This window comes from Rana temporaria, chromosome 2 (assembly GCF_905171775.1).
Source record: "Rana temporaria chromosome 2, aRanTem1.1, whole genome shotgun sequence".
Lineage (NCBI taxonomy): Eukaryota > Metazoa > Chordata > Amphibia > Anura > Ranidae > Rana > Rana temporaria.
The window spans coordinates 390,357,590-390,429,678 of NC_053490.1; the positions used below are offsets into that span (position 1 = coordinate 390,357,590).

Consider the following 72,089-nt stretch of genomic DNA (forward strand, 5'->3'; position numbering starts at 1 on the left):
AGTGAGTTCACTCTGCGGCGGGCTCAGAGCCGTACAAGCAGGATAGATAGCAGGATATTCGGCGGAGCTTGATGCGACTTACTCCATCAGCTGCAAGCCACGCCCCCGACACACAGCTATATGTTAATACAACAGCTGAAACGTCATCTTCACAGTCATCCTTATCTGCACTCACCACCTGTCTGGAGGAGATAAAGGTATGGATGGAGCATAACTTTCTTCAACTTAACAGCTCTAAAACCGAAGTCATTTTGATTGGCAATTCTTACCAGACTAAATCATCATCCATAACCAGCATCACCTTCTCTGGTTCGAATATTCCCTTCTCATCAACAGTCACAAATATTGGTGTAAAAATGGACTCCCAACTCAGTTTTGAAGCTCATATAAATTACCTATGTAAGACCTCTTTTTACCACCTCCGTAATATCTCTAAACTTAAGCCCCATACACACCATCAGATTATCTGCAGATTTTTGTCTTCAGATTTACCAAAACCATATAATATGAGGTCAAACCTTCAGAGTTTCAATTTGTATGCAATCAGGCAGGCCCTTGTACTACATGGTTTTGGTAAATCTGAAGACAAAAATCTGCAGATAATCTGATGGTGTGTATGGGGCTTTAGTTCAATTCTTTCCCTTTCGGATGCCGAAAAGCTGGTTCATGCCTTTGTCTCCTCCAGATTGGATTATTGTAACGCACTTCTCATTGGGATTCCCAGAAAAACTCTGCAGAGGCTTCAGTACATCCAAAACTCTGCAGCAAGGATACTGATGAGGGTGCGGAAAGATGAGCACATTACTCCCATTCTTCGTTCACTCCTTTGGCTTCCTGTCTCTGCCAGGATTGAGTACAAAGTCTTCCTTCTTGCACATCAATGCATCCATGGACATGCCCCTCCCTATCTTAAAGTGGATGTAAACCCTCTCATCCTTTCTAAACTACTGCCATAGTGCTGATCTATAAGGATATACATGCCTCCTGTATGTATCCTTACCTGTCAAATGTTTCCCCTCTGTCTGTTATAAGAACCGGAAAACTGCAGATTCTGTGGGTGGGTCTGTTGTCTGGAGCTCTGTGGGTGGAGTCGTGATGTCAGTAGACTCCCCGCCCACCTCTACACTCCCCTTGTCAATATGTATTTTTTCCTGTGTATTCCTTACACTAAATTCTGCTATGATCACTAACATCCAGTCAAAATCCAGAAAAGTAACCACATGACTTCTGAAAAGGAGTGAGGGTGGGAATTCAAAAATAATGCCTGTCTCCAGGCTAGTGCATGAGATATGTAAATAACCTGTCACTCACAGCAAGGGGGCAGGACGGACTAAGGTTTTTCTCTGTAATTCCGTTTTATTTCACTGAACAATAAAGGAGGATTGCTCAGAGCTGGATTAAAGGGACACTAAAGGCAAAATTGTTTTTGTTTAAAAATAACAAACATGTTATACTTACCTCCGCTGTGCAGTTCGTTTTGCACAGAGTGGCCCCGATCCGTGTCTTCTGGGGTCCCTCAGCGGCTGTCTCTGCTCCTCCTCGCAAAAGCTTTCCACGTTCATGCGAGCTCCCTCGCATAGTGGAAAGCTTTTGCGAGTGTGCTCCCGTGATACAGCGGCGGCCATAGCCGCTGACTGTATCACTCGGCCCCGCCCCCCGGCGCGCCGCGTCATCCGCTGTGATTGACAGCAGCACCAGCCAATGGCTGCGCTGCTATCAATCCGCCCAGCCTAGCCAACCAACGGTCAGGCTGGGAACAGAATAGGAAGACGAAAACGCGCACGGGACTTTCGAGTGGAGAGGTAAAACGGGGGCTCGGGGGGGCCGGTGCTATCAGATGTTTTTTTACTTTAATGCATAGGATGCATTAAGGTAAAAAACTTTTACCTTTACAACCCCTTTAACTCTGTGTGGCAAGACTGGGCACAGATGATAGGAAATCTTATACTCTACATTGTGACATCAAAAAAATAAATAAAAATGTGCGGGTTTACATCCACGTCAAAAAATATCTTAAATTACAAAATACAACACGTTCCCTCCGCTCTACTCAATTAAACTTTCTTCATGTACCTAGAACTAAACTCAGGACGTGGGAAATAGGGCATTTTGTGCAGCTGCCCTGCGATTGTGGAATGCCCTACCCGACACTTTGAGGACACCTCAATCTGTCGTTTGTTTTAAAAAAGATCTAAAGAAATGTCTTTTTAGTAAAGCCTTTTGTCTGTTTTAGATGTTTGTTTTATTGTATCATTTTCTTATTCTTTGTTGTTTTGATTGTTGCACTTTGAGATCTTTTGATGTAAAGCGCATTATAAATAAAATTTATTATTATTATTATTACTTTCCATTTTGTTAATTGATAAAAAATAAACTATTAACACTTCTATTTCTGAAAGCATTCTTCATGTACAGCATTTTTTCACACCTGCCTAACTTTTGCACAAAAAAATACATATATACAGTGTGTGTGTGTGTGTATGTGTATATATATATATATATATATATATATATATATATATTTATTTATATATTTGTGTGTGTGTACACCCCTCACATTTTTGTAAATATTTTATTATATCTTTTCATGTGACAACACTGAAGAACTGACACTTTAAAGTAGTGAGTGTACAGCTTGTATAGCAGTGTAAATTTGCTGTCCCTTCAAAATAACACAACGCACAGCACGTTTGTCAGCATCATAACCAAATACGTTTCTATTGGTCTCAGCAGACCACAGCACATGGTTCCAGTAATCCATGTTCTTAGTCTGCTTGTCTAAAACTGCAGGTTTTCTTGTGCATCGTCTTTAGAAGAGGCTTCCTTCTGGGACGACAACCATGCAGACCAATGACAAGCTGACCTCCCACCCCTTTAACCTCTGCAGCAATGCTGGCAGCACTCATACGTCTATTTCCCAAAGACAACCTCTGGTTATGATGCTGAGCACGTGCACTCAACTTGTTTGGTCAACCATGGCGAGGCCTGTTCTGAGTGGAACCTGTCCTGTTAAACCACCGTATGGTCTTGGCCACAGTACTGAAGCTCAGTTTAAGGCTCTTGGCAATCTTAGAGCCTAGGCCAGTGATGGCGAACCTTGGCACCCCAGATGCTTTGGAACTACTTTCCCCATAATGCTACACTGCAGAGTGCATGAGCATCATGGCAAATGTATATTCGGGAGAGAGAGAGAAAGAACATGGGCAACACAGTGTGTTTTTTACGGATTTAGGTCTGGCGATAGTTTTCATCTGCCAGCTCCTTGCTTGCTCTCTTTTTCAGAAAGCTTGGTACAGTATATAAAAACATATTGGTACTGAAATGGTTCTTACACCCACCAATTTAATTTTCATTTTAGAAGGTTGAATCAGATTGGTAGTCTGTTCATGTATCTTATGTACTGTGTCACATGCATTTAACTACTTCACCCCCGAAAAAAAAATGTACCCCCTTCCTGACCAGAGCACTTTTTACAATTTGGCACTGCGTCGCTTTAACTGGTAATTGCGTGGTCATGCAATGCTGTACCCAAACAAAATTTGCGTCTTTTTTTTTACACAAAAAGAGCTTTCTTTTGGTGCTATTTGATCACCTCTGAGTTTTTTTTTCTTTTTGCACCATACACAAAAAAGAGCGTCAATCTTGAAGAAAAAAACAATATTTTTTTATTGATTGGTTTGCACAAAAGTTATAGTGTCTACAAACTATGGGAAAGATTTATGGCATTTTTTTTTTACTAGTAATGGCGGTGATCTGCAATTTCTTTGTGGTATTGTGACATTGCGAGGGGCAGATTGGACACGTTACCACATTTTTGGCACCATTGACATCTATACAGCGATCAGTGCTATAAAAATGCACTGATTACTGTCGAAATGACACTGGTAGGGAAGGGGATAACACTAGGGGAGCGATAAAGGGTTTAACTGTACGTTCCCTCAGTGTGTTCTAACTGTATGGGGATTGGACTGAGTAGGAGAGGAGACATATCGCTGTTCCTACTTACTAGGAACTACTTACAAATGTCATGTCTCCTCTCCTCTGACAGAACAGGTATTTGTGTGTTTAAGGACCGCCGGCCACGGGCATCAGGTCCCTCGTCGTGGAGCACGCGCATCCTCTGGCAGCTCACGCAGGGGAGTCATTCAGCCCCGTAAATACACACGAGACGGTCGGGAACCGGTTAAAGTGTATATCTGGCTAAAATAAAGAAAAAAGTGCACCAGTGCCGTACATGCACATTTATAATACGTTTTAGCACTTTAAGTCTCGATTCACACCAATGCGTTTTTTCATGCTTTTTGCAGAAACACAGGACATGTTTTTTAACATGAGTTCCTATGGAGCATATTTACATCAATGCATTTTTGTGTTTTTGTCTTTTTGGAAAGGGTCAGGTACTTTTTTTTTTCTCATGCAGCATTTTGCATGTAATAGACTTCAATGGACCCGGCTCCTGATCATCGTTCTCAGCCATCGTAGAGTGTTCTGGCAGGGGGGCCGTCTCCCTGTTGGAACACAATAGCTCAGCAGGGGAGATCGCTGTGCTAAAGTTGGATTGTTAGCACAGAGGCTCTGACCTGAGCTGTCAGGTTTAGTTAGTGTGTACTAGACTGTACAATGCATACCCATTAGACAGTTACCACATGGTCCTTCCACATGAAACCTCAAATAAAGTGGAAAGAGAGGCACATTATGTCAAAGGTTAACACAACCACAGCTCAAGATGTAATTTAAGTGAACGTTAGGGGACAAAGCCATACAGGAGTCCTCAATACAACCTGCCCACACTTTAGTGGATTTTTTTGGGCAACCTCTATTACTGTTGGTGGCTTGATATAAAGGTAAAGCAGAAGTCAACAAGTGTTACCAAAAATGGAGAGCTTTTTCCAGTGTAGCATGATGGCTTTTCTGGTTTTATAGTAGAAGGCTGAGAAGTGTCCATTCCGTGTTGGTAGAGACCAGGTCTTCCACTCAGCCAAGCAGACAAATTCTGGAAAAAAACATGGTGTGAGCAACAGCATTTATAACATTTACAACGTTGTTCTAATAATGAGTGATGGCTGGACAAGTCCAGAAGAAACGTGAAAATCCCCAAATGAATAATCACACCACCAGCAGGAGGAAGTGTTCACCGGGCTAAGCTTGCAGAGCCTATGTGGTGTAAAATAAGCTAGTTTAAATTAAATTAATAAATCCATGATGGAGACAAATTGTTTGAACGGCCTATCCCGGATCTCTTCCGAAACTTCCTGGTCCAGGTCAGGGATATCCATCTGCCATGGTTAGAGTGATCAGAGGTGGTGAAGGATAGAAGAAGCTGGTACAATGTAGAAGTTGACTTTGAGAGGCAATCTTCCCGAAATAGGGATTTCATCGCAGATTGCAGGATGGTAATCACTCTGATCACTTTTACTGCAAAACCTTTTGCTGGCTGAAAAAATATATACCAGGTGCAACTGCAGCTATGATCCTTGTACAACTGCTTGCTGCAAAACCTGTATATAAATGGCATCTGGCTAGCAAGTGGTTAAAGTATACCCCTACATCACAAGGTCAAACCCTCCTGTCTTAAAGCTTCTGGAACAAATTTGTAAAGGCCTCTTTACAAACATCTAAGTTTGTGTCTTGCATTGGAGTGATGATCTAATCTGTGTAGGGCACTTTGGCTATGTGCCTGGGACATGGAGGATACACCCAAGAAACATCTAATTCACTTGCCAATTAAAGGGGTTGTAAAGGTACATGTTTTTTTCACCTAAATGCATTCTACTGTATGCATTAAGGTGAAAAAACATCTGACGATTATTGGCCCCCCAGTTTAATTACCTGAACCCTCAAAAGTCCCACGTCGTGAACGCATGGGCTTCTCGGCTCATTCATTGGGAGCACACCTGCAAGCTAACCCCTTGGGAGAGCGCTTTCCAGAAGGGGGTTAGCTCTTGCGGGGAGGAGCAGAGACAGCTGCCGCGGGACCCCAGAAGACGAGGATTGGGGCCACTCTGTGCAAAACAAGCTGCACAGTGGAGGTAAGTATGATATGTTTGTTATTTTAAAAAAAGGAACTTTTACCACCCCCTTTAAGGCTTCTCTTTGGTCCTGTCCTTGACAATGTAATTCTTGATGCATCTGGTGCTAACACTGTGCACCTGTCTTAAAGCAAAAAATCTGTGGCTGAAGCAGAGGAACCCTAAATGTCATAAACTACTGCAGTAGTACCTCATTGGTGACCAAGGTCTACCTCCACTCTAGCCACATCCTTCTGCACAAAGGTGTGCCCCCCAATTGCATGTGGGGGACCTGATCATCCAAGTAGATGCATAGGTTTCTCCCTGTTGCTTGCACTCTAGACCCTTGAATTCTTACTCTGGTGTGAAAATGGTATCTGACTCAAACTTGCACTTTATTTTCAATAAAAAGTTGAGTTTTCCTTTAAAGCAAATATAAATTAAGCGAAATACATAGTCATCCATTGCTGAGCTATTCCTCTAAAAATGCTAATTGCTTGTTATCATGCTAATTCATTGGCTTTATTCATTTCCAAGTATATTCAAACTATAAGAAGAGCGAATCCAAATATATATATATATATATATATATATATATATATATATATATATATATATATATATATATATAACAGTGTATATATATATATATATATATTTATTTATTATTTTTATATAGCGCCAACAGTTTGCACAGCGCTTTATAACATGAGGACAGACAGTACAGCTTCAATACTTTTCAATACAGGAGGAATTAGAGGGCCCTGCTTGGGGGGATTTCTAAGCCCGGTCCGTTGAGGCGGCTATAGCAGGGCTCAAAATGGGAGATCGCCATGCTGCATGTCAGCTGGACAGGGGGGGGTGAGGAGGGGGTCCTGTGTAAGTTCACCTTTACAAGAAAAATCTGTAAGGTGAACTTACACAGGACCCCCTCCTCACCCCGCGTTCCACTGACCTGCAGTGCGGCGATCTCCCGTTCTCAGCCCTGCTATCCCTGCCTCATCGAAACGGGGCTTAGAAATCCCCTCGGGCATTCTCTCTACTTCTTCCCCGCTGACAGGACAACGCGGGATCTGATTGGTCGGCGCCGTCGACCAATTTAGAATCCTCCTGATGGGGAACTTTTGAAGATTAAGCCAAGGGGATTTCTAAGCCCCGGTCCGGTGAGGCGGCTATAGCAGGGCTCAAAATGGGAGATCTCCATGCTGCATGTCAGCTGGACAGGGGGGGGGGTGAGAAGGGGGTCCTGTGTAAGTTCACCTTACAGATTTTTCTGTAAAGGTGAACTTACCCTTTAAGTCGAATTTGTTGGAACAGGTACATTTTTTAGGTGTAGCTCCAGCCAAAAAAATATTTTTTATGTTTTTTGGATAGCATATGGAAGGGTTAACACCCTTGTAACATTTGTTTTGCTGTCTGTGCCCTGATCAGAAGATTTCACCTTACTTTCTGTCCCAATGACAATTGGATTTTAAAAAGGTTGGGTTGTTGTGGAAACAAGGATTGGTGATAACGCTTTTTCCCATGATAACTCTTAGGCCCCGTACACACGGCCGAGGAACTCGACGTGCCAAACACGTCGAGTTCCTCGTCGAGTTCCTCGTCGAGTTCAGGGATGAAGCCGCCGAGGAGCTCGGCGGGCCGCCTTCTCCCATAGAACAACGAGAAAATAGAGAACATGTTCTCTATTTTCTCGACGAGTTCCTCGGCGGCTCCATCGAGCCAAAAGTGTACACACGACAGAGTTTCTCGGCAGAATCCGGGTTTGACCGAGTTTCTCTGTGAATTCTGCCGAGAAACTCTGTCGTGTGTACGAGGCCTTACACTATTTCTCTTCCTAGGGGAAGATGCCCTCTCACTTCCTGTTGTTTCCCTCCTTTTGTAAGTAGGAGTCATTTGTAAGTTGGATGTTGGATGTTTGTAACCCAGGGACCGACCGCCTGTATATATTTATATTTGATTGAACCCCAAATGGCCATGTGGGACCAGAAAAAGCCAGCACATTTCAGGGGTCAAACAGTGCCCCGCCATTAGGGCTTCAAAAAGACACAAACAGTCATAGCAGTTAACAAAGGTTATGTGTATTCAAATGATGTCTAAAATGATTACCGTATCTTAAAAAAATCCCATACCTAAACAATCCACTAGGGGGAGTACAAACCCAAATTAGGACTAAGTATGACAGCTAGGGACGTAGCATTTTCAAGAAGAGGTCAACTGTGGCAGGTTATGCATTTCTACTTTTATAGGCTTTCCTTTAAATCAAAAGAATATACAGAAGTTGCTTAAAACTGGCATAAGAAACCTCTGAACCAAGCCATAAAGTGGTTGTAAATCCTTACATTTACCCAGTGAAGTGAATGGCCCTCAGGAAAGGTGATACACAGAAATGAAACAAATCCTCCAACATAGGCTGTACCTGTTTATGTGCAGTCTTCTTCACATCCATTCAAAATACTGAATTTATAAAGCTTGTCTGAGAGTTCAGAAAAAAAGGGGTGGAGAGCTGAAATTACACACTGCAGAACTCAGCCAGGGGACCTCTGAGAGCTGATTGGAGGGAAGGGATACACCCCCTTCACACAGCACTCGGGAAGAGAGCTAAGGCTGTGAATCAGCTGACAGTCCCTCGCTGTCACCTTTTTTTCTCTTGGTGTCAGGAAAACCTGTCAGAAGTGCTTAATGCTGATAGCAGAGGAATGAGAAGGCAGACAGAAATGACACTTAGCCCAGGTTCACACTGACAGTGGGACTGAAATTGTGCGAGTTCGGCTGAACTTACACGATTTCATTGCCGCATGTCAGTTGGACTTCGGGGGAAATTTCACAAACATCTGTGCAGGTTCCATGTCAAATTGCATGCCAAATCGCATCAATGTGAACCTAGGCTTAAAGCCCGTTCACATATGCCATAAAACATGGCTTCCGACGCGCTTTTTTGACTGCTTAAATTTTCAGCTTTCAGCGCTGTCACACTTTGAATGACAATTGCACGGTCTTGCAACACTGTACCCAAATGACATTCTTTCCCACTAAAAGAGATTTATTTTGGTGGTATTTAAAGCGGTGGTTCACCCTTATTAACATATTTTTAGCATAAAATGAGGCATAGTAGCGCGAGCTACAGTATGCCTGTCTTTATTTTTTTAGTCCTGTACTCACAGTGTAATCGTAGACACAAGATTTCGACTCCCCGCGGGGAATGGGCGTTCCTATGGAGAGGGAAGGTGATTGACGGCCGGCTCTGGCACGTCACGCTCCCCGAAGACAGCCGGAACAGGTCTCGGCTCTTCACGGCGCTATACGGCGCCTGCGCACAGACTATGCGCAGGCGCCGTGAAGCGCCAAGTCCTATTTCGGGTATTTCCGGAGAAGCGTGACGTGCCATAGCCGGCCGTCAATCATGCTGCCTCTCCATAGGAACGCCCATTCCCCGAGGGGGGTCGGAATCTTGTCTCTACGATTACACTGTGAGTACGAGACTAAAAAAATAAAGACAGGCATACTGTAGCTCACGCTACTATGCCTCATTTTATGCTAGAAGAAAAAAAAAAAATTTTTTTTATTAATAGGGTGAACCCCCGCTTTAATCACTGCTGGGTTTTTATTTTTTGCAAAAAAAAAAAATGACAAACACTTTACAAAAAAATAAACGTTAACCTCAATGCTGGGCACTGTTGGGGCTGCATCGATAATCAGTACCCTGATTATCTGTACAGGTATTCCCTGTGTGAGGTGAGGAGAGCTAATAACCGTAATTTCCTTGTTTACATGTGATCAGCTGTGATTGGACACAGCTGATCACATGAGTAAAGAGCCACGTCATCGGCTCTTTACAGAGATTGGTGGTGAGGCTGGAGTGATGTCATATGACTCCGCCCCAGAACATCCCGCCCGCCATCATTAGTCTATACAGCGGGCGGGAGTTGGTTAAAGCTCTCTGAACGCCAGTTCCTGTCACTAAATAAAATGGTTAGCTTACAGTCCTATTCACACCTTGCATTTGCTTTGCTTCAAAAATACCCCATGTCGCTTTAGTGGTGCTTCAAAGCATCTCCAAAGCCTCCACAGAAGTCTATGGCAAAGCTTGCTTACCTGAAGCTTTTGAGAGGCTTTAACCACTTGCTGACCAGCCACCGACATTATACTGTGGGAGGCTGGCACAATCCTGCGAACCGTCATAGCTGTACATCGGTCCCTTTAAGCGTGATAGCGTGCGCCGGCTGCATCGCGGGGGTGCCGATGCTCGTGACCAGTGATCGCGGGCACGAGAGGCAGAACAGGGACGTGTGTGTGTAAACACACAAATCTCTGTTCTGTGACGAAAGTCAGATCATGAGTTCCTAATAGCTAGGAACTACGATCTGTCATTTCCTCTAGGTCAGTCCCATCCCCCTACAATTAGAAACACACTAGGGAACGCAATTAACCCCTTGATCGCCCCCTAGTGTTAACCACTTCCCTGCTTTTGATAGTAATCGGTGCATTTTTATAGCCAATGGTCCCAAAAATGTGTCAAAAGTGTCCGATGTGTCCACCATAATGTCACAGTCCCGATAAAAATCACAGATCGCCACCATTGCTAGTAAAGAAAAAAATAATAATAAAAATGCTATAAATGTATCCCTTTTTTTGTAGACGCTATAACTTTTGCGCAAACCAATCAATATATGCTTATTGCGATTTTAATTACCAAAAATATGTACAATACATATCGGCCTAAACTGAGAAAAAAAATTGCGCTTTTTTTTTTTTAAAATTGGGATATTTATTATAGCAAAAAGTTCAAAATATTGTGTTTTTTTCCGAATTTTTGCTTTTTTTTGCTTATAGAGCAAAAAAATATAAAAAAATCGCAGAGATGATAAAATACCACCAAAATAAATCTCTATTTGTGGGGGACAAAAAGACGTCAATTGTGTTTGGGCACAGCGTCGCACGTGCAATTGTCAGTTAAAGCAGCGTAGTGCCGAATCGCAAAAAAATGGCCTTGTCATTGGGCAGCCAATTCTTCCGCGGCTGAAGTGGTTAAAGAGGAAGTAAACTTTCTTTGCTGACATTTACCTATAGGTAAGCCTATAATAGTTTAAGTTCACATAACAGAACTTACCCTTTAAAGCATCATTAAAGCATCAAAAAAACATGCTGAAGCGGTAGGCGCTTTCATGTGTGTTGTAGTTGAAGCAAGTGTAAATGAGCCCTTAGCGCTCTGGATTGAGACAAGTACACACTATGGGATATACTTTGTTCATATTTCATGTCTGAGCATTTCCCGCAATTTGTTTTAATTAAAGCGGGGGTTCACCCGAAAAAAAGTTTTTAACATTAGATTGAGGCTAATTGTGGGAAGCACAATCGGGTGTTTTTTTTTAAATCAACTTACCGTTTTAGAGATAGATGTTCTCCGCCGCTTCCGGGTATGGTCTGCGGGACTGGGCGTTCCTATTTGATTGACAGCATTCCGACCGTCGCATACAGCGCGTCACGAGTTGCCGAAAGTAGCCGAACGTCGGTGCGCAGGCTCCGTATAGAGCCGCACCGACGTTCGGCTTCTTTCGGCAACTCGTGACGCGCTGTATGCGACGGTCGGAAGGCTGTCAATCAAATAGGAACGCCTAGTCCCGAAGACCATGCCCGGAAGCCGCGGAGAACATCTATCTCTAAAACGGTATGTACTGCATTGATTTAAAAAAAAACACCCGATTGTGCTTCCCACAATTAGCCTCAATCTAATGTTAAAAATGTGTTTTTCAGGTGAACCCCCGCTTTAATATACCATAAAGGACCCTGTTTAGGAACTTCTTGTTTGAACACGGACTTTAAGGTCTGCGTTCAAACACGAAGTTCCTAAACAATGTCCTTTATGGTATATTAATTTAAAAACATTGCGGGAAATCTAAAATGATTGAACTGTATTTAGAAATAATATACGATTGCTTTACCATCTACTTTCAATGCTAATGTTTGAGCAATGTCTTATATAGAAAATGTCTACCAGTGAACGTCCTCCTCACAGCCTGACAGAAATCTGGCGCAGCCGTTGAACGAATCAGGGTCGGTCATGTGACAGTGACGCCATGAGCGCGCTGGATACCCCGGAAGTTGCTGCGCACTGTATGCAGAGGCGGCTGGTAGCATGGAAGTGTCTAGCGGAGGGGAGAAGCAGCCGTTACTTGGATTCGGGCAGGCGGTGATCGGTCCCCCCGGCTCTGGGAAGACTACCTATGTCCGAGCCATGCACGCCCTTCTCACCAGCATGGGCCGCCCGGTCTCTATTATTAACCTGGACCCAGCCGGGGAGGACGAGCCCGGGGCGGCGGTGAGCCTGCGGGAACTCCTGGCTCTGAGTGAGGTGATGAGTGAGCTGCACCTGGGACCTAACGGTGCGCTTCTCTACTGCATGGAGTACCTGCAGGGGAACCTGGACTGGCTGCGGGACAGGCTGATCAGTGTGCGGGGCACTTACCTCCTGTTTGACTGCCCGGGACAGGTAGAGCTGTATACCCACCACCCAGCTCTGCCCAACATCCTGCGACAACTGGGGGCCTGGGGCCTGCGGGTGAGATCATCATTACTGACCAGCACAAGGCTGTGTAAGGCCCCTTTCACCTGAAGGGTCCAATCGGGTTCACCTGTCCGTTTCTCAGGCAGGTCTGATTGGCAGGTCCATTCACCCCAACACGCTTGTGTGAGTTTACACCTGCCTACCTCTGATCTGTTCCACTAAAATCAATCCTAAGGGCCCTTTCACACGGGCTGACGAACGGACCGTTTATTACAAGTCCGTTTACGGACTTGTAATGTATCCCTATGGGATTGCAGACGTTAGCGGATGATGCATCTGCTAACGTCCGTAACGATCCGCGTCCGCAAAGTTCCGCTTTTTCAGACGGGAAAAAAAACCCTATTTTTCTTCTGTCTGGCAGAACGAATCGGATGAATACGGACACACGGTCCGTATTCATCCGATTCCCCATAGGGGAGAGCAGAGCAAAGACAGGGCGGTCTCTGCACAGTGTGCGGGGACCGCCCTGTCCGCCGACAGCTCAGCGGGGATTAACGGAGGAATCCCCGCTGAGCCAAACGGGCTAAAGGAGCGGATCAATAAGGATCCGCTTTGTGTGAAAGAGCCCTAAAGCGTTCTGTCATCCTCCACCATTCTAGACAGATCAGAAGGCAGTTGGGTGTAAACAGTGGAGACACACCCCTTCCCTCCAATCAGTTCTCAGAGGTCCCCTGGCTGAGTTCTGCAGTGTGTAATTTCAGCTCTCCACCCTTTTGTTTTCTTCTGAACTCTCAGACAAAAGGATACTGTCATCCTCCAGCTAGACCAGTGATGGCAAACCTTGGCACCCCAGATGTTTTGGAACTACATTTCCCATGCTGCCTAAACAGGAGTTCCACACAAAAACTGAACTTCTGCTATTTGGACCCCCACCCCCCCTTTGGTGTCACATGTGGCACCTTTCAGGGGGGAGCAGATGCCTGTGTAAACCAAGTCTTTGCTCTCACTTCCGGGCATAGATGGCCACAGTATCCGCGGTGATCTACGCCATGTCAGGCCCCTCCTCCACCCCCCCACTTTCTTCTGGGAGACACACATGTTTAAGAAGACAGCAGGGACCAGTGAGAGTGCAACATGCGCAGTAGGGAACAAGGCTGTGAAGCCGCAAGGCTTCACTTCCTGATTCCCTTACCAAAGATGGCGGCGCCTCAACCCGAGAGCCAAGAGACAGATCGGCTTCGGGTGCCCTGGACAGGTAAGTGTCCATATAGGAAAAGTCAGCAGCTGCAGTATTTGTAGCTACTGACTTTAATTATTTTTTCTGCAAAACGCCGCTGCAGAGTGTATGAGCATCATGGAAAATGTAGTTCCAAAACATCTTGGGTGCCAAGGATCACCATCGATGATCTAGACAGATCGGAGGGCAGTTGGGTGTAAACAGACAGTGGAGATCTTTTTCACCCGCCTACCTCCTATCTGGTCTGGTTAAAACAAACGGAAAGGGATCCATCCTCCTCTTTCACCCGGCTAGCCATAGAGCAGAGCGGGGTTCTGCCTGTGACAGGTTGGTGGCCACAGCTGTCCATGACTGTCCTCTCAGCCAGCAGTTGCTGGAGGTAATAGCTGTTTGATGCACTTTGTGTACTATCAGCAGTGATCACTGCAGGTAATCGCTGGCTAGGAGGATAGCTGCCACAGCTATCCATTCACAGGTGGCAGAGACAGAAACAGCTGCAGGGATCGGCAGAAAAAACGTCAGATTTCCGTAACGTGTGTACGGGACTTGGGACCCCTCTCACGCGGGGCAGACTCTGCTTGCTCAGCAGGGATCTATGCGCTTATCCCCGCTGAGCAGGCAGATGACTGGTCCACGTCCAGTCTGCTTAAGCAGAGCTAACAGACACAACCCATTTTCCTCTATGGGTGTTTGGATGTAAACGGACTTCCTGTCCATTTACACACTACTGCCATCCAATCTGCTAGATCAGGGGTCTTCAAACTACGGCCCTCCAGTTGTTCAGGAACTACAATTCCCATCATGCCTAGTCATGTCTGTGAATGTCAGAGTTTTGCAATGCCTCATGGGATGTGTAGTTCCGCAACAGCTGGAGGGCCCTAGTTTGAGGATCCCTGTGCTAGATAGAAACAGAATGGATCCCCATCCGTCTGTTTTTATTGGATTGACGTAAGCAGGTGTAAACGGACCTCTATTTACACCCACCACTCCATAGAAGAGAATGGAGGGTCCGATTGGGTCAGCCCAAAAAACTGACAAGCCGACCTAATCGGAATGCTAGTGTGAAAGGGGCATAAGGGCTTGTTTATACTTGCAGTAAAATAATGTGGTTGAGGTGTGGTTTAACCTCCCACTTTAAAGATGAGCTCCAGTCTGGAAGAAAAGCGATTTAAGTAAGCAGCTACAGGTACTGTAGCTGTTTACTTTTAAGATAAGGACACTTGCCTGTCCAGGGATCCTCCGATGCTGGTACCCCAAGCCAATTCATCAGTCACTTTGGGTGCAGGCGCCAGCATTGTAAGTAAGGGAAACTGGCAGTGAAGCCTTTAGGCCGATTTCCTACTACACATGTGCAAATCACGCTGCGCTTTCTGAATGATATCGTCATCAGCGGGGAGGAGGGGCCGGAAATGCTCGGAGATCGCCACGGCGATCTTACCTGGAAGTTGGAGCGTGTACCTGTCAAAACCAGGTACCCGCTCCCTTCTAAAAAGTGCCAAATGTGGCAGTGGAGTCAATCTGCATTAGTTTTACCAGCAACCTTGTGGTGTGAGGACCTGCCCAAAAACTGTCAGTTTTATTTCTAATCAGGAAGGTTGTTGGAATTCCTACCTGGTTGTAAAAAATTAAGGAGATACTGTTAGTAATCTTAACTGTTTATTTTGTCTTTTTTTAGTTGTGTGCAGTACATCTTGTGGATTCTCATTACTGTACAGACCCTGCCAAGTTCATCTCTATTCTGTGTACGTCTCTGAGCACCATGCTTCATATAGAACTGCCACACATTAACGTTCTCTCAAAAATGGATCTGATTGAACAGTATGGTCGGCTGGGTGAGTCTAAAAAAACATTTTTGATAAAAAAAAAAAAAAAATTCCTGAGAGTCTCAATGCACCCAAAGCCTAATGGGTATTACTGAACAGCTGCAAGCGTTCTACACGTCTCATAAGCTTGTGCACATAGCCAATTTAAAGTAAATTATACGCTGCGCTTGGAAATATTGCATAGTATATGCGTACTAAAGGATAAATAAGTACATGTGGTGTTAATGTGATGTAAGTGACATAAAAGTGATATGAACATTGGTAACAATAAAAAAAAAAAAAAGTATATCATAACATTAGTGCTCCTGTGCATCCAAGTGAATTGTATCACAAATAAATATATAAATGTCCAGTGGGATATAAAAAACAACTGTAGTCCCAAATAAATACAAAAAGTGCTTTTGTGCAAAAGCAATTCTTAATTGGAAAATATGGAAATGTCACAATCCTGCTGAAAAATTTGCAAAAGTGCATGTGTGTGATGTCCAGTTATAGCATTGATGCCGTGCTTATATATCCATGCTTTTACAATTGATTGATTGGTGTTGCAAATCATGCATTGGTGCTCATATTCCGGTGACCCCTAGGTATTAAATGCTCACCTTAGAGCCCGTTGCCTAGCAATTACGCTCGGTCAATACATGCTTGTGAACCACCCCTGGGTTCTATACTGGTAACGGGATCCTGGGCTTCCAATGCAGTATCACCGATAGTGATAGTGAAATTTCTCCTAAACAGCGCACGTTTAGGAGATATTTCCACTACCTATTGGTAAAACCTCATTTTAGGCTTGCCTTTAGGTAAAAGTAAGGATGGAGGGTTTACAACCACTTTAAGGCTAGGTTTCCACTATTGCGATGTAAGTCGCGCGATTTTGCTGCAATTTTTTTTGCAGCTATTTTGATGAAACTGGAAACGATGCCTGTGTATTCTTGAGATCTATGGACCTCAAGTCGCATCAAACTGGGACCAAAGTAGTGCAGGGACTAATTTGAAGTCGCACCGATATGAATGGTACACATTGGAAATCATGGAGAGCGATGTGTCATCTGACTTTGCAGTCCCAAGTCGCATGATAAGTCGCACTAGTGGAAATGGAGCCTTAGTCTGCATGTTCTGCTACATAGGAAAAAATGTTACTGCGCTGATCTAATTATCCAGAGGGTTTAGTCTCTGGAAATGTGAGCTGTGACTTAATATAATACACCCAATATATTTTTAACATACTACACCATGATGAGCCCCTTGTCTTTGAGGATTTAAGGATACCTTGTAAAAGGACAAAGGAGGTAACACCCACTGACGGATAAAGAAAATACACCACCTTGGAGCCTATTAATATCTGGGGTCTGGTGAGTGTTGATTTTAACCATTGGTGATGGTGGCACATTTTTATCGGGTGGAAGAGATAGCGGCACTTGTCTGTATACAGCACCACCAACATTGAACCTTTTGTTTGCTGGAACCTACTGTATAGGAGCAAGATTGCTTGTCATTGGACTATTTTCAGTGCAGCTAGCACACTGCACTTTTTATTGGTTGATATATATATATATATATATATATATATATATATATATATATATTTTTGCTATATATAATTTTTTGGGGATTACCTGTTTCCAATACCAGTTATTGGACAATTCACTGTGCAGTTGGCACATTGTGTGTTTTATATAGTATACTTTTTTCTGTATTGTTTTCATTATTTAGCCGGCTAGTAGCAGCAACGATAGCCACTCTTTCACAGGAGCACTGTGGCATATTGATGTGTATGCCGATACACCAATTTATATTTGTGATTCAAAAACTGTGTCACATATGCATGATTTAAATTTAATTTATATATTTTCACAGATTGTTTGTATTTAGGTTACTCACATTTAAGATTGGGCACATTGTGGCCCTGATATATATATTCCACTTATGGTTGAGGGTGTATTATATTAAAGCGGATCTCCACTCTAAAGTGGAGTCCCGCTGATCGGAACCCTCCCCCCCTCCGGTGTCACATTTGACACCTTTCAGGGGGGAGGGGGGTGCAGATACCTGTCTACAGACAGGTATCTGCACCCACTTCCGGCCCTACGATACGGGCAAAGGACGGGTTTTTTCCTTCCTTCCCGTCCGTCCCCCGTTGTATGCTGGGAACACTCGGCTCCCAGCACACAGCGGGAGCCAATCGGCGGGCGCAGCGCGACTCGCGCATGCGCCGTAGGGAACTGGGCAGTGAAGCCGGAGCGCTTCACTTCCTGGTTCCCTCACCGAGGATGGAGGGGGGAGCAGCAGGGTGACGAGCGATCGGCTCGTCATCTGCTGCGATCGGCGCTGGACTCCAGGACAGGTAAGTGTCCTAATATTAAAAGTCAGCAGCTGCAGTATTTGTAGCTGCTGGCTTTTAATATATATTTCCCGTGGCACATCCGCTTTAAGTCACAGCTCACATTTCCAGAGACTAAACCCTCTGGATAATTAGATCAGCGCAGTAACATTTTTTTCTATGCACTATTAACCCCTACCAAGGGCACACAGTACTGCAGCAGATCACGGTTTATATTCATATTCATTTTATTTTCTTTTGCGCCGGTGACACTCACAACCATGTTCTGCTACATAACCTGAACAAAGTTGAGTCAGAGGATTGCAGCTGCTTTGAGGACTGGCATATGTCTCACCACTGACCATGCTCTGTAACAAATATGAACATCCTAATTATTACACAGGTATATAGTGCCAACATTTTGTGCAGCACTTTACAAAACAAACATCATTTGATTACCCTTATGCCGCGTACACCCGATAATTTTTCGGCATGAAAAAAAACGACGTTTTTCAGCATGTAGGAAAACGACGTTTTTTCAACTTCATCATTAAAACGACGTTGCCCACACACCATCGTTTTAAAAAAATGCTCTAGCAAAGCGCGGTGATGTACGACGGCACTATAAAGGGGAAGTTCTATTCGCCTTTGGGCTGCTTTAGCTGATTCCGTGTTGGTAAAAGACGATTCACGCTTTTCTGTCTTTTACAGTGTGATGAATGTGCTTACTCCATTATGAACGGTCGTTTTACCAAAACGAGCGCCCCCGTCTCATAACTTCTGAGCATGCGCAGGTTTTTAACGTTGTTTTAGCCCACACGATCATTTTTTACAACCTGAAAAGCGACATCGTTTAAAATAAAAATGCAGCATGTTCGAAAAAAGTTTTTGTTGTTTTTCAGAACCTATAAAATTATGTGAAGCCCACACACGATCATTTTAAATTACATTTTTTTAAAAAAACTTTTTTTTCATGCTGAAAAATTATCGTGTGGACGCGGCATTAGACTTCAGCTGTAGTCATAGGGAAGAAGTTGCTTTGTACAAATTCTCATTTAAAAATAACTTGTGTTTATACAGTATAAAGGACTGTTCTACCTTTTGGTTAAAAACCTTCCTTGGCCCCCATAAACTAATATATATCAACCCCCCTCCTCACCCTAACTGCTTACTTGCCTACATATTAAAAATGCATCCAAGTCAAGGGTTTACCTCCTCTGTGATTTAGATTCTCTTTAGTATTGGTCATTCCTGCGCAGTCCCTATAGACTTGAATAAGGATTTACACAGAGGATCTCCATTCTTAGTACTTGGCTCCATTCAAGCCACCATTGTCATACCAAAGTACTTTCACTGCTGGGGGGGATTCTCCCCCATGGATTAGTTAATGGAAGACCTTTTCCTTTTAATTCTTTCTGTTACTAAAATGTATTGCGTCCTGTTCACATTGCACTGTAAGACCCCCTTTCACACAGGAGGACCGATTGGGTCTGCCTGTCAGTTTTTTCAGGTGGACCTGATCGGGTTCATTTACACCTGCCGACATCCAATCCTATCTGCTAAAAACGGACAGATGGCAGCTGGGTGTCAATGGACAGGCGGTCGGTTTACATCTGACCGCTCAGACGATAGCGGGCTGTGCCCCCTCTGCATGAGCGGTCACAGACTAGCCATTCACTTGCTCGGCGGACATATTTCCCACTGAGCAGGCCTACACCTGGCAGAGTCTGCCCTGTGTGAAAGGGGCCATAGGACCATTAAGCAAGGGTTTTTTTTTTTTTAATAACTTCTGCCTAGCTTTCCAAAAGCACATGTCTAAATGTGTGCTAAGCAGTTCATATTGGGAGGCTGAGTGTTGCAGCACAAATGGTACTACAATATTTTCTGATAACTCTCCTGTTGCAGGAGCAGTTAAGCCATAGACAGGATGCTGCCTGAAAAACGGCATTGAAAGCTCTTCTGCATTCAAGGTAGTTTATCCGCCACCCGCCCGCCGTATAGACAAATGACGGTGGGCGGGATCCTCACATTCTGGGCTGACATCATATGACGTCTCGCCAAGATCGCGGACCATAGGGGCATGCAGTGCGGAGTTCGTGCTTTGTCCCTGGGACACGGCGCAACCCCGATCTCTGTAAAGACTTGATGCTCTTTACCCATGTGATCAGCTGTGTCTAATCACAGCTGATCACATGTAAACATGGAAATGCCGTTGATCATCTCTCCTCGTCTCACTGACAGTGTGAGGAGAGGAGAGCTGATCAGCAGCATTTCCTCACAGGGGAGATCTGTACAGATAATCAGGTTACCAATTATTAGTGCAGACCCAACAGTGCCCATCAGTGATGATAATTTGTGCCAATCGGTGCCATTTATCTGTGCTACCTATCATTGCTCAAAAATGCTTCATATAAGTGCCTGCCCATTGGCGCAGCCTCATCGGCACACATCAGTGAAGGGGGAAAAAAATATTATTTACATTTTCTGACAAACTACGAATTTCGTTTAATTTTCGGTCTTTATTTTTTTGCTTAAAAAAAAAAAAAAGGGTTTAAATACCACCAAAAAAACTTTATTTGTTGGGAGAAAAGCTTTATTTGTGGGCTAAAAGCTGAAGATTAGCCTGGGCAGGAATGGGGTAAAAGTGCCCTGTAGGCAAGTGGTTAAACATGGTCTACCAGGCATTTATTTGATGTGGATTTTTCAACAGTTCTTTTCTTTTGCAGCATTTAACATTGATTTCTACACTGAGGTTATGGATCTTTCTTTTTTGGTGGAACATTTGACCTCTGACCCTTTTTTCCGTCGACACAAACGGCTTCATGAGAAACTGGCTGAGGTCATCGAAGATTATGGGCTGGTGTCATTCATGCCACTTAGCATCAAGGTGAGAAATTACTGCTGAGAAAAGGGAACCCTTTTCTGAAGTGATTATGATGAAAAAGGTTTTTAATGAGGAACGTCTTAAGTTTGCTGTGCATAGTGCAGGCTTTAGCAAATGGAGTAAAACTGGTAGGATCGTGGGATACAGATGGCCATACAACAACCAGAAAAGTGTGTAAAATAAATATAATTAGTAACAAATAACCTCGGGATGCAATATATTGGAAGGTGTGGGGTGACATTTTTTAGACGAGAGATATGAACCTGTGCTGCATTTCGCAAGCAGCAGATTATCATGTTGCTGAAAGCTCTGCGCCTCATATTGTTGATATTGGCTTCCTAGTGCAAGATGAAGTAAGCCAACAGCAAAAAAGGGCTGAAATATGTGTTGTGTTGGGATTTAGATTAAAGATAGTTTTCAATTTAAGATACATTAATCATTTTAGTTTATTCAGCATGAAATGGAGCTTACCATTTAAAACTGAATAAAACCCTACTATCCAATATAGCCAAGGAAGGTGCCATCCTGGCCTCTGTTTATTCTGCAGTTGCCATGATGCTACACATCAGTTAAGACTTCAGCTATTTGACATCTGGACAGTGCAATGCTTTTCTCAGATCCTGCAGAAAAAAAATAATGCACTCCCCCCCCCCCCTGCAAAAATGTGTATTCCCCCCCCCCCCCCCTTTTTATTTTATTTTTTTATATAAAAGGTGAGCTCATTCTTTAAGGTACAGTGGTATTAAAGTGGTTGTAAACCCTATACATACATCTACCCAGTGAAGTAACTGGCCTTTCTGGACGGACACCTTTCCATAAATCTTGACAAGTGGGTTATGTTCCTGTTCACAGGAGAGGACTAGGCAGAAACATCTTGGATAACTAAATACATATTACTTTAACAAAGTTGTACAGCCCCGCCAGGGGGTGTTTCTTCTGTACATAACCCTCCTCCCTGCAGTATGCAGCCTCAGTTTTTTTTCTGCCTAGCAAAGGAGGACGTATGGCTCCCTTTGGGCCCAGCGCCTGGCCCCTGAGGAAAATGTTTTATTTTTAATTTTTTGTCTTGAAAGCCTCTTCTGTCGGCTGAGAGACAGGCTGGATATATAGATCCTTGTAGTCTCCTCAGTCCGGCCAGCGAGCGTGAGCACACCTTTGCAAAGAGGCTGGGTCTGCCACGACATACCCGCTGACTCCTGGGGTGGCCGGTGAGCTTTGCTCCGAGGTCCACATATGACTGGGCTGTGGACCGGGCCGACAGCTACCTCCATTGCGATGGTATGCCTGTCAGGAATGCTTCAGTGGGTCCTCGCGTGGATGGGTAAGTACAGTTCCTCCCATTTTGGTGGGTTGGTACGGCTGAGCATTCCTGGGGTTCGGGGGTCCTCCTATCCTCCCTTCCTTGCTCCTTTTCCCTCTGATGCATTGCTATTGTTGCTGTCAGGGGGGGGGCCTCACCAGGAGACTGTGGTGCGTCTGGCCTGTACTCCTTGCCAGGGTTTTTTTTACAAAAAAAATTAGCTTTTGCACTGTTTTCAGCCCTAATGGGCTTTCTCTGCTTAATTGCGGCATTTCCGCGCCATTTTTCAGGTGGTTTTCAGTTCTATTGGAAAATCCCATTGGCGGCCATTTTGTTGTGGCCTCTGTGGCGCAGCTTACTATTGCAGTCGGCCATTTTACTGTGGCCATGTTCTGCTCTGAGATGTTTGGCGGCCATCTTGGAAGAGATTTTGGCCTCTAGTGCTGGTTCCTAAGGCATGCAGCACAGATCGGTAAAGAATCTGCTGAGGAAGTGAACCACGCAACGCGTCCGGGGGGCAGGAGTCTTGTTTACGTCGCTCAATCTCATCCCACACATCCGCTCCATGATACAATGCCTGTGATTTCTCTCCCATGTGTGTTTTTAATCGGCTAAATGTGAGTAGCCTGTTATCATCGTTTATTGAATTAAAAGTCTTTTTACCCAGCGGAGGCTCTTAGAAAATGTTCCTTCTTTTTCCTGCATGTTTTCGGTCCATTAATGTGGTTGTGAACTGAGGATTTTGGAATCTTATTGTGCCCCCTGGTGTTCATTTGGCTGTTCCACTGGAAGACATACCAATACCATTACTGTGCTGTTTGCTGATTTTCTTGGATAATATACACAAGCTTATTTGACCATCTGGTAACACAGTGGTCTTGGGCTGAGGTGAGAGTACCCAACTTAATCGGTGGAAGGATCACATTTCTGGTGTGCTTATAGTCACGTGGTGAAGAGTTTCAGGAATTGGATAACTGGATACTGTTTTTCTTTTTGCTGGACTTTTATTCTTCAGATTCATTTTTCACACATATATACCTATTTGGTTTGCGCTGCACTGTTCTATATGCAGCACAGATCTCCTCACAATTAACTCACAGCTTTACCTCACGGTTTTCTTCCTCTCTCGAACTCTGTCTTCTGAGGGCGGGCAGCGGCGCTGTGTAGTCTTCTCCTGTGGTCGTGAGTCCCCTGGGTAACCACCCCCGGTCAGCGCAGTACAGCTGTGAGCTGTAATGGAGTCGGTTTTTTCTTCCCCAAACATGCCAGAGGCGGCAGCCGGTGCTCCGGCACCTGCGGTTCTCATGACACTATGTCAGCAGTCCTGCAAACATTTGTTGCCAGGGTGGAAGCGGCGTAAAAAGCGCCACCCTCCCCCTGTTATCCCCTGGGCAATGCTCTGGCTCAGACCAGGACCTGGCTGCGGCTCGGGTCCCTGGTTCTGTTTTATCTGAAGATGTGGACCAGGACCTTCCTTGAGAGGAAGACCCCTCACTTGGGTCGGTGCATGACAGAGCACTTGTCAGTGCGCTTATCAATCCTGTAAGGGACTCCCTTAAGCTGAATAGTGCAGCTGAGGCTTCCGCTGAGGGCTTGGTATTTTTTGGATCACACAAATCGGACCGCTCTGTGAAAGTTTTTTTTTTTCCTTATGTGCCCTACTTTGACAAATTAATTGATGCGGAATGGGGAAAGTCTCAGAAGGCCTTTGTAGTCCCTCACCGCCTGGCGGTTCGGTACCCCTTTGAGGAGAGCCTTTCAAAAAAGGTGGGCTTCTCCTCCAGTTGTGGACCCTCTGGTTGCCCGGTTAAATAATGTAACCACACTCTCTATAGAAGGGACCCCTGCTTTTAAGGATTAGACTGATAGGAGATCGAAGCACTGACCCGCTCCATGTTTACCATGATGGGGTCTGCCTTGTGGCCAGTACCCTGGTGTCTCAAACATTTACTGACTGGGCAAAAATGTAGCTCCAGACTGTGGAGGAGCACCAACTCCCTCCCAAGGTTATTGGACTAGCGGACCACCTGGTCCAGGGCCTTGTATATGTCTGTGATGCTTCACTGGATGCAGCATCCTTGATATCCAGGGCTTCGGTTTTGGTGGTGGTTTTGTGCCGCCTCCTCTGGTTGAACTGCTGGTCTGCTGACCAAGCCTCTAAAAATGCCCTGGCGGATTTACCCTTTCAAAGGGGGTAAGCCTTTTGGGTCCTTGCTGGATGACATTGTCAAAAATTTCACTGGGGGGGGGGGGGGGGGGAGCACTCTCCTCCCTCAGTCCACCAGGGGAAAACCACCGCCGTAAGCCGGGTCCTTGTTTTCCCACGCAGGAGTGGTATTTTCGTCAGTCAGGGCCCGCGGGTAAACCCTCCCAGACCGACAAGTGCTCTGCTGGGGGACAGCAAGGTCTCTGGGTGCATAAGCCAAACAGACCGGCGTCCAAACCCACCACTGCATGAAGTCTTGCCCGCGCCCGACTCGGGGGGGGGGGGGGGGGGGGGGTTTGTTGGCTTTGCAGGTTTACGACTTGGTGGAGCTCCCTGCTCTCCGACCAATGGGTCTGCGAGGTTGTCTCTTCAGGGTTCAAGATGGTTCTTTCATATCCCCCGAACAGATTCTTTCCCTCAAGTCTCCCTCTCCTCCCAGCTCGTCGGACTGCCCTGTTGGGGGCGGTACAGGACTTGCTAGGTTGAGGATCTACCATCGCACCTGGAATGTCTACATCTTTGTGCGAAGAGATGGGGTGGACTTACTCGGTGTCCAGGCTTTTTTTTTTTTTTTTTTGTTGCGGCCTTTGGCACCCCTTTTTCTAGTGGGATCCTTTGTGCAAGGGGTTTTGTCATAAACTCCCCCTCCCTCATGGGCTTTGACTCTGGTGCTCTTGGTTTTTTAGGAACCTTCCTTTTGAAAACATCTAAGAGATCCCTCTCGACACTATCTCAGAAGGTTGCCTTTTTGGTGGCCATTACTTCTGTCAGAAGGCTTTCTGAGTGGGCGGCCTCGTCTTGCAAGTCCCCGTACTTCCTCATCCATAAGGATAAGGCGGTGGTGCGTCCTCGACCTTCCCTTCTTCAGAAGGTGATTTTCGGCTTTTCACCTAAATGAGGGCATTGTTTTTCCATCCTTGTGTCCTCGGCAAACGCATCCTATTGGGGGGGTTGCGCTCCATACCTTGGGCGTGGTACGCGCTTTGTGTGTGTGTACCTGTCCGCTGCGGCTCCGTTTCGGAGAATTGCAGTACTTTTTGTGTCGGTGCCTGGTCCACAAAAGCGCCTGGCGGTCTCGTCGGCCACCATTTTTGGGTGGATTAGGCAGACCGTCATACAGGCCTGTGCTCTTAAGGGGCAGGCGCCCCCCTTTACGGTCACGGCACTTTTGACCAGAGCAATTGGTGCTTCCTGGGCTTTCCGACATCGAGCGTCTATCTCGCACTGGTTTCAGGCGGCGACTTGGCCGTCCGTTCACTTTTTTTTTCCAAGTTTTACATGGTTGCTGTGATCTTCTGATGCTTTTTTCGGCCGCAAGAGTTTGCAGGCGACTGTTTAAAGTTGCAACTTCTCCGTGGAGGAGCTCTGCTTCTTTGGGGTGAAGTTAAATTGGTTGGTTTTACTGATACTGTTCCCATCCCTCGTTTTTGACACTGCTTGGGGACATCCCCACTTGTCAAGATTTATGGTGCTGTGTCCGTCCATGGACGATGAGAGAAAATAGGATTTCTTGTACTCGCCTTAAAATCCTTTTCTCTGTCGTCCATGGGCGGACACAGCACCCACCCCTCCTTTTTAGGTGTGTATTGCTTGTTACAAACTGAGGCTGCATACTGCAGGGAGGACTCAACTCTGTTAAATTAACATGTATTTAATTATCTAACATGTTTCTGCCTAGTCCTCTCCTGTGAACAGGAACATAACCCACTTGTCAGGATTTATGGAGCTGTGTCAGCCCATGGACGACAGAGAAAAGGATTTTACGGTGAGTACAAAAAATCCAATTTTTTTTTTTCCTTTTTTCTACATTCTTTCGGACAATAATTTTATAAAGCTTGTCTGAGCAGTCAGGGAAAAAATGTGGGCAAGAGCTGAAGTCGCACTCTCTGTAGTGCTTAATGAGGTGAGCTCTGAGAGCTGATTGGCAGGAAGGGACACACCCCACTTCACACAGGAACAGAGCTGAAGCTGTTAGCTGAAGATGCCTCCTGTCACATATATATTTGCCTACTTGTCAATAGTGATTCATACTGATGGCAGAGGAACGATGCAACAGACATAAATTACACTAAAGCTGTGTATACATTTTTTTTTTTTTTTTTTTTTTTTTCTTCTTTTAGATTTACCAAAACCATATAATATGAGGTCAAATCAGATTTTCTTTTTATTTTGAATAAATTTGATAAAAAATAAATAAAAAAAATCTATTTTAATAAAATGCTTTTGGAGTAAAAATCTATCGAACGATAGTTTTTCAATTTTAAGATACATTAATAATTTAGTTTATTCAACATGAAATGGAACTTGGTTATGTAGCATGAGGCTGTATATGCTACAATATTTACATTTTTGGTAAACTCATTCAGTGAATGCAAGCTGAAATAACATGCACTGCATTGATGCATTCATACAATTTCACAGTGACCATGATATGAAGAAAGTTCAGGAATATTACTTTATCCCATTGTTTTGCAATCTGTGTACACTACAAACTGTATGATTGAATTGGTTCTGATATCGCTGATTTACTAAGCTGACAGCTTATTCTAATCAGGAAACCTTAATTGTGTTTGCAAATATTAAAGATTCCAACCACCAGCAAGAATAAGTCCTTACATTTAAAGAGCACCTGTCATTTCAGATCCATCACAGCAATGAATGGGACTGTCGGTGAGTTAACAGTGGGTTGGAGGAGCTGCTGCTGTGGGACAGAGATAACAGTTGCTCTTTTAAAAACATTTTTATTCAAAGCAAGCCTTTTTACGAGTGATTTAATCCATCCTGGGTCAAACTTTAACAGTTCCAATTAGTATGCAATTAGGCAGGCCCTTACACTATATGGTTTTGGTAAATCTAAAGGAATTCGAACAACAAAAGTTGTATCGTGTGTATCCAGCTTTAGAGGTTGATGTACAAATACTGAACTGCAAAATCTGGCACAGCTGTGCATGGTAGCCAATCGGCTTTTAACTTCAGTGTTCAAATAAGCTCTGCCAAAAGAAAATGGAAGCTGATTTGTTTTTTTTATGCAGACACACACTGTAAAGCAGGGATATGCAATTAGCGGACCTCCAGCTGTTGTAGAACTACAAGTCCCATGAGGCATTACAAGACTCTGACAGCCACAAGCATGACACCCAGAGGCATGATGGGACTTGTAGTTTTGCAACAGCTGGAGGTCTGCTAATTGCATATGCCTGCTGTAGAGGGATATGCTTTGTTCATATTTCATGTCTACAACTTTAAACCTAAAAACAAAATGCTTAGATGTGGTGACTACATAAGTATTATTTTTCTTGGCTTTGTTTTCACCTGGTGATCCGGCCAGTAACACACTTTCTGTCTTGGGGTGTCTGCACTCTGGATAGAGGAGTAACAGAGGCACTTTTGGACATCAGGCTTTTCAGTCTGGGGAGAGTGTATTGTTCGATGTGCTAGCAAATTTAGATGGACTTGACTAACAAATTAAAGGACAAATCCAGCCTGAGCTTTTTTGGGCTTCTCCTCTGGGTCACAGGAGTGCAATTTGTTTTGCACTCTCGTGATCCGTTTTCAGCGGAGAGCGGTCTGAGGTGCGCTCTCCGCTGACGTTTCTGGATTCAGTCGAGGCAGCGCGTCATGCCGACTTCTGAAGTCTGGATCCTCCAGCTGCCTTGATTTATGGCAGTCTCAGCAGACACTGAGACGGCCGCTTCCCACCCCTCCACAGCTCTGCGCTCCCGTGCCAGTGAGCGTGGAGAAGGAGAGATGCTGACAGTCTGCAGCTCTCCTCTTGGGGATCTGTGAAAACCGCCCATAGTCGTGGCTCAGTTCTCAGTGCAGAGACAGCAGGGGACAGCTGCAGCATTGATCTGATGCTGCATCCACATAAGTATGAATCTAAAAAAAAAACAAAAAACGTATTTCTCTTTTTAAATCTGAAATCCAGCTAACACATTTTAAGCAGTTTTTTTTTTTTTTTCTTTTGGGATACAGTTTTTACATTAATAATGCTGACCTTTGTATGCACCCCTGTGGTTGCTGCTTTTTCTCAACCCTCGATACACTTTGTCTAGGAAAGTTTTATAAAGACTATAAACTATGAGATTATATATATATATATATATATATTCTCTGAAAAATGTATCAGTCCTGATGTACTGACAGCCTATCATTTCTTGAGGCTCGAAAGTGCCAGGACCATACAAATATCTCCCAAATGACCCCTTTTTGGAAAGTAGACAGTCCAGGGTAATTTAGTAAGAAGCATGGCAAGTTTTTTGAAGTTGTAATTTTATGTCGCCATTTTTGGAAAAATTTAAGAGGGGGAGGGGGAATTCACTTTTAGTTTTACATACTGTCACCAGTGCAGTACAGCGTTCTATAATAGGTGAGGTGGTGATCAGGTACATTGACTGCTGACAGTATTAGTGTTACTGTACTGTACTACTGCCCCACTTTTACACTACTGCGACTTCAAAGTCGTGTGATTTTTGCCACGATTTCAGGTAATGCCTGTGTAACTGGCATCAAAATCGGGCCAAAGTTGTGCAGGGACTACTTTTTGAAGTCATACTAATATGAATGGTTGTCATTGGGAATCATGGGGAATGACTTGTCATGCTATATTATTTTTTTTATTTTTTTTTTTTTTATTTTAACCATATGATTGCTTATACCAGTGAATTTCACTGGTATAAGCAACCATTTTTACTGAATTCAATTGATTTATTTAGTGTTTTGTTGTGATTAACTGTGATTGGTCATAGCTAATCACATGGTATAGATGGACTGTGATCGACCCTGTCTACCATGTAATCACTGACCAATCACAGCTAGCGACACTCTGTACACAATGGTATAAATGGAAGCCTACCATTGTTTACAATTGTCATGTGATCTGCTCTGATTGTTCAAGGCAATCACATGGTACTGGCAGCGGGGCCAGTACACTGATCAGTCATCGGCTGTGTTCGACCGCCACAGCCAGTGGCAGATCATGCTGCAGTGTGGCCCGTTTTGGGAGGACGTCCTGCCCTGCCGTCTTTCTGCTAAAGGCTGTGCGGGAAGTAGTTGAGGGGTTGGGTGGAGTTTAACGGTTTGTTTCTGACAGATCTGCTGTATGCATAATGTTTAGTTGAAATAAAGAATGGAATACTGCTCTGTTCATAATAGGTGCAGGCTTACGAACAGGTGCAGGCTGTTCCATTCTTGCATAAAGTTTACCTTCATATTTGTGTTCAGAAAAAGGGAGTAGCTGTGTATAGAGTTTGTAATTTTATTGTGTTCTTTCTTGCTCAGGATGAACAAAGCCTAAAGAGAGTCATGGCAGCTGTGGATAAAGCTTGTGGTTTCTGCTTTGGAGAAGAAAACGGATCGATTGGGTCCCTTATGTCTGTAGCGGTGGGTGCAGACTTCCATTTCACATCGTATCCTAATATGCTGCTTTTAATCTTTTATGGTGTGGGTTTTGTTTTTGTGTTTGTTTCGTCCTTGGGAGTAAATATTTTATATAAATTTGTGTGTGTGCGTGTGCGTGTGCGTGTGCGTGTGTGTGTGTGTGTTTAAGGTCCCATGCAAACGAGACGCTGTTAAACGCGCGTTCAGAGGCAGTTGGACACTTTTTTTCAACTTACCCTGAACGCATTCAATGTTCTCCTATACGTCAATGCACACAGTCTCGTTTTTTAGGCAGCTGCGTTTAACATCGTTTTTCCAGAAACAAAAAAATGGTTTCAGACGCAAACGTTTTCCACATTTCAGAAGCTAAACGCGGTACCAGTGTTTTGCCGCGTTTTCGTTTATAAGCGTTTTTAAAGGTGACCTATTTTTTTACATTAGAAATCTCAAAAATGATACCAAATGATGAAAAACCATTAAATATAAAAAAAAAAACGAATTGCTTGCATTGCGGACAATCCACAACTTGTGGCAGGTGACGTGGCCAAGTGACACGCTGAATACAAGTACACAGCTGCTACTCACTCTGGTCTCACAAAATGGCTGAAATGGTTAAATACTGTTTTTCGAGCTTAGGGGAGGGTCTTATGTTTCTTAACTAAACGCTTATAGACGCAAATGTGGTAAAACGCAACTGCAATCGCGGCAAAATGGGCGTTTCTAAACGTGGGTTTTAGCTAGGGCTGCAACTAATGATTATTTTCATAATCGAAATATTAGTTGGCCGACTATTTGGGTTAATCGGATAATGGCCTTTTAAAAAAAAAAAAAAAAAATTTGCATTTTTTTGGCCCAATTTGTTGTTGGGCAGATTACAAAACACAAATTGCCGCAAAAACACATTACATGTTTTTCTGCAGCTTCTCCATTGAAGTATATTGAACCCAAAAAAACAAAATAGCACCGTTTTACGTTAAGTCCCTGCCCTTTCCAAATACGCAGCAGCTGAAAAAAAATCATGGATGTGAACGTGTCCCATAGGAAAACATGTAAATGAACTGTAGTGTGTTTCCGCAAAAAACAGAGGTGTGACCCAGGCCCGAGATGTTTACTAACCTAATGGGGTTAAAAAAACAAAAAAGTACAAGAAGAGCAAATCGCTACTGTAAGGGGTTCATTTTTTTTCGTGTGAAAGTAATATTAACAGTAGCGATTTGCTTTTTTGTACTATAAAGGGCTATTTTTTTTTTAACCCCATTATGTTACTGGCCGATTAATCTATTATGAAAATTGTAATGGATTAATTTCATAATCGATTAGTTGTTGAACATGCGTTTAGCAGAGTTTGCACCGGCGTCTCGTGTGCATGGGGCCTAACATGAGAAATTGCAGTTGGCTTTTTTTTTTTTTAAAAAAGTTTCTTAATATTCAATGGCGGTACATCCTTCACTGAAAAATAATCCTTAACATATACTGCAACAGAACTTTGGCATTTCAGGAGAAATTTGTGCAAAAAGAGACTCGAACTGTGGAAGATGAGGCATTAGAGTTGTGATTCGATTCTACTAGAGATTGATGGTGACACAACCACCAACAGAGTGCCCTGGACCCCCTTAAAATTGGACATACCATCTCCTTTCTTATTATTGGAAGTGTTTTCCTTGGAAATCACTCATGCAGGGATCTAGCCAATTATGCGTACTCTAGAAAACATTCAGACAAGAGGTGCAAAGTGTGGCTGCTTATGTTATGTAGAAGTATGTACATGTGTACGTAAAAAAAAGGCTCTGGGACTGACTGTATATATTGCTTTCAATATAACCTGTTGTAAATTTTTATATAAATAAATTTTGAATTGTATTTTTCTCTGTGTATGTTATTTATATATATCTATATCTATATCTATATCTATATCTATATCTATATATCTATCCCTATCCCTAAATGGTAAATAGTTTGGACTAAATGAACTACTTAAAGTTTAAATGAATCCTGGAGATATATTCAAAGCCATTCAAAGGAAACTTTATAAATGAATTTGACTATGAATGTTTTTTGGGTGTATGGATCCCATTTGTTGCAGCTGGCTCCTGTGTTAGGAATCGATGATGGCTTTTTTTTTTTCCCCTCCTTCCTATGAATGAATATAAAGCTTCCTCTGACTGTGGTGGTGAGGTGGGCTGATGTCACAAACTTAACCCCGACCAATCGGGAGGCCTTTTTTCATTCATGGAATACAAATCTTCCTCTAAATGGCTGGGCAGCACTCTGCCCGATTTTGTTCCTTGTTCGGACAGGACGTTTTTGTCCCGCTGCTGGAACACAGCGCTGAGGCTGTATACAGTTAATACAGCACACGGTATCTGCAAATGGCAGTGAGATAAATAGTTTGTTTGGAGCAAGCTGGTCTAAACAAACTATTTAACATTAAATGAAACGTACAGATCAGCTTTAAGCTTTATTTGCTGTAAATTTCACATTCATTTAAATGCTGGATGGTGTGGGTGGGCTCGCTCACAGACCAACAGGGGCGCAATTCTGGTTTTGCTTTAATAACTAGCAAAAGTCTCACAATCCCTCTTTAAAAGAACAGCTATAGTGCACCTAAATGTTTTTCTTGCACACATTTTCTTCCTAATATTTTCCTTGTTTATATTTTGTCTTCACCACCAATGTCCTTTTCTTTTTTTTTTTTTTTTTTTTTATTCACTGGCGCTTTCATGGCTAGCTTATCTGTGCATTGCCTGTCAGTCTCTGTGTGCCTCACTATCTCAGTGTAATTTGCATGGAAAAAATCGCTTCCTTCAATTCAGTGTTTTTACCCCTTCCTGTTGAAGGAAAGAAACAGCCAGTGACCTTTTTCAATAAGGCAGAGCAAAAAGTTTATCAAAGTATCGTAATCACACCATAAAGAAACTAAGTTTTATTTTTTTTACTCGCTGTCATTTTTTATTATTGGAGTCAATTGAAAGGTAAAGTGGAAAGACTTCCTGTAGACAGCAGTTTAAGCCCAATTTGAAAGACTTCCTGTATTTCCTTTTTAAAGAGGTTGTAAACCTATAGATGAGGCTTGCGTATAGGTACTGTAAATATCTCCGAAACAACGCACGTTTAGGAGATATTTACTGTTTACTGCGCCGATTATGTCATCGACACCTGCACTCTGAAGGAATGACAAATGGCATGGGAGTGACATCACGCAGCTCCGCCCAGTCACAGTTGGAGTCTGCGGCCCCGAAAGGAAGATAAGCAAAGATGGATGCGGCCTGCAGCCGGGACAATGAAGGCTTTTTTTTTTTTTTTTTTGCAGGTAAGTGTTGCATAATGTGCTAGTATGCAATGCATACTAGCACATTATGCCTTTAATTTGCAGGGAATTAGAAATGAAGAATAACCCACCAGGGTTTACTTTCTCTTTAACACCTTCCAACACACTAATCCTACACATTCCTTGAAGAAATGGCCGTGCATCTAAGTGGGTGCTGTGACAACCAACGAGTAGAACTGTGTCAAGTCAAAGTAAAAAATGTCACCAGCACAAGACTGATTTCCAGGCTAGGTCCAAATCAGCGATCACATAGTTACAGCATATAGCAGCATTTCAAAGCCAGGCAGGCCCCTTTCATCAGGCATGTGACATCACTGCCTAATGAAGGGGTCCTGCATGGCTCCAAAACCTTGCTATCTGCTGTAACTATATGATCGCTGATTAAAGTTTTGGACCCACTCTGGAGATCCTTGGTGTGCTGGTGACATTTTTTGCTTTCCTTTAACACCTTTCTGCCCAACCTATAGCGGGATGACTGGATATCATAACATCATTTGCGTTGCGCCATTCGTGCGATCGTTTGTGAGCTGTGTCCCTCAGACCAATAACCGATCAGGGTAAAGGGCTGATGACATAGGCTCTTTATCATGTGATTAGCTGTGTCCAATCACAGCTGATCACATGGAAACAAATGCCAGTTATCTGCATTTCCTTTCCTCTGCATCAGCGCTGTCAATGTTGGAGGAAAGGGAAGCCGATAACCAGCTTTCCAGTTACAGAGGGCATTAACACTAATCATCAGTGCAGCCTCATCAGCGCACATCAGTAAAAAAGAAAAATGAAAGCAAGAAAAATTACTACTTTGCAAACTTGTATAACGGGGACAAAGAGTATAATTAATTAATTTTATTTATATATATATATATATATATATAATATATCAGTCTTTTTTGGGGTAATGTGTTGCATGTCCAAGCAATTATCATTCAAAGTGTCACGGAACTGTCCATGATACAATTTAAGATCATTTGCTACCTCTTTAGCATTGGATAAGGTAAACAACATTACTGGAGGTGCAGTTGTATGACAGTTAACACTGGGGGAATCTAGGATGGAAAAGGACCTGGGGGTCCTAGTTGGTGATGCCAAGCTGCTACTAACAAATCAAACAGAATATTGACATACATTAAAAAGGGCATCAACTGCAGAGATCAAACGATAAATCTCCCACTCTACAAGACTTTGGTCCGGCCGCACCTAGAGTATGTTGTCTAGTTCTGGGCACCAGTTCTTAGGAAGGATGTGCTGGAAATGGAGCAAGTTCAATGAAAGGCAACAAAGCTCTAAAGGGTCTGGAGGATATTAGTTATGAGGAAAGGGTGCGAGCACTGAACATATTCTCTGGAGAATAGACGCTAGAGAGGGGATATGATTTCAATTTACAAATGCCATACTGGTGACCCCACAATAGGGATACAACTTTTTAGTGGAAGGGAGTTTAACAAGACACATGGCCACTCACTAAAATTTGAAGAAAAGGGGTCTAACCTTAAACCACATAAAGGGTTCTTTACCGTAAGAGGCAAGGATGCAGTTCCCTTCCACAGGCGGGGGTCTCAGCGGGAGGCATCAATGGTTTCAAGAAACTATTAGATAAGCACCTGAACGACCACAACATACAGGGATATACAAGGTAATTATAAATACAACAAACAAAAGTCACTGCCCCTACCTTTGACTGGTCTATACAATAAGGAGCGCTGGAAAGGGCGCATATACATACAAAAACATGGAATATCCAGGCTCAAACTTACCGACCAATCGGCAACCAACCAAATTCACCTGTCTAACAGTGTGCTTTAAAAACAGAGGTTTAATTGCATGCATTTGCAAATGCATGTGTAAGCTGCAGGCCCCGTCAAGGCTCTCTGTATACTGCAGTCCTAACTATAACATTGTATTTTAAGTCTCCTCAGTAGGAGCACATGACTGCTGATGGATAGATAAGGGGAAGGGTGACTGGAGGTAGCTCAGAGCCCTCATTAAAGGGGCAGGAGCACACTAAACACCCAGCACATGGAAGCAAAGGTGCCAGTGCGCTGCCTGACCACTGTGAAATGACATATCACACACACTTAGGTTGGACTTTTTTTTTTCCAACCTCATCTACTATGTAACTATGTTTCTGTGATACTGAAGGTCCCTTGTGTGTGTGATACTTTTAGATAGGCCAGAGGTTGTCAACAAGCATGAATTTGCACAGACATACCATCAAGGAACATAAGGAAAACAGTCTCTGCACACCTGTGGGACACCATTTCTCACAACCAGACCACACTATAGAAGACCTCATTGTCTTGGTTCTTAACCCCTTCCATACAGGGCATTTTTACCCCCTTCCTGCCCAGAGCAATTTTTAGTTTTCAGCGCTGTTGCACTTTGAATGACAATTGCGTGGTCATGCAACACTGTACCCAAACTAAATCTTTGTTTTTTCCCCCCACAAATAGAGCTTTCGTTTGGTGGTATTTGATCATCTCTGCGGTTTTTTTTTTTGCGCTATAAACAAAAGAAGAGCGACAATTAAAAAAAAAAAAACACTTTTATTTAAAAAATATCACAATTTAAAAAAAAAAAAATAACTTTTTTTTCCCTCAGTTTAGGCCGTATTCTACTACATATTTTTGGTAAAAAAATCGCAAAAATCATATATTGATTGGTTTGCGCAAAAGTTATAGCGTCTATAAAATAGGTTTATGATTTATGGCATTTTTTTTTTTTTTTTTTTTTTACTAGCATTGGTGGCGATTTGCGTTTTTTTTTTTTTTTTACTGTGACCGTGACATTGCGGCAAACACATCGGACACTTTTGACACGTTTTTGGGACCATTCACATTTATACAGCGATTAATGCTATAAATATGCATTGATTACTGTGTAAATGTGACTGGCAGGGAACTGGTTAACCACTAGGGGGCGCTGGAGGGGTTAATATGTTCCCTAAGGTGTGTTTTAACTGTAGAAGTGAGGGGACTCTCAAGGGGAGGAGACCGATGTGTGTTCCTCTGTACTGGGAACACACATTGGTCTCCTCCACCGCTGACAGGAGGTGGATCTGTGTGTTTACACACACAGATCCACACTCCTGCCGTGATTACCGACAAGCGCGGCCGCCGGGCACCCACGCCGGGTCACGAGCACTGCCGCGCCCTAGATCGCCGGGAATACAGGACGTCATATGACGTCCACCCGGATCGGCGAGGGGTTCCTGCCGCCGTCATTTCACAATGACGTGGTATGGAAGTGGTTAAAGGGAGTTTCATAACTACTCAGGAAAGGAACACTTTTGAACTAAGAATGCTAATTCTATTTGACACAAGATAATGGCCTACATTTTGATATGGGTTTGCTTACTCATTATCCAATATTGTCATTTTTTTTTTTCTCAAATTGTCTTCCAGGGCAGAATCCGAGAGATAGGCTCCTCCCTGAAACAGGATACACATTAGTCCACCATTATAAATTTCACCATCTTACCTGCGTGCCTTAGTTGTTTAGTGTTTCCTCTGGACCCACAGGTGCTGCAAAGAAATTTTATTATTTTACCTTATTTCTAAGCTAGTTGCAGGAGACCCCCTGCCAGCATCCCATTCAGCCCAGCGGGCCTTGGGAGGGCGAGCAGGAGCAGCAAATTTGAGCAAAAACTTGCTCTGCCTGAGATTTCTCTGCGCCATCTGTGGGATCCAGTGTGGCCTGTGGTTAGGGGCAAGGCATCCTTATTGCTAGGAAACAGATCACCAGCGACGCCAGATTGAAGCAGCAGCAGGTCCCTCCGGCATACGGTATTGGGGGAAAAATGCTAGTGCATTTGTTTCAGATTGGGGGGATGATTGCTGTAGGGGTCTGCAATCATCCCCCCAATCTGAAACAAATGCAGTAACATTTTTTCCCCATACCGCATGCTGGAGAGCTCTGCTGTTTCAATCTGGCATTGCTGGTGATCTGTTTCCTAGCAATAAGGATGCCTTGCCCCTAACCACAGGCCTCGCTGGATCCCACAGATGGTGCCGCGTGGGTAACTGTTTGCCCGCCCGATTACCTCCACCCAATTGCACCACTGCACCCAGCAGAGCTGGCTTCTTTCCACGTGGAGGCTCTGCGGGGAATACCAAGATGAGGAGGCGAAATAATTTCAGGTCACAAGCCATTTTCCCAGAGTCTGGGGGGAAAAAACAGAGTGTGTACTTCCAGTGACATCACTTTTGGGAGGCGATAATAAAAAAATAAAAAAAGCAGCAGAGTCGTCCTCCCTAATGAAATCTCAGGAAGGACACTAGCAACAGCGGCATGTGCAGGTACGTCCACCAACCTGCACGGGGTCAGCTGGGGGTGGAGCTTAAGCAGGAAGCAGTTAAAAAGGCTCCTCTAAGCAGAGGATCCTGGTGGCTGACCATGTCTGGCGCTTCTCCACCCTGCCCTGCAGATCCTGCAAGCCAGGATGGCTCCAAGGTAAGCCAGAATACTCCAGGGTCCTCTCTGTCCTAACCTCACTGAAAAAACTGCCCATTTACAGGCAGTTTTGAACCACCTTCCTCACAGGGGACCCTTTTGTGCTCGATTTCAGGCAAGGACTCTAGAGCAATTAAAACGAAAAGCAACAAAACATGTGCTTCGTGCAGCCACCCGTTTTCACCTGAATGGGGGGAGAAAAAATGCATAGACAAAATGGTGGCTGAAGAGTCGCAAGGTTACCTAAAAGATCTGCTTAGCTCTTTTTAAAAAGAGATACAGAGCACCATGGCCCCGCTACGCTCAGCAATTAAGAAGTTAGAAGCACCAACAAATGCCAGTACCCCATCTACCAGCGGGATATGCGTTCCTAATATATAAGAGGAGGATTTGGACAAATCCGAATCAGAGGATGGACTTTGCTCAGACTCTGAGGCCCCGTACACACGGTCGGTTTGTTCCGATGAGAATGAACCGAAGTTAATTTTCATCGGACCAAACCGACCGTGTGTACAGGCTATCGGTCTGGTTTCCTTCGGTCCAAAATTTCGAAACGGGCTTCAAAACCGAACTGATGGACTGCTGCCCCATCGGACCAAACCGATGATTAGTACAGAAAAGCATTGGTTCAAAACCCGCGCATGCTCAGAATCAAGTCGACGCATGCTTGGAAGCATTGAACTTCGTTTTATTCAGCACGTCGTGTGTTTGACGTCACTGCGTTCTGACCCGATCGGATTTTGGACTGATGGTGTGTACACATATCAGGCCGTACGGCCACTTCAGAAGGGAACCAATGAAAACGGTCCGACGGGCCAGTCTCATCGGTTTGGTCCGACCGTGTGTACAAGGCCTCAGGAAGAAGATTCGGCTTTAGAGGGCAACTTATTTCTCTCGGACACGGATAACCTTCTCAAAGCTATAACAGACACGCTAGGTATCAAAGAGCAAAAAGCCGCAGAGCTCTCACTACATGACAAGATATATAAAGGGCTACAACCCAGGAAACCTAGAACGTTTCCTGTACACCAAACTCTTAAAGATATCGTTAAAAAAAGAGTGAGAAGACACAGAGAGAAAACTCTTCATACTGGCTGCGGTCAAGTGCAGATATCCATTTGCAGAGACAGACACCAAAAATTGGGCTAAATGCCCCAAATTGGATACCTCTCTGGCAAAAGTTACAAATAAATCTAACTTGGCCTTTGACGCCGCGGGTACCTTAAGCGACCCCATGGACAAGAAAATAGAAGCCCTTTTAAAGATGGCCGGGTAAGCAGGGGCTCCGAATCTGAATCTAGCAATAGCTTCCACCTGCACAGACCGCAGCTTGCTAATCTGGTTAACCCAGCTTCAGGAACTACTGGAAAGTGACACGCCTAGAGAAGAATTAATAAAAACCATCCCTACACTGACCAAAGCGGCAGCTTTTCCAGCAGATGCCTCAGCTGAAACCGTCAGAATATATTCAAGGGCCACAGCGCTACTCAACTCAGCATGAAGAGCCCTGTGGTTGAAATCTTGGGGAGGTGATATCCCTTCTATTCACTGGAGACCTACTGTTCGGGCCTGAACTAGAAATGGTACTAGACAGGACCACAGCAAAGAAACAAGGGAAGGCGTCCTTTTCGGCAATTCAAAAAATTCAACAAGCCGGGAGCAAAGAAGCGATGGGGAAAACAAAACAAAAAAGGCAAGGGTGAATTTATCCGCAATCTTCCCAACCCAAAGAACAATGACTGTCATCAGGTGGGGGGCAGACTCACAGCTTTTTCCCACCAATGGATGGAAGCAACAAAAAAAACAAATTCATCATACGCACCATAACGGATGGCTACGCGATAGAATTTTCCACCCGCCCCCCAAACAAGTGCCCAATAACCATGCTACCAGAAGATCAAGCAAAAGCCTCTTTAGAGTCCCTGGAAAATCTACTAGATCAGAAAGTAATGTGCCATGTACATCAAGCAGAGGAACAAAGGGAGTTTAATTACCATATCTTTGCAAAGAAAAAACTGTCAGGCAAGCTTAGGCTCATACTGAACCTCAAGCCACTCAACAGAGGAATAAAATACGAAAAATTCAGAATGGAGTCTATTTACTTGATCAGAAACATCCTACCACAGGAGACATTTATGGCAACAATAGACCTACAGGATGCCTACCTACATAAAGGAGGATCATCAAAAATTCCTGAGATTCGCAATACAAGGGCCAGCAACCACTCGGCACCTGCAATATACAGCTTTGCCTTTCGGCATCTCTTCGGCACCCAGAATCTTCTCAAAGATAATGGCAGAAGCGCTAAAAGGTCTAAGGCCCCATACACACGATAGAATTTATCCGCGAATACGGTCCAGCGGACTGTTTCCGCGGATAAATCCTCTCGTGGATTTCGGCGGATTTTCATGCGATGGTGTGTACACACCATCGCATTGAAATCCGCGCCGAAATCCTCTGGCGGTGACGTGTCGCGCCGTCGCCGCGATTATGACGCGGCGACGTGCGCGACGCTGTCATATAAGGAATTCCACGCATGCGTCAATTTATTACGACGCATGCGGGGGATCCCTTCGGACGGATGGATTCGGTGAGTCTGTACAGACCAGCGGATCCATCCGTTGGGATGGATTCCAGCAGATGGATTTGTTGTGCATGTCAGCAAATATCCGATCTGCTGGAATCCATCCCAGGGGAGATTTATCCGCGGAAAAAGATCCGCTGGCGTGTACACACCATAGGATCTATCCGCTGAAACCCATTTGCTGGGATTTATCTGCGGATGGATTCTATGGTGTGTACGGGGCCTTAGACAACAAGGCATTGGCATAATACCATACCTAGACAATCTACTATTCTTTTCAGATTCAGCAGATACAGATATGCAGTCCTGATGGATCTCGTTCTCCAAGAAATTTCAGCAGTATCAATGCCCAACATGTAAGAAACAGTGACAGCTCCACATAGTGCAATAAATGTGTAGAAATGTATTTAAGAAGTTAAAATTGCACTTACAGTTATGCAGTTTAAAATTTGCCTTGAATCTAATGTGCCGGCCCGTACACAAAACTCTCAGGCACCCGCCCACTGGGGGAACGTTAGAAGCTTCTTGGGTGACAACAGCGCACCGCTCGCCCAAGAAGCTCCTAACGTTCCCAAGTGGACGGGTGCCTGGGAGTTTTATGTACCGGCCGGCACATTGGATTCAAGGCAAATTTTAAACTGCATAACTGTAAGTGCAATTTTAACTTTTTAAATACATTTCTACACATTTAATGCACTATGTGGAGCTGTCACTGTTTCTTACATGGTGGGCATTAATACTGCTGAAATTTCTTGGAGAACGAGATCCATCAGGACTGCATATCTGAAACTGCAAGATTGGGACCTATTATATGCTGTTTCTGATCCCCTGTCATAAGGGATCGTGGGAATTCGGTAGGAAGACAATCTATAAGTCTGGTGGAGGAGATGTCACTCTTTTTTTTTGGACACGTTCACAACTAATCTGTAATGTGCACAGATGCACGGGTGTCTGACATATTACCTGCTATTTAATGGACTCTCTACTGTCAACATTTTGGACTGTTTATTAACTCATTCAAAGCCAAAACTCATATTCAGTTGATGTTTTTTTTTTTATCCAAGTGCTTTTTATCACCATCGCTATGACTGCTGAGGGATTTTGAGGTGACTGCATGCTGCACCCTAGTGGCCATTATAGGTCACTTTTGACATAGCAGCCAGCCTTTCACTTATATTACTATAGATCACCCACTTGCATACGTTTGTGTTTGGCAAGAAGGGTGGTTGAGGTAGCGCGATTTATATATTTTTTTATGTTTATTTCTTGTATATATTGTTAACCTGGTAATCGCAGCACCTGGAGGGATTAGACTGACTACGTTGCAGGTTCTCTTTTCCCTCCTTCTCTTCTTTCTGTTATTTTTTTAGCGAAGTTTCTTTCCATTTTTACAGATTCAGCAGATAGCCTAGAGAATAACCTGCGCACAAGTATGTCCTATCTTCAAAATCTGGGGTGGATAATGCAGAAATATCACAGATGACCCCAAGCAAGACAGTGGTGTATTTGGGCTATGTACTGGACTCCAAACTAACAAAAACATTCCGAACGGAAGAAAAGAACGAAAGCATCACGCAGGCAATAACCTCTCTAAAGGCCCATACACACGGTCGGAATTTTTGCCAACAAACTTCAAAATGAGCACGTTTTCAAAATAGTCCGACTGTGTGTATGCTCCATCGGACAAACTTTTTCGGGTTTCATCGGACAAAAAGTTCGGTCTGCAAACAAACAACCGTGTGTACAGCAAGCAATCGGACTTTTGTACAAAGTTAAAACGCGCATGCTCAGAAGTAAAGACCAGCTAGAAGCGTTCTGTCTAGTAAAACTAGTGTTCATATTTGAAAGAGCACATTCGTGACGCGGCAAGTTCTGAAATCAAGAAAAGCAGCGCACCTTCTCTTCTTTATAATGTGATAATACTAAAAGCTGCCTTGCTGGTGATACTGACGGAGTAAAAACAAATGTCTTTACTTTTGGATTAGTGTATTTTGGTTATATGAATTAAACATATTTCTATTTTTTTTTTTTTTGTGGGTCAAGTTAGCACAACCCCATTGCGCAACATGTCTGCTTGACGAACGGACGTTTAGAAACAAACAAAATTGCACGAAACTGAAAATCGCGAATGCACACAGATGAAACCTCTACTAACTCTCGATTAGCAGAAGGAGCCCAAAGGGTGACGCCAGAGAATTGAACTTCCTCTTTTTTAAACTCTATTCAGTACGTTGAAACGTCACTACGTTCGTGTTTGTTGCCGAAAAAGTCAGAGCGTGTGAGTGAGAAACCTGTATAGCGCAACACATGCGAACTGAATCGCCTCTGGGCGCTTAGTATCTATTCCCTGAGTAAACTTTTATTCCCTCAGAAGAGATGGGTTTTAATCTTTCTTCTGAAGGCCAAGTAGTTCACCTCTAATCGGATGCTGGTTGGTAGAGCGTTCCAAAGTCTAGGTCCTTGGACTGCAAATCTTCATTCTCCTTTGGACTTGTATCTGGAGTAGATTTTGGTTGGTGGATCGCAGAACGCGATTGGGGTTGTGAGCTTTAAGTTTAACAGAGATGTTTTATTGAGAAAACAAAGCAGGTTTACATTGTCACAGATAAATATAGGTACAGTCAAATACAAAAGAAAAGATTCAGGACCGCCCCAGGAACTCAGAGCAGGATAAAATTACTAAGTGCAATACCATATCAGGGGGAGAAACATCATAGCCCAAACCCAGCCAACCCTCCCCTGAACCCTAAGGGAAAAGACAAAAGGTAATACCAGGATTCATACCCAGCCCCCGCCCCCCCAAGGGTCACCTGAGGGAAAAGAAGTGGGAATAGGATAAAACAGGCTCCCCCTGGAGGGGGGGGGGAAGGGGTGGGGGGAGAGTGCAAAGTAGAGCGAGTGAAAATCACACGTCACCGATCACATGAAACATCAACAAGTGTTCAGGTACAGCGTAATATTCGGACCACAACCCAACCTTAACCCCTGGCATCAATCCACCCAGACCACACCTTGTCAAACTTTGCTGGGCACTGTCTACTTTCATAAGTGATCCTGTAAAGTGGCAGAACGTTGTTGATAGACTGGATCCAAGACTCCACCGTAGGCGGGTCAGCTGCCTTCCATTTAAGAAGGATTTCCCTCCTGGCATAGAAGAGGGAGAAGGTAAGAAACAATTTAGAGTACCTGTCACCCTGCGTCTCCTCCAGGTGGCTCAAAAGAAGAACCAAGGGGTCCATCGGGACCTGCAGCTGAGACACCGAACCCAGAATCCCGGCCACCCGGCCCCAGTAAATCTGAATCTCGGGGCATGCCCACACCATGTGCCAAAATGAGCCCTCCTGAACCCCGCATCGCGGACAAAGAGGGTCCCTCTGGGGGTAGATGCGGGCCAACCTCTGGGGAGTATAGTAAGCCTGATGAAGGAACTTAATTTGTATGAACCTGTCCCTAGCTGCTATAAGTGACGGGATGAACGTGGAAACACATTCCTCCCACTTTTCATCATCCAGGTCAGGTATATCAGCCTTCCACCTCTCGAGAGAGCGAGTCGACCCGGAGTCATATGCAACTGTCAAGTAGAGGTAAAGGGTGGAGAGGGGTCGCCCCATGGTCCGCGAGGTCAAGAGTCTCTCGATCGAGTCAGATTGGAGCGTCAGCGTGTCCGGAAATTGGGCAGTGTACGCATGTCTAAGTTGGCAGTATCGGAATGTCCATTGTGCAGGGATGGAATATTTGTCCCTCAACTCCCTAAAGGTCATAAGAGCGCCGTTGGATACGATATGTTTCAGAGTAGTGATCCCCCTGCTGGCCCAAACCGAAGGGTCAGGAAGGGAGTACAGGTGGGGTAGCAGGGGGTTGCCCCAGAGAGGTAGATGCGGGGAGACATGCGAGGGCCTCGCGTAGATTACCCTAGCCTCCCTCCAGGCCCTAAGCGTTGTTTTCATCGGGACCGTTACCGAGGGGGCCGCACGACAACCCCTAAATGCAAGGTTGCTCAGGGCGGCATATGAGCCCAGAATGGTGGCCTCCAACGTAACCGCCGGATTCTGTTTGGGTTGGGCAAACCACCACCGAACGGTGACCAGGACAGCCGCCCAATAGTACAGTTGGAAGTTCGGGAGCGATAAGCCACCACCCGAAAGGGGCAAATACAGGTTTTTTTTTAGCTATCCTAGGAGCCCTACCCGCCCAGACAAATGTCCCCACCTGACTCTCAAGTTTTTTGAAGAAGGCTCTGTGAGCTTTAAGTTTATTGCATAGATATTGGGGGGCATTTCCTTGGACACACTTATGTGTCAGACAGAGTGCCTTGAAAGTGATTCTGTCTTTTACTGGCAACCAGTGAAGGTGAGATTGAATCCCATGTTTTTTTCCCAGTCACAAGTCGAGCGGCCATATTTTGAACGACTTGTAGACGAGTGATTTGGTATTTAGGGAGTCCGAGATAGAGGGCATTTGCATAGTCAAGTCTGAAGTTGATAATTGTTCCCACCACGACTGCTATGTCTTCTTTTGGGATAAAGGGAATGAGTCTACGTAGTATGCGCAGCAGATGGTGCGATCCGCTGACTACTGACCCTATTTGTGCATCCATTGTCATGTAGGTGTCGAGAATGACTCCTAGACTTTTGACTTTGGTGCTAGGGATGATGATTTTACCCAGAATGGGTGGGGGTGTCCATGTTGTTGCGAGATGATTCTTTCGATTGACGTGAAACAGGAGAAGTTCTGTTTTCGAACCGTTGAGTTTAAGATAACTCTTTGTCATCCAATTTGTTATTAAAATAAGGCATTTCTCTAGTCCGAGATAATGATCCTTTTTGTTGCAGATGCGAAAATACAGTTGTGTGTCATCTGCATAAGAATGGTAAAGTAACTTCTGGTTACTGATGATTTTAAAAAGAGGGCGGAGATAGATATTGAACAGAACGGGCGACAAAGGGGATCCCTGAGGGACTCCGCATGACACCGTGTGTTTTTCAGAAGTGAAAGGACCAAGTTTCACTATTTGTGATCGGTTTTCCAGGAAGGAGGAGTACCAAGATAAATCGCATTCCGCGACTCTGGCTACTTCAGCTAGCCGAGTCAGTAATAATTTGTGGTCTACAGTATCAAAAGCTGCGCTTAGGTCCAGCAGTACCAGCAGACAAGATTCTCCTTCGTCTGCTGCCTCGAGAGCGTCATCCCATATTTTGAGAAGTGCTGTTTCTGTCACGTGACCGGGACGGAAACCCGATTGAAACGGATCGAGTAATTTATGGGTGTCTAAATGATGTTGTAGCTGTTGTACAACTTCTTTCTCCATTACCTTGGAGAAGACATTTAGGCCCATTATGGGTCGACGGTGGTTTGGGGTCGAGGGTGTTGTTTTTTTTTAGAATTGGTTTGATTATGCCTTGTTTCAGCAAGGTTGGCACCATGCCCTACTTGAATGACTGGTTTATGAGCTGCGTGATAGCCGGTGCCACAATGTCGACACATTCTTTCAGCAGTTTAGTGGGGATGATATCATTAGGCGCTGTGCTATTTCGTAGACTAACGATGATATTTTTAGTGGCATTGATTGAAATGGGTTTTAGAGTGAAATTAGTTGATTGCGACGGATTTATGTGGATATTAGGTTTGTGATTTAGGGTGGGGTTGATGGAGGTTCTGTTTTTCTGAATACTGTCACGGATTTTTTCAATTTTATTAATGAAATAATCAGATAATTTGTTGCAAAATTCTTGTGAATCAGAATTCGGGGGCCTCTAGACAGACTGGGTTCATGGTCCGAGTGACTAGATTGAAGAGTTCCCGGGGGCGGTTTAGAGCATTTGCGATGATATTGGAAAAAAAATTTTTTTTGGCTTTAAAGATTTCTTTATGGTATTTCTTACCTTATAAATAATGTGTTTTTCCTCTGAAGAGCTTATTTTCCAAGCTGCTTCCACTCTTCTGCATTCTTGCTTCAACGCCAGCTGGTCGTTAAACCAGCTGGAGTTGTTTTTCTGGATGCACGTTTTGGCGCTACTAAGTCGGCGCTACTAAGTAGAGCCTTGTTCATAGCGTAAAGTGTTTCTGCGGCTGTTTGATGTTGTTGGATTGTTTTTATTTTGTTCCCTAATGTAGTTTTGAAGAGTTCCGAATGGAGCTTCTTCTGAGATCTAGTCCAGTGTGTTGTCACTGGTTTTATCGTTTTTTTTTGAGGGGGGCATTTTTTGTAATTATGAATTTAATTGCATGGTGATCAGTCCATGGTTGCGGCTCATTTTCCAGAATGTCGATTTCCAAATCTTGTCTAAAAATGAGATCGAGCGTGTGACCTGAAGCATGTGTGGGCCCACATACTAGTTGCTGCAGACCTAATCTTTCCAAATGGTCAATGCAGGCGACGGGGTCCTGTGAGGAGTTGGCCCAGAGATTGAAATCCCCGAGCAGCAGGAGGTGTTTAATGTTTAGGGTATAGGTGGAGATGAATTCCGTCAATGACGTGAGGAGATGCGTTTTTGGTCCAGGTGGTCTATAACAGAGTAGTATGTGAACGGTGTCCTGGGGATTTGTTTTCAGTTGCAGAGTGAGGGTTTCCATAAATGGAAGTGAGTTCTGAAGGTCTGGTTTAGTGATCGAGAGGTGAGTCTTGTGGATCACCCGCCAGACCTCCACCTCTTTGCCCCACTCTGTTTTCTGTTAGAATGCGATAATTCTCTGGCACCAGTTCTCTTAGAATGGTGTTACAGTCAGCTTTCCGTGATAAAGAGGCAGTCTAAATCGTGTTGTAGGATGAAATCATGGATTTCTTGTCTGTGTTTTACTGCCGATCTTGTGTTGACCAATGCGCATGATATGTGCTTTGGCTGGGATGAATACAGGAATTTTTTGTCTGTCGATCGTTGATCAATTCTTAACAGTTGCTCGCTCCTTAGAGTTTTTTTGGTGACGGCTGGTAATATTGAGGCGGGTGGCTTTAGACCCCAAATGGTTTCTGCGTAGTATCTCAAATTAGCCGAAGTCGCAGAAATGCAGGGGAAGGTGATGGCGGTTAGATGTTAATCGGGGGGATATTCAATGACGATGGGAAAGGAAGATTCTGGGTGGGTCCCCAACCCGCTAAACATTCCCTCTCCGTTTTGATCCAGAGGAAGGCGAAAAAAACCCTAGCCGTGCGTTGCCAATCTGCAGCAACAGGGAAAAAATTCCTTCCTGATCCCTCAGGGGCGATCGGGCGAACCCTGGATCAAACTGCTAAATGGTGGTGGTCCCTGGATTTATAAATATTGGGGCTGATGAAAGAGGGGGGGGAGGGGTATACCCATGAGTTCACAGGTGGGAGCCAATTCCCAGCTTTTGGGCTGTGGAAGGGGAGTAGGGGTAAGTGCCCAGGGATATCTCTGTTGCTGGGGTGTAGCAAGATGGCCACCGATCGGGACTAGGCCCGAGCCGGGGGCTTTGCAGCTGGGCGAGTCCGGTCGTACGGTGAAGGAGGCTCTGGGGCACCGAGGGGGGACGATGGAGAACCTCCTGGGGCACGGGGGGGTTTGTGAATGTTTTTAGGTGGGATTAATCTGGTGCAAGCGCGCCGCTAGGCCGCAGACTTTCCTAAAAACGCGGTCAAATTTGCCGTGAAATTGTGCGGGGCAAGGTGGAGTTGTGGATGGCGGAGGCTGTGGGGTGGAGATGGTGGGTAGATGCTCCGATTGGGGCTGGGGGTGTGGGGGGATCCAGAAGGTCTGGCCGGCACTGATACTATCCTGGGCCGCGGCTTGTCCTGAAAAGGATGGCTGCAAACTGTCCCAGGGGAGGCGGATAGCCCTGAGAACCAGGGCCTTACCTTGTGAGGCTCCGAGGAGATGATGCCTGTGGGAGGAAGAGGGAGGCCAAAGGGGAAGGAAGAGCACAGGTCCTGGGTGCTGTGGCGGGGAGCTGGGAGAACCCTGCCTGTCTGGCACTAGGAGCCACATGTCCTACTGCTAGGAGCGCACGTCGATTACTAGCTAGCACCAGTTCTAGCCCTGGGAGTGAGAGCAGACTGGTCGTGCAGTCTCTCCGTGACTCAGGGTGGAGTGTGTATGCTATGGGTGTGACCGGACAACTCCATTCGGGCCAAAAATCAAAGGTAAAGTTTGTTTGATGTCTGACCGTGTGTCTGAGACTTTAGAGAGACCAACACCATTAAAATTCAAAGTACTAACAATAATTTACAAAGCCGTCCACAACTCACCCCCCAGCTATATCACTAACCTAGTCCCAAAATACCAACCAAGCCGCTCTATTCGGTCCTCCCAAAACCTCCTGCTCTCTAGCTCCCTTGTCACCTCCTCCCATGCAGGATTTCTCCAGAGCTTCTCCCATCCTTTGGAACTCCCTAACTCAATCTGTCTGACTGTCCCCTGATCTATCCATATTTAGACGATCCCTGAAAACTCTTCTCTTTAAAGAAGCCTATTCTGCTTCTAACACTGTTTTACTTCCTCCATCAGCTCATCCCCCATAGCTATTACCTTTTGTATCAATTGACCCTCCCTTTTTTAGATTGTAAGCTCTAATGAGCAGGGCCCTCTGATTCCTCTTATACCAAATTGTAATGTAACAGTACTGTCTGCCTTTATTTTGTTAAGCGCTGTGCAAACTGTTGGCACAATATAAAACCTGTATAATAATAATATTTACAATCAGACCATGAATGACAGTGCTAGGGCTGATGACCTCTTTAATCCCAGCTGTCACCTGGGCACAGATTCATATGAGACCTCTACAGAATTACATTCTGTCCCAGTGGGATGGCAACCACTCATCCCTGGACAAGTCCATTCATGTTCTGACCACAGTCAAACACTCCAATGGTGGCTCAATCCACTTCCATATGTAAATAGAGAGAACTCCTGTGCTGTCTGAGGGCCTACTATAAGGGGCTAATCTAAGGGGCACTGCTGTAGACACCTGTGAGTCTAATCCTAAAAACTGAACCTTACCTCAACTTCATCCTTGTCCGCATCCTCTGTTGGGTCTCTGAGTGCAGGGGAGCTGGGACTGTGTGGCTTGGCCTACGTCACAGGAGCAAGGTCAGCCTCTCAACGGTTGTCTTCTGGGTCAGCCGGCAAACAGACACAGGCTGGAGCATGGACTTCTGCGGGCTCACCGACGGTGGCTACTACAGTAGCAGAGATGGAAGTAGCAGGTATCAAAGCGATGTTAGCGGCACTACCCACACGGCGGGACATTGAGAATCTTCCTACCCGACAAGATATTGAAGTATTAATCCTCCGGGTGGAAGAGACACACCGCCAGGATCTACAAGCGGTAAGATCTGACCTGTATGTTTTGACGGAGAGGATGATGGAGAGAGAGGGCTCTAAAGCATCCATAGAGCAGAGAGTGGGAGCTATTGGGAAATCCCAATCTAATCAGGCTGATACAGTAATAGACCTGCAACTACAGATGGAAGTCCTTGAGGATAGAAGTCGCAGGAATAATGTGCGACTCCGAGACTCCTGGAAGCAACAGACATAGAGAACTTGAACATTAAAGTGAGGGCGGTTTTTCTGACAATTTTAAAATTGCCGCAGATGGAGATTGAACTAGAGAGGGTGCACAGAGCTCTAGGCCCTAAATCTCTAAACCTGGAAAGACCCAGGGATATAATCTGCCGTTTATATCGATACCAACAAAAGGAATTGATTCTTAGGGCAGCATGGGATATGGGGGATATTGTCTATGAAGGTGCCCACTTAAAACTCCTACCAGATCTGTCTCAGGCTACACTCCAGAGCAAAGCATGTCTACAGCCAATTTATAATTTAACTAGAGAGCAAGGGTGCTCATATAGATGGGGGTATCCCCTTCCAGTTACATTTCGTAAGCCGGCTGCTTAATTTACCCTCCGAATCCCAGTGGAGTTACCAGATCTATTTTTTTTCCTAGAAGTGACACCGATTCAGACACCAAACTGGTGTATTACGTACACGGGAAGTCGTTGGAGGCTCTCAACCAATCGGGGACAATGGAAGAACTTACAAGTAGGCTGACGCCAGCAACCTAGACGGCCCTCTCAGGGATAAATAGGAGACCCAAATCAAGAATTGGGGCCCATATCTGTAAATAAAAAAAGTAATAGACTGCGCTGCATGAATAACCATTAGTGATGTGAGACAAAATTAATACATATGAATATGAATGATTCAATTAACAATAATGTGCACAAAAAAACACCTGTGCAAACCGTAACTAAATAAGCGTGAACCAATTAATTATACAAGTGATGAATGACAGAGTCCATATGAATTCAATTAATCCCAAGAGGTTCAGAAAGATGAGGTAGAAAAAGGTGCAAACACATCCAAACAGGTGTTTAACAGGTCCAAAGGGAATCGTGCCAACCAGCGAGACAGATGAGAAAAAGCCTCCACCACTTATGTCTTAACTGCTTACTAAAACAAATGGATCTCGGTAAGGAGATCGTATGCGCATGTGGCCAGCAGCCCTGCTCAAGATTTCCTTGGATCCCTTATTCTCTGTATGTGTTTGCATTCAACCTTTTTAGTGTTGTCAAGCGTGTCTCCTCAATGCAGATGACCCAGAAAGGAAAATGCTGACATAGTATAATAACGTCTCAAATGTTTTATTAAAATAAAAGGATGCACTCACATGTTGGTGGAATAAATAGTGCGTGTTTAAAATTGCTGTAGCCGGCCGGCTATTACTATCCGCCTGTCCTTACGGATAGCAGCGAGGTGAACAATGGTGACGTCAGCACGGCGCTCCTCCCTACGCCGTTTCGTCAAAATACTGACTTCTTTCAGGGGCACGAGCGGCGCGCTGACTCGCCACTTTTTATTTGTCAACAACACCCAGGACCGCCCAGCTCTGAGGTTTGGGAATCGAGGGCTTGATCCACCATTTTGGAAATGGGATCCTTGCCAGTAACTAAACCGGTAGCAGGATGGACCAATGTTTTGTATATAAGAAAAATTGCCAGCATCGAGCGGTAGTCTGAAATCTGAAAAATCCGAACGGAAATCCAGTGCTCAAGACCTAGACATTACTGTAGATGATAAAAACAGAAAGTCCTCCGATCGTACCGGAATTGCAATTCCCTTACTCGATCGTCAAAAAATCCTTGCCCGATCCGAGGAGGGATAAATGTATTTCCATTTTAATTAAGAAATGAAAAATAAAAAATAAGTAATTGATATATAGTGGAAAAATATATAATTAAAAAATGCTTTCAAATGTAGTTTAATAGAAAAGATATGGCTTATATGGCAAAAAGGGAAGCCCTTAATTAGAATATATTCACAATAATTGTGTTATAGATAGTAGGCACATATCTTTACACTAAATTGGGGGTAGGTTAGCCATACAATGAGTAAGCGCTAATATACATAAATGGAAAACAGATATTTTAAATGGCCAGATCTGACATATTGAAATTAGATAGTATATCTATCAAAAGGAAAATTAGTGAAGCTAAAAAGTTGTGAGAACTTGATTAGTCCATATGTGGATCAAGCTAGAATTACATTCTAACTAATATAAATGTAAAAAAAGGAAAAATGGTTATACTGAGAATTGTATTATAGGCTCTAAATGCTTGATTGCAGGCCCAGATTTACCCAAACTTCAGAGCTAGTTTACAAGCATTAACTCGATTAAAAGGAAATCTTATACTGGAGATGACAAAAAACTTTTAGTCAAACTAACCATTGTCAATGAAGGCATTTACGTCAGTGTCTATATTTAGTCCGCGGGGGGGTATAAGTGCTGTGGTGGAAAGTTTGAATTTCATATTTATACCAGGGGAACAAGTGTAAAGATAATGTATATGTTTTACTGAACTGGTTCAATTTTGTGATATGACAAAATCGAACACTCAGCTGGGCTTTAAAAAAATGACTTCTCCCTGATAAATACATTAGCCAAATTGTCCTTTTGTTATGAAGGGAAGCTGGACAGGAAAGGCTCCATCACAGCAGGGGCCCTTAACATACTAGTGTGATAAATGGTCATCAAAGGTGCTTGACACATCAAACAGAGGTTTTTGGCATACTAGATACATTGCTTTAAGGCTTGAAAATGCGACCAATCCGATACTGATTGGTACATGGGACCAATGAATATCTGAGCTTGAGATTCAACCAATCTGGTTGTAAGGCAATTTGACACCAATAGCATCCTAAGGATTTTGAAGCCTGCAGGGGGGGGGGGGGGGTAGAGGATTCCAGGGGACCTTAAAGGTCAGAGAGAAAGCTCTCAGAGCTCTCTTGCCCTGAAGATGTGGACCTAGCAGCATGGTGACGTATTCTCTCTCCTTCCCCCTCTCTCTCTCTCTGTCTCTTGGTGATGTGATGTAATCTCTCTCCTCTCTCTCTCTCTTCTCTCTCCTCTCTTCCTCTCTCTCTCTCTCTCTCTCTCTCTCCCTCTCTCTCCCTCTCTCTGTCTCTCTCTACAACTTATCATTACTCATTGTGGAATCCTCTATAGCCATATTCTTATTAATATCATGTATGTTGTATCAGTATTCAGTAGTATCCTCTCTGTTTTAACAAGTGATATCATTTATATTATGGTTGTAAATATTGGATTAATACAAGTGTCTTCTTTGTTCAATAAATGTAATATTTTTCTCTTTTTCGCAGCGCTATTCTTTGCTGTTAATTTTTAATAGGCAAAAAGGGTTTTATAGCTTATTTTAATTATTTACGTACGATACTAATATTTCTATAACAGTGCGAACCCGGTATATCCAGGCCATTTCTAGTCTAGACAATTCTCTAACCAAAGAACTCCCTCTCCAATGAGGATCGAATTTGTCGATCCCCAGAAAAAGTGTCCCTTCCGGATTACAGCTATGACATTGATCATAGTGGTTGGACACTGAATGTTGGGGGAAACCGGATTTGATGTTCGCGATATGTTCACCCAATCTCACTTGCATGGATCGTTTGGTCCTACCTATATGCTGTAGTCTGCACGGACACTGTAACAGGTAGACAATGCCAGTTGAGCTACACGTGATGAATGGCTCGATTTTATGTTCCTTGGAAGTACTGGTAGAGATAAAAGATAAAGTCTTTTTAGATTTACTTTTATTTAGTGTGCATACTTGGCATCTCCTACATTGGTGATAGCCTGTGATGCCTCGTTGGAAAAAGGATACATTTTTAATGGGGGGATCCACTACATTAGGGGCTATTTTGTCCCTTAAGGAAGGTACACCTCTAAATATCACCTGAGGGTTAGTCGGAAGGAATGTGTTGATAATCCTATCACTTGCTAACAGGTGCCAGTGTTTTTTGATCAGTTTCCTAATGGCAAAATGCTGGCTGGAATAAGTTGTAATGAATGGCACCATTGGTCTAGTGCTAGACTTAGAGTTGGAATCCAATAGTGTCCGTCTATCTATTTTGGCTACTTCCTTGAGAGTGGTTTCCAAAACTCCAGACTCGTATCCTTTCTCCAGCAGTCTAGTTTTGAGTATATCAGCTTGTGCTTCATAGTCTTCCAAGGTAGTACAATTTCTCCTCATCCTTATGAATTGGCTTTTTGGAACAGACTTTAGCCAATTCTCATGATGGCAACTTCCCACTGGGATAAATACATTTCGATCGTTTTTTTTTAAGTATGTTTTTGTTTAAAAGGAACCTTTTTCTTTCTTAATAGTGAGATCCAGGAAGTTGATTGATTCCTGACTAGCTTCATGTGATAAACGGATCCCTCTATCGTTGTCATTGAGAAGGGAAATAAATTAGTCTAATTGGAGCTTGGTGCCTGTCCATAGGAGGAGGACGTCGTCGATGTACCTAGCCCACATCGCTACATGGGGGCTCCGGTCACTGTAGACGACGTCCTCCTCTTACTTGGCCATGAACAGATTGGCCAAGCTCGGTGCATATTTTGCACCCATGGCAACTCCGCGGGTTTGTCTGTAATAATTATGGTTGAACCAAAAATAATTATGACCCGCCACGTATTCTAAGAGCTCCATTATGTAATCCTTCTGTGGTTGTAATAGATTGGAGGAAAGGTCTAAATAATGTTTGACAGCCATGATGCCCAAATGATGAGGGATGATCGTATACAATGAGTTGACATCAGCTGTCACCATCCACATGTTGTCTTCAGTTTTAATCTGTGATAACATATTTATAACTTGTTTAGTGTCCTTCAGATAAGATGGCATTTTCTAGACAATAGGTTGTAGAAAATAGTCTGTATACTTGCCCACCCTGGACGTGATTGAATCAATGCCACTCACTATAGGACGTCCAGGGGGGCAAGTAAGACTCTTATGAATCTTCGGGAGATGATATAAGATCGGAACCCTAGGTGCCCTAGGGACCAGGAACAATTGCTCCTTTTCATTGAGGATCCCCAGGTCCGAACCCTTCTGTACTAGCACTTCCAAATTATCTGTAAATAATGGGTAGAACGGAGAAAAGTGGAAGTCTTGAATAACTCCCGTTAATATAGGAATTGAAGAAACTGAATGTATGGTTTCCTCCCCTCAACTCTAATGAGACTAGTGTTTTCTGGGTTGTCCCCCCCCCTTTCCCCCCTGTTTTTTTTGTTTTTTGTCTTTCTCTATTAGCATGAAAATGTGAAATAAAAAATGGCGATGATGTCAACATACAGTTATTTGGGTAGTTAGAGGAATTTTTAGGAAAGGAAAAGTCCTTTTTTTATTGTAGGCATATTGTATTGTATTGTATGCATACTATATGCGGATAAAGCTGGTAAAGCTGTATAATATTAGAAGAGCATGTATATATATATATATATATATATATATACACACACACACACACACACACATATATATATATATATATATATATATACACACACACACACACACACACACACACACACTTTTAGGCTAACAATGGGACCCTTGGCAGTGTTTTTTTTTACTATTTTTTATTTGATAGAGGATGTGTTTTTTTTTTCTTCTTCTTCCTTCGTAATACAGCCATATGCATCTTAAGTCATTGGCGACCTGGTACACGTTTAGAGTTAATTAACACAATAGCACAACACAAAATAAGACACATAAATTGTCTAGTATTTTTTTTTTATTGCACATACACTATGTACAGAGGCAGCCATAGGAATGCACCTGGAAGGCAATGGGGATATACAGTACAGACCAAAAGTTTGGACACACACATTCAAAGAGTTTTCTTTATTTTCATGACTATGAAAATTGTAGATTCACACTGAAGGCATCACAACTATGAATTGACATATGTGGAATTATACATAACAAAAAAGTGTGAAACAACTGAAAATATATTTCATATTCTAGGTTCTTCAAAGTAGCCACCTTTTGCAGCAGACACATCTCTAGAACTGTTAAGAGTTGTTAAGAGGAGACTGTGTGAATCAGGCCTTCATGGTAGAATATCTGCTAGGAAACCCCTGCTAAAGAAAGGCAACAAGCAGAAGAGACTTGTTTGGGCTAAAGAACACAAGGAATGGACATTAGACCAGTGGAAATCTGCGCTTTGGTCTGATGAGTCCAAACTTGAGATCTTTGGTTCCAACCCCCGTGTCTTTGTGCGACGCAGAAAAGGTGAACGGATGGACTCTACATGCCTGGTTCCCACCGTGAAGCATGGAGGAGGAGGTGTGATGGTGTGGGGGTGCTTTGCTGGTGACACTGTTGGGGATTTATTCAAAATTGAAGGCATACTGAACCAGCATGGCTACCACAGCATCTTGCAGCGGCATGCTATTCCATCCGGTTTGCGTTTAGTTGGACCATCATTTATTTTTCAACAGGACAATGACCCCAAACACACCAAACGTACTCCAAAAAGTCTTGTTGAAAAAAGACGTGCTCTTTATTGTAAAAAGGAAAAAATGCACAGCACACAACAGCATACAGTGGGATAGACAGCTGACGCGTTTCGCATTAACAACTAATGCTTAGTCCCACCTGCTCCTTCCCTATAACCCTACCTCAGTCCATAAATCCTCCGTTTTGTAGCAAGCAATACAGAGAAAACCCAAGGAAAGGAAGGCAGTGTGATCTGTGTCCTGTCCATAAAGATATGGACAGGCAAGTCAAAATTCTTTCTATCAAAGCATACAGTACAGGCAACTCATTCATAGACCATGAAACGTCCCCAAGCAATGACTATGAAGAGTGGCAAACCAGACTGTGCCAACTGGGCCAAAACCCACCAGGGGTCAAAAGACCCAAATTCAGAGTGCCTGTCATGAATCTGCAGTAATATTTCATGCCCTGCCTGCTTACCTCTCTGCTTGTGTTCAGCTTAGAGACCGTACGCTTCTCACCTGTGTGCTTAAGTAATCTTCCCTCAGCAGGGCTCCATCCCAGTGTCTAACAGGAAACACTATTTAACCTTGTGCACTGCAAGCCAAGACGATCAACATTAGTGTGTTAGAGCACACCGCAAGAACCACACAGGAAGCCTATGTCTATTTCCATATACCTACCTTGGTTCGTTCTCTTGACTATCCCTGTCCGCTTGATACCCCAACCTTTGGCACATTCTCCTGTCTATCCCTGTGTTCGTTGATCCGACCCTTGACTTGTCCTCCTGACTACCCCCTCTTTGTCCTGGACTGCTGCCTCTTCTCTATCCACCAGTAGCCAACCATGAGCGCAAGCTGGGAGACTCTGGGGGTCTTGCGCTCTAGCTCCCAGTGCGATCCGTGTCAGTGCTGCAGTGGACCTGCTTTCATGAACCACCCAGAGCTCTATCAACAATAGTCAGCTAAAGGGTCCACTACCTTAGCGGTGCGCTCCTGACCCCAAACCTGTGTATATGTCACCTGGCCTCAGGTGACCAGACAGTGCCACTGAGAGAACCTCATGGCCAAAAGTTGCATGCACAGAAGAATGGACATCCACTTGGTAAAACTTTGAGAATAAATGAACAGAAGATCAGGTGACAACCTTACACATTTGGGCTAAAGAGGCTTTGTAATAGATTAATTAATTTCCTGACACAATTTCTCAGGGTGAAACCTATTCTGCCGCTTGTCCAAATTATATGGTGAGACTGTGCAATCCATAGACAAAAAAGACCACATCTCACCTTTCCAGCTTCTCAGCTCAAAGAGAAGGGCTATGGCCCACACAGCTTCCTTTTATTAAAAGCATAGAATCACAAATACATGCATTTGATTGGTTCACGTTATATATACACACCCATTCACCCATCCCCTCACCCACCCCCTTGTAACGTCTGTAGCACATGGCAGACATTCCAAAGTCCTTGAGAGCCATCTTGATTTCAGACGGTGGTAGGGGCTATGGGAGCAAGGAGATGGAAGTCCATGTTTGGGTATGCTGCCCACATCATCCAGTGTAAAAAAGTTCATTCAGCTCTGCAAGTTTTCTTTCCAAGAGGTCCGAGTGAGGGGGAGGGGGAGGCAGTATTGTGACATACCCACACATACATATGCATAATGCATATAAAAACAAATAAACAGTATAAGGAATATAGTAAAGAGAAACATTTCAGTGATTCTAATACGAAAAAGAATTAGCCTAATTTGAAAATAGGAATTTTAGAATCATCCACCACAATCCCCCCTTAAAATGCCTATTTTATCAGTACTGCCCTTACATTCTCTTTTTCCCTGGTCTGGCCTCCCTACTGTCAACTCTTTTATTTTTCGTATAGCTTCCAGACAGGGCTATTCTGTAGTCCTTCTTCAACGAAACTTCAGGAGGCGTTCAAACACTATTCTTTCCCTCACTTGAAAGTGTGGTATGTGTTTTCTTAACAGGTAAAGACGGTAATGGAGGACACGGTCAATATAACAAAACATTATCGTAACCAATAAAAACAGAAACAAAATTGCTATACCTGAGCACAAATGTGTTATCACCCAAAATACTGTCCCCAGGTATGGTTCCAAATACACCCCCTTGTCACCTAATATCATGTATAAGGCCATATTTGTTTACAAAGTCATTTGTGAAGTGGCCTCTAGGTGTTCAGTTAAACTTTGGAATGCATCCCTGTTTACAGTTAACAAACCTCTGTTGACCATAGCAAACATAATTTATCCAATCTACATTCCCATTACTAAGTTAAATTTCATAAAAGCATCCGTTTTACCTAATTACTATATTCTCCTTCATAAGCATTTTAATTTTGCAGAAGAACATTAATTTTATATTGGGCTCTGTCCTAAATATTTTATTTCCTAAAGAAACTTATTCATTACATTACACTAGTTTTCAGAACTGATCATACAGTATGAATACTCTTGTCGCATGTTTAAACAAACAAATATACAGGAAGTTTCACTGCTCCTTTACATGGATCCAGGTCTAAAGGCACAGTATCCCTTCCATTAATACACTCGTCAATCTGAAGCCTGGAAAGTGACATTTTGATTCATCACTGTGGCTCTATCATACTGCATCATCTGTTCATATTGTATCTTTAATTTTCACTATTTTAACTGACCTTTTCTTTAGCTATGCAGAATAACACTATATTTTAGTAAAATACCAGAGAGAGAGAGAGAGAAATAGAGAAAGAAAGAGAGAGAGAGAAAGAGAAAGAGAAAGAAAGAAGAAAATGAGAGAGAGAAAGAAAGAAAGAACAAAATAGCTCCAAATGATTGTGTACCAATCACCTCTTACTAAAGAAAGATTTTACCCTATAATAAACCTTTATAGTCCATAACATAAACCCAGATATTTTTGCCATTAAAAAAAACTCAATGAACTCTCAGGGCCAGATTCACAGAAATTTACGTTACTCCGCGGCAGCGTAACGTATCCCATTTACGTTACACCGCCGCAGGTTTACAGCGCAAGTGCCTGATTCACAAAGCTCTTACCTGTAAACTTGCGGCCGTGTAACGCAAATCCGCTCGGCCCAAGCCGCCTAATTCAAATTGGGCGGGCACCATTTAAATTAGGCGCGTTCCCGCACTGAACGTTCTGCGCATGCTCCGTGTTCAAATTTCCCGACGTGCTTTGCGCGAAATTACGGTGCCCCAACGTTTTTTTTTAAATGCGACGTGCCTTACGGCGTTTCGTAATCCCGGACATCTTACGCAAAAAAAAAAATCGAAATTCGACGCGGGAACGACGGCCATACTTTAACCACTTGCCGCCCGCCAATGACAAATTGACGTCGGCAAAGTGGTTGTAGAATCCTGACTGGACGTCATATGACGTCCTCAGGATTCTGAGCCGCTGCGCGCCCCCGGGGGCGCACATCGCGGCGATCGTTGTTGCACGGTGTCAGTCTGACACCCCGCAACACCGATCTCGGTAAAGAGTCTCTCACGGAGGCTCTTTACCACGTGATCAGCCGTGTCCAACCACTGACAGATGCGAGTCGAGGAGAGCCGATCGGCGGCTCTCCTGACAGGGGGGGTTCGCGCTGATTGTTTATCAGCGCAGCCCCCCTCGGATCGCCACACTGGACCACCAGGGAAGCCCACCCTGGACCACCAGGGAAGGGCAAAAAAAAAAAAAAGTCTAAAAAAAAAAAAAAAAAAAGCATTAAAAAAAAAAGATGCCAATCAGTGCCCACAAATGGGCACTGACTGGCAACATGGGTTAAGTGCCGCCCACAATGTCCATCAGTGCCACCCCACAGTGTCCATCAGTGCCACCCCACAGTGTCCATCAGTGCCACCCCACAGTGCCCATCCATGCCCAGTGCCCACCTATCAGTGCCCATCTGTGCCACCCATAAGTATCCATCAGTGCCACCCATAAGTGCCGCCCATGAGTGCCCATCTGTGCCGCCTATGAGTGCCCAGTGCCGCCCATGAGTGCCCATCAGTGCCGCCCATGAGTGCCCATCAGTGCCGCCTATGTGTGCCCATCAGTGCCGCATACCAGCGCCGCCAATCAGTGCCACCTCATCTGTGCCCGTCAGTACTACCTCATCGATGTCCATCAGTGCCATCTCATCAGTGCCGCCATATCAGTGCCCGTAATTGAAAGAGAAAACTTACTTATTTGCAAAAAAATTAACAGAAAAAAATAAAACCGTAATTTTTTTTCGAAATTTTCAGTCTTTTTTTAGTTGTTGCGCAAAAAAAATCGCAGAGGTGATCAAATACCACCAAAAGAAAGCTCTATTTGTGGGGAAAAAAGGACGCCAATTTTGTTTGGGTACAATGTAGCATGACAGCGCTATTGCCATTCAAAGTGCGACAGTGCTGAAAGCTGAAAATTGGCTTGGGCGGGAAGGTGCGTAAGTGCCTGGTATGGAAGTGGTTAACATGGCTGATCAAAAGATAAGCCATGTTAAAGCAGGTGAAACTTTGCGACGGGTAAAAACGACTAGCGACGACGTACGGGATTGCGACGAACGCGCGGATCTTCGTGGATCGTCGTAACTAGTCATTTGCATATTCTACGCCGACCGCAATGGAATCGCCACCTAGCGGCCGGCCTAGAATTGCATCCTAAGATCCGACGGTGTAAGTTAATTACACCTGTCGGATCTTATGGCTATCTATGCGTAACTGATTCTATAAATCAGTTGCATAGTTAGGACGGGCGGATCACAGAGATACGCCGTTGTATCTCTTCTGTGAATCTGGCCCTCAATGTTTTAGGCTTAAAAATGTTTTCACTTAAAAGTCACATGTTGGTTTCTGGTTTCTGCAAACACACAGAAGGGTAATATGTCACAGAGTGTCAGGCTGTGTAACCTGATCTCTAAATGCTAAGATCACATTCTCTCAGTGTTTCTCTAAAGGAAACATCTGTTCCCCCCCTTTGCCCAGATTGTACAAGATCTATATGACACACCATATACCATACAATCAAATTGTACCGTTTTTCTAATTTTTAACCCTTTTTTAAAAGATTTTAAACATATTTGGTTTGTACATCTCCAAAAATCATGTACATTACATTATAATATGACATTTCCCAACTACAGCAGCGACAAAAGATCGTTTAGAAGACAAATCTCGCAAAATCCACTGATCAGTCCCTGCGCATGAACCGACCAGCGTTTTCCTCCGAGAAAATTACTCAGAATTTAACCACTCTGTCAGAAACGTCACATTATAAAAACTTTTAACACTTGTTTGTTTTTTATTTTATTTTTACAATTTCTATAATAATTTTTAGATTAAACATAACTTTCATATTTTAATATTTTTCCTGGGGAACCTTAAAAACAAAACAAACCCAAGTTTAGAATCTGTTGTAAACATTGCTCAATCCTTAACTTATTATTAATTCTTACAACCAGATCTGTAGGATTTCCTGTTAAATATTAAATACCATGTTGTTTACCATTATCTGAATTTTATACAATTCTTTACACAATCTCAATCAACAATTTTTCTCTTAAGGGTCCTTTCACACTAGCGGACCGTTCGTCCGTTCATTACAAGTCCGTTTACGGACTTGTAATGAATCCCTATGGGATCGCGTCCGTTAGCAGATGGAGCATCCGCTAACGTCCGCGACCATCCGCGTCCGTCGGGATCCGCTTTTGCGAACGGAAGAAACCCTATTTTTCTTCCGTCCGGCGGAACGGATCGGATGCAGACGGACAGACGGTCCGTCTGCATCCGATCCCCCATAGGGGAGAGCGGAGCAGAGACACGGCGGTCTCTGCACTGTGTGCGGGGACCGCCCTATCCGCCGACAGCTCAGCGGGGATGACGGATGATCCCCGCTGAGCTTTGGCGGACACACGGAGCGGACACAGAAACGGTCCACTCCGTGTGAAAGGACCCTAAACCTTTGTTCTAATCCCATGTTTGTGCTTTGACATATCATAATACATTTTCAGTTGTTAAGGATAACATATTCATACACATTTACAGGCAGAATTAAACTTAATTGTCTCATTAAAGAACATCTTTACACTCTGACATTAATTAACTAATTATCCTATATAATATATCACAGTGATTATGGGACTAAAAACCTGTAGTTACTTTAAACCTATCCGGGACCCCCCCCTTTGGGATCTATATATATCAAAACCCTATATCAACCATATTCCAACCAACAAATCCCAGTGGTCCCAATCCCATGTATTTGAAAAAAGATATATAGTTTCATTCAGATGTGGGTGGCACAGTCCATCATATCTCATCTCCAGAGAATGTTTTCGAAGGAACCTCTTAATCATCACCCAGGGGATATCGGTAATTATCGGTACCTACATCAGAAATGCGAGAAGAACTCGTACACGGATATTAGTTAACTATTTTCCAAGAGAGGTCACATAATTTCTCAAAATATCAGACTGTAATTGCAACTGTCATAGCTTATAACAACCTAATCTAGAGACTGTCTCAAACAAGATTTCAAAAGGGGATAATGAATGCTCCCCCCTTGGAGCCACTTTTCCACTAACCCTGAGGGTGGCATGGCATGGTATGTGGAATAAAACCGTTTAAATGTGATATGTAAAACGTTCTAATGTGATACCCAGAATCCCCTCATATTTCTTTTGTGACTGTGAACGCAAGGACTGTAGCAATGAACGCAAGGATTTACTCACTCTCTACCACCTCAGCTACCCCATTGAGCCATCAACATACAAGGTAAATCAAGGCATTGGGGTCGGGGCATTCAGGGCAGCAAATGAGCGGATTCTACCTCCATGTAGGTCTGCCACTCTCGTTCCGTGCTTGTCCAATGAGATGGCATGATATGATAACCCCCCCTGGACAAGCGGACGAAGAGAAGAAGGGCTGGTGGGCCGCAGAGCACAGAATCCAGTATGGGCAGCGGGCAGGAGAGGAAACCATCTGCGTTCAGAACAGGGCAAGGCCTCGAGCATTCAGACGGGGTCCAGCGTTCCAGGACAGCAGGGGCAGTGTTCAGCATACATTTGGGCAGAACATGAGGGAAATGAAGGGACAATAATCATAGTAACATGCCCTGGGTATCACATTACAACAGCCAAACTGGCAAAAAGCCCTCTATGTATCAGGTCATGAATCGCATTACCACCGTCAGGGTGAGTAGTCTCTAACCGATAAAACGATAAGAATCACAGTCCCCACTTATATATATATATCTAAATCAAGCTCAGCGGAAGGAAATAAGCTACAAAGGTAAGTTACATTTATCTATCAAAGAAACAGTTGCAATATCCCAATTCAACTTTGTTTTAAAAACCTGTCTCCTAGGGTTTTTTTTTTCCCTTGGGGGGGTGAAAGAGGGGGGCTGTTTGCAAGGGGGAGGGCTTCTGGGGGAGGTCCTCCAACTTACAACTGCAAGCGTGGCAGAGCCCAGGGCGGTCAGGGTGTGGGGGTCCAAGTAATGTAGAGATTTACTTTGTATGCTTTGGAGCAGGGCACGAGGACGGCGGTACAATGTCCTCAGCGGGGTGGAATGCTAAAACCACTGTTGGAAGGAAGGATGGTCTTGGGCATAAAGCAACCTTGTCTTTGTGGATTTTAAGGAAAGTTTTTTACAGGAAATGGCTGCCAGTTGAGAAACATGTCTGACAGACTAAACCGCTATGCATAGCATACTAGCTCATTATGTATTACTTACCTTAGATCAAAGCCCCCACAACCGTCCTCGAGCCCACCTCCAGCCGCGGACATCTCTCCCGGAGCTTACTTCTGGGTATCACGGCTCTGGCACTGTGATTGGCTGAAGCTGCGATGACGTCACTCCCGCACAGGAGCCGCCGGTAACGGCACATCTAACAGAAGCAACGACATGACGTGCCATTGCTTCAATGCGCATGTGCTGATCACTTCGGCACATGCAGACACAGGGGGATATCTCCTAAACCGTGCAGGTTAACCACTTAAGGATCGGACCAATATGCTGCTAAATGACCCAAGGGGTTTTTACAGTTTGGCACTGCGTCGCTTTAACAGACAATTGCGCGGTCGTGCGACGTGGCTCCCAAACAAAATTGGCGTCCTTTTTTCCCCACAAATAGAGCTTTCTTTTGGTGGTATTTGATCACCTCTGCGGTTTTTACTTTTTGCTCTATAAACAAAAATAGAGCGACAATTTTGAAAAAAATGCAATCTTTTTTACTTTTTGCTATAATAAATATCCCCCAAAAACATATATGAAAAAAAAATTTCCTCAGTTTAGGCCGATACGTATTCTTCTACCTATTTTTGATAAAAAAAAATCGCAATAAGCGTTTATCGATTGGTTTGCGCAAAATTTATAGCTTTTACAAAATAGGGGATATTTTTAATTTATTTATTTTTTTACTACTAATGGCGGCGATCAGCGATTTTTTCCGTGACTGCGACATTATGGCGAACACTTCAGAAAATGTTGACACATTTTTGGGACCATTGTCATTTTCACAGCAAAAAATGCATTTACATTGCATTGTTTATTGTGAAAATGACAGTTGCAGTTTGGGAGTTAACCACAGGGGGCACTGTAGGAATTAGGGTTCACCTAGTGTGTGTTTACAACTGTAGGGGGGTGTGGCTGTAGGACTGACGTCATCGATCGAGATGCAGCCGCCACAGTGAAGCACAGGGAAGCCCGTGTTTACATACGGCTCTCCCCGTTCTTCAGCTCCGGGGAGCGATCGCGACGGAGCGGCTATTAACGAATAGCCGCGCCGTCGTCCCGGATCACTCCCCGCGGGAATCCGACCGCCGCATGTAGCGGGGGGGGGGTCCCAATCGGACCCCCCACCCGCGTCTAGGCAGGGACGTACAGGTAGCATAAAGTTGTTATAATGGGTTTATAACCACTTTATTAGCTCTTCCTGGAAAAAAGCTGTCCTTGCTTTCAGCAAGGTAGGCATCACAGACAAAAAAAACTCTATCATTTCAAGACCTAGGATTTCAGCCATGCCCTAAAGGCAGAGACTGAGAAGCAGGATGCAATAGAAGATTTTGAGACAGCAGATCTGGCCTGTTGAGAAGGGGCTGGGGGCTGTCTGCTAGAAGACTGTGTGAGATTAATTTACCAACAGGTTTAGCAGGACACCAGGCACTACTCTTGTTGGAATGGTTATACCATAGCATACTTCAAATGCTATGCTTACTATAATGCCATATTTAGTTCAACTTATTTAGTTCAACTTTATATATGGCATCTACCACAATAAGGAGATTTGTGATCACAAACTTTCATTTGGAAATGAAAAGTGTGTTACAAGGAAAATTTCAAACACCCTATGACCTCTAGAACGCCTTGGAAAACTATTTCTGGACTTCCATTTAGCCATCTGGTTCAATGGACCCCCGCGTTCGAATTCTGCACAATTTTACTGCATTATATTGTTATAGATTTTTGGTCCTGCTTTGGTATTTTTACTATATACTGTAATTATCTTATAACCTGAAATGTTGGTATTGTGACAGGAAGTCAGGTAAATCTGGGGGTGTTGTCACAGACGGGAGATACATTTCTGCCTTGTTTAGAAAATTCACCAATTACTATCAGGTGTCGGCTGCAGAGGTAGCCAGAAAGGTTTAAGGACGTTGGATAGCTTCAGCTGTTCAGAATGAGGAAATTAAGGCCTCTATAAATTGTCCAGAGGATTACTACTCAATGCTGCATCCTGAGGCTTGTTGAGAGCAGTGAGCTAAGGAAGACTTCTAAAGGTGAAGTGGTTGTTTATATTTTTGCTATGTGATAAGAAAATCAAAAATACTATTGTTTTCTGCTGGAAGACCAGCAGTGTCTGCCCAGCAGTAGGCTGTGCCAGACTCCATAGGCAGGTTCCTGTGTTGTGAAGGTAGACGGCCCAAGTGGCCAGGGTTTATTTTATGTTTTGTTTATGCTGTTTGGATGCTTGCACTTGTTTCCAGCAATATGGAAGAATAAACCATTACAGTTGTTTTTTCAACCACCCACGGCTGCCTCTCTGCATAATTCAGTGTAGTGAACCCACTCAGGAGGTCACACCCCCCCACTACTGTGCTTACCCCTTACACATGGTGGAGTGCCGCGTGCAGTTAAAGTAAACCCAAAATGGAGGAGATACTGAAGCAGCTGGCTATAGCAAATGCAAATCAACAGCAGACAAATGCAGGTTTGCAGCAGAGCCTTGCAGCTCACCAAGAGAGCATTGCAGGCTTGGAACAGAGACACCAGCAGCAAATTGAAGCTGTTTCACGATGGCCTCCGAGACAGCAGGCCGAGGTTGGGAGTCAGACCAGTAACATACCGACTTTTCGGGTAAGCCACTTATTGCCAAAGATGACTGCAGATGATGACCCTGAGATGTTTCTGACCACGTTTGAGAGAACAGCAGAAAAAGAGAGTTGGCCTAAAGAACAGTGGGCTGGACTAGTGGCCCCCCTATTATCTGGAGAAGCCCAAAAGGCATATTTTGATTTGGAGCTTGCAGATGCAAAAAACTATGATCGGTTAAAAGAGGAAATATTGGCATGTTTTGGTGTAACCCTGGCTGTCCGTGCTCAGCGATAACTCAGTGGAGTTAACAGCTGAAGAAGCCACCTCGATCGCAGATGTATGACCTCATCCATTTGGCCAGGAAATGGCTGCAGCCAGAAACTCTGTCCGGACCAAAAATTTTGGAGCGAGTAGTCATCGACAAATTTCTTAGGTCTCTTCCTAACACCCTGCAGAAATGGGTGAGCCATGGCGGTCCGGAAACCGCAGACAAACTAGTAGACCTGGTCGAAAGGTACCTAACAGAAAATTTGTCCCCTTTCCCCAGAGACGCACAGACTTTCCACCCCAAGACCAGACCCTCCCCACCTATAGGTAAGACTGCATCAAGGGATGGGGGTGGAGAGAGGGACCAAAGAACAACTAGAGGTATTATCGGGACCACTGCTAGTGGTTGGCGAAAGTGGCCTGGAAGACCCATCCCACTAGACAGGACCAGAAGGTTGTTTTTTTACTGTTGCCGGGAAGAGGGACATGTAGCAGCGGTTTGCCCAGCGGTTGATGAACCCATGCAGTGTGACTTTCTGACAGAGAGCGACAGTCCCTTTTTGCAACCACATGCACTGCCGTAAAGGGGAATGAGAAACCTTTATGTAGAATGTGCTTAGATGGTAAAGATGTTGTGGTATTGTTGGATTCAGGTAGCCTGGTCACCTTAGTGAAAAGTGATCTAGTGGTGGGAAAAACCTTGCATCTTAGGAAAATGGCTGTAGTTTGTGTACATGGGGACACTCGATAACCTCCCTCGGTAACTTGTGTCACCAAGTGGGTCTAGTTCCCCGACTGCCACATGAAGCCATTGTGGGAAGGGATTTCCCAAAATTCTGGGAACTCTGGGATTGCCCAGATTCCCCAGTAAGTGGTTCTTCTGAGCCTGAACCATCTACTCCAGAATCCCATAACTTTGAGGATTCTCCTGAATTTCCGTTCTCAGTCTTAGCAGGGGAAACAACTGTCCCTAGGGAGGAGTCGGCTACCTCAGAAGAGGAACAGTGGCCAATAGGGTTTGATGACGTCAAGGTGCACAGAGAAAATGTTATCACTGAGCAATTGAGGGACCCCACATTGCTAAGAGCCTGGGAGAATGTAGTGAAGATAGATGGGGAGTTAGTTAACCCTGACGAGAGGGTTGCCCTCCCTTACTTCATTATTGAAAGGGACCTGTTATATTGAGTGTCACAGAGGATAGAGGACACCATTGAGCAACTGGTAGTGCCTAAACCATACCACAAGGTGGTGTTGGAACTGGCCCATGGGCACATTCTTGGGGGACATTTGGGAGCAGAAAAAACCCGGGAGAGAATCATCCAGAGGTTTTATTGGCCTCGGATCACTAAGGAAGTGGAAGTGTACTGCTCTTCCTGTCCAGTGTGTCAGATTACTGCACCCATGCCACATTTCCGCAGTCCGTTGGTACCCCTGCCCATTATTGAGGTCCCTTTTGAGAGGATCGCCATGGACTTGGTTGGCCCCTTACTGAAGTCCACTAGAGGGCACCAGCACATCTTGGTAATAATGGACTATGCCACCCGTTACCCAGAAGCGATTCCTCTCAGAAACACCTCTGCTAAAACCATTGCTAAAGAGTTATTTCAGGTTTTCAGCCGTGTGGGTCTCCCTAAGGAAGTCCTAACTGACCAGGGCACCCCGTTTATGTTTAGGGTGTCTAGAGAACTTTGTAAACTCCTGAAAGTGACCCAATTACGTACATCAGTATATCACCCTCAAACAGACAGGTTAGTGGAAAGGTTTAATACAACCTTAAAACAAATGTTGAATTAGGTGGTGGATAAAGATGGAAAGAATTGGGATTATCTGCTCCCTTATCTGATGTTTGCCATAAGAGAGGTTCCCCAATCGTCCACAGGGTTCTCTCCATTTGAGTTACTGTATGGGAGACACCCCCGGGGCCTACTGGACATTGCCAGGGAAACATGGGAGAGTGAGAGTTCCCCTCATCGAAGTGTGATTGAACATGTGGCACAAATGCAAGATAGAATTGCTCAAGTGATACCGATTGTGAAGGTACTACCTCGTGGGTAGACAGTTTAAACTGGTGACAGATCATGCCCCATTGAAGTGGATGGCACAAAACAAGGAGACCAATAGGAGAATAAATAGGTGGTTCCTGGCCCTTCAGGAATTTAGTTTTGTGGTAACGCATCGCCCCGGTGTTAAAATGGAGAATGCAGCAACCTGTGTCCCAACTCTAGGGTTGAAACAAGAGAGGGGGTATGTGACAGGAAGTCAGGTAAATCTGGGGGTGTTGTCATAGACGGGAGATACATTTCTGCCTTGTTTAGAAAATTCACCAATTACTATCAGGTGTCGGCTGCAGAGGTAGCCAGAAAGGTTTAAGGACGTTGGATAGCTTCAGCTGTTCAGAATGAGGAAATTAAGGCCTCTATAAATTGTGCAGAGGATTACTACTCAATGCTGCATCCTGAGGCTTGTTGAGTTAAAAAGAGCAGTGAGCTGAGGAAGACTTCTGAAGGTGAAGTGGTTGTTTATATTTTTGCTGTGTGATAAGAAAATCAAAAAGACTATTGTTTTCTGCTGGAAGACTAGCAGTGTCACTGTCTGCCCAGCAGTAGGCTGTGCCAGACTCCATAGGTAGGTTCCTGTGTTGTGAAGGCAGACAGCCCAAGTGGCCAGGGTTTATTTTATGTTTTGTTTTGTTTATGCTGTTTGGATGCTTGCACTTGTTTCCAGGAATATTGAAGAATAAACCATTACCCTTGTTTTTTCAACCACCCATGGCTGCCTCTCTGTATAATTCAGTGTGTAGTGAACGCACTCAGGAGGTCACACCCCCCCGCTACCGAGCTAACTCCTTACAGTATGTATGCTAATAAACCTTTGTAAAAGAGATTAATTTACTGGAAAGTGCAAAATCTGGTACAGCTTTGCATAGAAACCAATAAGCTTCCAGTTTTTTTTTTAAATCAAAGCTTAATTAACCAACCGGATTGGCTATCATGCACAGCTGCACCAGATTTTGCACTCTCCAGTAAATTCAACACCCGTATGTCTATGTAGCAGGCTCCTCTGGGCCCACTTGGTGCAATAACGCACACATTTTCGCTCTTGCTTTATTTTGTGAGGCAGAATGTGCACTGGAGGAAAAACCCCCATTTGACTTAGCGGTAACGGTATTTCCATGAACCTTCCAGGACAGCTACGAGAGATGATTGGCTCCGCCCTCTACAGGAAACACAAATCAGACACAATTTAAAAAATTCCTCCCTCTCCTTTGATCCTCAGTTGTTTGAAAAGCAAGTAAACCTCCACCAAAAGTGTACTCGGCAGAGGAATAACAGAAACTCACTAAAACACCACCACCAGGAAAACAAAAGGAGACCACTGAATACAGAATAGGGTGGGAATATAGACACTGTACTGTAAGATTCATGGAAAAAAAACCATTCCTGGTAGGTCTAAGGGGATCTCCCCCCCCCCCCCCATCTTCCAGGACAGCTACTTGAGGATAAGCAAGATTCTATACCAGGGATATTAGCGGACCTCCAGTTGTTGCAGAACTACAAGTCGCATGAGGCATTGCAAGACTGAAAGCCACAAGAATGACACCCAGAGGCACGATACAACTTGTAGTTTTGAAACAGCTGGAGGTCCGTTTATTGCATATCCCTGTTCTATACCTTAGGGAGGGACGACAGCCTGATGTACTTTCCTACCAAAAGGAGACTCCTGGCTGGAGAGCATCTGGACTCTATACTGCTTGATAAACGCATGAGAGGAGGACCAGACAGCAGCTTTAGAAATTTCTTCCCATGATGCCCCCGCGATTTCTGCCCACGATGCAGCTAAAGATCTTGTTGAATGAGCTCTAACTCTGGAAGGAGCGGTGTGACCTGACACTCTGTAAGCTCCACAATTTGCTTCCCTAGTCCATTTGGAAATTGAACTTTTTGATGCCTTGGTCCCCTCTTTGGGGCCACTAAACACTAAGGCCCGGATTCACAAAGGAGTTACGACGGCGTAGACATGTGCAGGATAAAAACATTTGTTTTGTTTCGATTCGTTATGTAATTAAATTTGTTTAGTTAAGTTTGTTGCATTCATTACATTCGTTTTCGGGATTCATTTCGTATTTGAAAAAATTCTACCGCATTCGAAATAATTCTAACGCATTCGAAAACAAATCTACCGAATTCGAAAAAAAACGATCAAATTCGAAATAATGATACCACATTTAGGTGTCCGTTTATGAAGCAGTGAAATCTATTCACTGCTTCGTTCTCCGGCATTCACGGAGGAGATTTTTCTCCTCTGTGTGCCTGTTTATGAAGCAGAGTAGATCGCTTCACCCTTGGAGGAGTGAAGTGATCTACCAAAGCTTCAAACAGTGGAGAACAGCCCCTGATACTGGAATCTCGTGAGACTTTACGAGATTACAGTACCAGAAATTCACAGAAACACCGAGATGTCAGTTTATTGAGCAGTGATAAATTATCACCGCTCAGTACACTGACAGACGGCATGGTTAACGTAACTAAAATAACGAGTCCCCCTGCATAATATATATGTATATACACACACATTTTATATATATATACAGGGAGTGCAAAATTATTAGGCAAGTTGTATTTTTGAGGATTAATTTTATTATTGAACAACAACCATGTTCTCAATGAACCCAAAAAACTCATTAATATCAAAGCTGAATATTTTTGGAAGTAGTTTTAAGTTTGTTTTTAGTTTTAGCTATTTTAGGGGGATATCTGTGTGTGCAGGTGACTATTACTGTGCATAATTATTAGGTAACTTAAAGCGGTGGTTCCCCTAAAAATAAAATGTTAACATTGCCTTTCCCAAATAAATTACGATAAGAATCGGCCGGTTTTATTAAAAAAAAAGGTCCGTACATACCGTTTGTTAGATTCGTTCCCACCGCCACTTCCGGGTACGATGCTGGCGGTGGGCATTCCTAATTGATGGACAGGCATTCCGACCGACGCATACATCGCGTCACGAGATGCCGAAAGAAGCCGAACGTCGGTGCGCATGCGCCGTATAGAGCCGCACAGACGTTCGGCTTCTTTCGGCATCTCGTGACGCGATGTATGCGTCGGTCGGAATGCCTGTCCATCAATTAGGAATGCCCACCGCCAGCATCGTACCCGGAAGTGGCGGTGGGAACGAATCTAACAAACGGTATGTACGGACCTTTTTTTTTTAATAAAACCGGCCGATTCTAATCGTAATTTATTTGGGAAAGGCAATGTTAACATTTTATTTTTAGGGGAACCACCGCTTTAACAAAAAAAAATATATATACCCATTTCAATTATTTATTTTTACCAGTGAAACCAATATAACATCTCAACATTCACAAATATACATTTCTGACATTCAAAAACAAAACAAAAACAAATCAGTGACCAATATAGCCACCTTTCTTTGCAAGGACACTCAAAAGCCTGCCATCCATGGATTCTGTCAGTGTTTTGATCTGTTCACCATCAACATTGCGTGCAGCAGCAACCACAGCCTCCCAGACACTGTTCAGAGAGGTGTACTGTTTTCCCTCCTTGTAAATCTCACATTTGATGATGGACCACAGGTTCTCAATGGGGTTCAGATCAGGTGAACAAGGAGGCCATGTCATTAGTTTTTCGTCTTTTATACCCTTTCTTGCCAGCCACGCTGTGGAGTACTTGGACGCGTGTGATGGAGCATTGTCCTGCATGAAAATCATGTTTTTCTTGAA

The 72,089-nt window shown here is 44.0% G+C and overlaps 1 protein-coding gene across 1 annotated transcript; it reads left to right on the forward strand.

The window, feature by feature from the left end:
- The first annotated feature begins 12,036 nt into the window (after positions 1 to 12,036).
- Positions 12,037 to 31,522, forward strand: GPN2 (GPN-loop GTPase 2). The gene is made up of 5 exons (XM_040338004.1): positions 12,037 to 12,567; positions 15,426 to 15,582; positions 20,620 to 20,780; positions 29,564 to 29,691; positions 31,145 to 31,522. The coding sequence occupies exons 1-5, from the start codon at positions 12,145 to 12,147 to the stop codon at positions 31,215 to 31,217; spliced, it is 942 nt and encodes a 313-aa protein (XP_040193938.1). The 5' UTR covers positions 12,037 to 12,144; the 3' UTR covers positions 31,218 to 31,522.
- Positions 31,523 to 72,089: the final 40,567 nt, after the last annotated feature.

Excerpts from the sequence above, each read along its gene's own strand:
- GPN2 (XM_040338004.1), top strand. The coding sequence starts at position 12,145 with ATGGAAGTGTCTAGCGGAGGGGAGAAGCAGCCGTTACTTGGATTCGGG. Across the intron at positions 20,781-29,563 it reads TCATGCCACTTAGCATCAAG|GATGAACAAAGCCTAAAGAG; the intron begins GTGAGAAATTAC and ends TTTCTTGCTCAG. Across the intron at positions 29,692-31,144 it reads GCAGACTTCCATTTCACATC|AACTTTGGCATTTCAGGAGA; the intron begins GTATCCTAATAT and ends ATACTGCAACAG.